Genomic DNA, 72089 nt, shown 5'->3' with positions numbered 1-72089 from the left:
AGGTATCAGACAAGATCTACACCTCGCTCAATGAACTGGCCTCAACACACCCTATACACCGCAGAGAAATATATCTGAGTAATAAGAATCTTAAAACCCATGTATTGATATATCTCCATAAGGGAATCAAGTGTGCGCAGAGCGGCACAAACACAGCAGTGAAAATGAGCTAAACCCCATTATAGAAATAAATTTTAAAACCAAAACGCAGAAACAATGAAAGAGAGAAAAATTCTTACAAAATTCGCTCAGGGGCTGTGATGCAACCTGGAATGACCACATATAAACCCACAGCTGGATAAGACATAAGGCTGGACACTTGGGGCTGAAAGGATTGGAGAGCTTTGGTGAGCAACTGCCGAAAGTTTAATGCAATACTTCATGCTACTTATTCCAAGGGTCCCAACACTCCAAGTTGAAGGGAATCTTCCTACAGCTAAACCATGCATGGGAAATCCAGCGGATGGTATACCATATGATCGGGAAAGGTTTCTAAAATGCACCTCATTTTCCTCTCCTGGGGCTCCGGATCAACATTCCAGCCACTTTACTAACAACATCTCCACATGGAGAGTCAATGCCTTTAAGTTCCGGTATCGCACAGTCTGCAGTTAGTGCGGAGGATGAATGGGAATAGGGGGAACCAGTGAGAAAATAGCTGTAGCGGTTTCAATGGGCACATGTCACTCTAATTTCACATCAGGAAGAAGAATTAACCAAAGGCAGAGCAAGGCGCCCCAGAAGAAGAATAGGGCCTGAAGAAATCCTGTGGATATGAGGCAAGATCACAAAAATAAGAGCTGAAAAATGAAGCTAAGGGCCACTGCAATTCAAAAACCTGCAGAGTTATAAAGGCCAACTATTCTCCAAAAGTATATTGAGGTAAGGCTATGAAGAGGCACTGAGAGCAAGGCAGAACTGCAGGAAACCGATTTCAGGAGGTAGACAGGAATTGTACTGAAAACATATGAAAACACTCAGAACGTCGACAATGATGCACTTGGCCAAAAAGGGCGTATGCGTTTTTTCCTGAATATATTCAGGAAGAAACGCATACGCCCTTTCTGGCCAACCAAGCAAGCTCTCAAAGGAAATCTGCACTACAATGAAGTCTCACTTCACCCCGGTCAAAGGGCCATCTGAAAAAAGAGTAAAATCCAGAAAGGCAGGACAGGCCATGGAGAACTGGGAGCCTTGTTATGCTGATGGGCGGGATGTAAATTGCCAGCAGCCACTCTGGAGAAGTGTATGGTGTTTCCTGAAACATCTAAAAAACAAAGCAACAGAGCCTAGGGCACTTCCACTTATGGTCCTATAGCTTATGGAAATTAAAATCAAAAAGACACAGCCACCCCAAAGTTTGGGACGGCTCTGTTTACAAGAACCTCGTTTACGGTACAAGTTCAATATCAGAGAAAGCGAAAAATGGATAAAGAAGTTGTGGTACTTACGTACAATGCAATATCACTCAGCAATGAGATCTATCTCATCAGGCCCGTAGCAGCATAATGAGTGGATTCAGGTACGATGATTCTAAGTGAACTAAGTCACACAGAAAAAGAAACACCATAAGATATCACTACTACACGGAAGGTAAACTTGGCTACACAAGAACTGAATTACAAAACAGAACAGGGTCTCAAATGTAGAAAACCAACTTATGCTTGCTTAAGAGGAAAGGTGAGTTGGGGTGCTGCATGAAACCAGAGATTGAAATTAGCACAGATACCGTTCCATAAGCCAAATATGTAATAGACAAGAGCTACTCCTTGCTCAACGAAGTGGACTCAACACCCCATATTAAACGCCTAAGAATATAACTGACTAGTAAGAATCTTAAAACCTATGGATTTATATGTCTCCGAAAGAGAATCAAGCGTGTGTACAGCGGCATAAACGCAGCAGTGATAGGATTGGTGAGGTTCGGTGAGCAAATGCAGACCCTTTGAAATCATACTGCATGGTACCCATTCCATGGGTCTCAACTCTCCAAGTTTACGGGATTCTTCCTTCAGCTAAAACATGCATGTGGAACCCAGAGTATGATCCAGCGTGTGATCGGGAAACGTGTTCAAATGTGTCTCGTTTTCGTCCCCTGGTACTCGAGTGCAACATTCCAGATGCTTTACTAACACTCTCCCCACTTGGAGAGTCAGTGCCTTTAACCTCCTGTTTGGCCCAGTTTGCAGTTTCTGTGGAAAATGAACAGGAATAGGGAGAACGAAAGAGAGACTAGCTGGAGGTGTCTGGACGGGCAAATTTAACTCTCATTTCCCACCAGGAAGAGGAATTAACCAAAGGCTCAGCGTGCCGTGCCGGAACCACACTAGGGCCTGAAGCAATCCTGCGGTGTTGCGGCCAGCTCACAAGAAAGCGAGTTGAAGAAAGGAGCTCAGGGGCACTGTAATTCACAAACCTGCAGAGTTATAAATGACAGCTATCGTCCAAAAATATATTGAAGTAAGGCTGCCAAGAGGACTTGAAAGCGGGGCAGAATTGCAGGAAACCGATTTCAGGAGGTAGACGGGAATTGCATGTAAAGCATAGGAAAAGAGGCAGAACGTCCACAATGATGCACTTGGCCAAAAAGGGCGTATGCGTTTTTTCCTGAATATATTCAGGAAAAAACGCATACGCCCTTTTTGGCCAACCAAGCAAGCTTGCAAAGGATATCTGCACTACAATGAAGTCTCACTGCCCCCCGGTCAAAAGGGCCATCTGAAAAAAGTGTAAAATCCAGAAAGGCAGGACAGGCCATGGAGAACTGGGAGCCTTGTTATGCTGGTAGGCGGGATGTAAATTGCCAACAGCCACTCTGGAGAAGGGTATGGTGTTTCCTGAAACATCTAAAAAACAAAGCAACAGAGCCTAGGGCACTTCCACTTATGGTCCTATAGCTTAGGGAAATTAAAATCAAAAAGACACGGTCACCCCAAAGTTTGGGACGGCTCTGTTTACAGAACCTCGTTTACAGTACAAGTTCAATATCACAGAAAGCAAAAAATGGATAAAGAAGTTGTGGTACTTACGTACAATGCAATATCACTCAGCAATGAAATCTATGTCATCAGGCCCGTAGCAGCATAATGAGTGGATGCAGGTATGATGAGTCTAAGTGAAATAAGTCACACAGAAAAAGAAACATCATAAGATATCACTACTACACGGAATGTAAACTTGGCTACACAGGAACTGAATTACAAAACAGAACAGGGTCTCAAATGTAGAAAACCAACTTATGCTTGCTTAAGGGGAAAGGTGAGTTGGGGTGCTGCATGAAACCACAGATTGAAATTAGCACAGATACCGTTCCATAAGCCAAATATGTAATAGACAAGAGCTACTCCTTGCTCAACGAAGTGTACTCAACACCCCATATTAAACGCCTAACAATATACCTGACTAGAAATAATCTAAAAACCTACCGATTTATATGTCTCCGAAAGAGAATCAAGCGTGTGTACAGCGACATAAACGCAGCGGTGATAGGATTGGTGAGGTTCGGTGAGCAAATGCAGACCCTATGAAGTCATATTGCATGGTACCCATTCCATGGGTCTCAACTCTCCAGGTTTAAGGGATTCTTCCTTCAGCTTAAACATGCATGTGGAACCCAGAGTATGATCCAGCATGTGATCGGGCAACGTGTTCAAATGTGTCTCGTTTTCGTCCCCTGGTACTCGAGTGCAACATTCCAGATGCTTTACTAACACTCTCCCCACTTGGAGAGTCAGTGCCTTTAACCTCCTGTTTGGCCCAGTTTGCAGTTTCTGTGGAAAATGAACAGGAATAGGGAGAACGAAAGAGAGACTAGCTGGAGGTGTCTGGACGGGCAAATTTAACTCTCATTTCCCACCAGGAAGAGGAATTAACCAAAGGCTCAGCGTGCCGTGCCGGAACCACACTAGGGCCTGAAGCAATCCTGCGGTGTTGCGGCCAGCTCACAAGAAAGCGAGTTGAAGAAAGGAGCTCAGGGGCACTGTAATTCACAAACCTGCAGAGTTATAAATGACAGCTATCGTCCAAAAATATATTGAAGTAAGGCTGCCAAGAGGACTTGAAAGCGGGGCAGAATTGCAGGAAACCGATTTCAGGAGGTAGACGGGAATTGCATGTAAAGCATAGGAAAAGAGGCAGAACGTCCACAATGATGCACTTGGCCAAAAAGGGCGTATGCGTTTTTTCCTGAATATATTCAGGAAAAAACGCATACGCCCTTTTTGGCCAACCAAGCAAGCTTGCAAAGGATATCTGCACTACAATGAAGTCTCACTGCCCCCCGGTCAAAAGGGCCATCTGAAAAAAGTGTAAAATCCAGAAAGGCAGGACAGGCCATGGAGAACTGGGAGCCTTGTTATGCTGGTAGGCGGGATGTAAATTGCCAACAGCCACTCTGGAGAAGTGTATGGTGTTTCCTGAAACATCTAAAAAACAAAGCAACAGAGCCTAGGGCACTTCCACTTATGGTCCTATAGCTTAGGGAAATTAAAATCAAAAAGACACGGTCACCCCAAAGTTTGGGACGGCTCTGTTTACAGAACCTCGTTTACAGTACAAGTTCAATATCACAGAAAGCAAAAAATGGATAAAGAAGTTGTGGTACTTACGTACAATGCAATATCACTCAGCAATGAAATCTATGTCATCAGGCCCGTAGCAGCATAATGAGTGGATGCAGGTATGATGAGTCTAAGTGAAATAAGTCACACAGAAAAAGAAACATCATAAGATATCACTACTACACGGAATGTAAACTTGGCTACACAGGAACTGAATTACAAAACAGAACAGGGTCTCAAATGTAGAAAACCAACTTATGCTTGCTTAAGGGGAAAGGTGAGTTGGGGTGCTGCATAAAACCAGAGATTGAAATTAGCACAGATACCGTTCCATAAGCCAAATATGTAATAGACAAGAGCTACTCCTTGCTCAACGAAGTGTACTCAACACCCCATATTAAACGCTTAAAAATACCCCGGACTAGAAATAATCTTATAAACTACGGATTTATATGTCTCCGAAAGAGAATCAAGCGTGTGTACAGCGGCATAAACGCAGCAGTGATAGGATTGGTGAGGTTCGGTGAGCAAATGCAGACCCTTTGAAGTCATATTGCATGGTACCCATTCCATGGGTCTCAACTCTCCAAGTTTAAGGGATTCTTCCTTCAGCTAAAACATGCATGTGGAACACAGAGTATGATCCACCGTGTGATCAGGAAACGTGTTCAAATGTGTCTCAGTTTTCGTCCCCTGGTACTCGGGTGCAACACTCCAGACGCTTTACTAACACTCTCCCCACTTGGAGAGTCAGTGCCTTTAACCTCCTGTATGGCCCAGTTTGTAATTTCTGTGGAAAATGTACAGCAATAGGGAGAACCAATGAGAAACTAGCTGGAGGTGTCTGGACGGGCAAATTTAACTCTCATTTCCCACCAGAAAGAGGAATTAACCAAAGGCTGAGCATGCCGTGCCGGAACCACACTAGGGCCTGAAGCAATCCTGCGGTGTTGCGGCCAGCTCACAAGAAAGCGAGTTGAAGAAAGGAGCTCAGGGGCACTGTAATTCACAAACCTGCAGAGTTATAAATGACAGCTATCGTCCAAAAATATATTGAAGTAAGGCTGCCAAGAGGACTTGAAAGTGGGGCAGAATTGCAGGAAACCGATTTCAGGAGGTAGACGGGAATTGCATGTAAAGCATAGGAAAAGAGGGAGAACGTCCACAATGATGCACTTGGCCAAAAAGGGCGTATGCGTTTTTTCCTGAATATATTCAGGAAAAAACGCATACGCCCTTTTTGGCCAACCAAGCAAGCTTGCAATGGAAATCTGCACTACAATGAAGTCTCGCTGCCCCCCAGTCAAAAGGGCCATATGAAAAAAGTGTAAAATCCAGAAAGGCAGGACAGGCCATGAAGAACTGGGAGCCTTGTTATGCTGATGGGCGGGATGTAAATTGCCAACAGCCACTCTGGAGAAGTGTATGGTGTTTCCTGTAACATCTAAAAAACTAAGCAACAGAGCCTAGGGCACTTCCACTTATGGTCCTATAGCTTAGGGCAATTAAAATGAAAGAGACACAGCCACCCCAAAGTTTGGGACGGCTCTGTTTACAAGAATCTTGTTTACGGTACAAGTTCAATATCACAAAAGCGAAAAATGGATAAAGAAGTTGTGGTACTTACGTACAATGCAATATCACTCAGCAATGAAATCTATGTCATCAGGCCCGTAGCAGCATAATGAGTGGATTCAGGTATGATGATTCTAAGTGAAATAAGTCACACAGAAAAAGAAACATCATAAGATATCACTACTACACGGAATGTAAACTTGGCTACACAGGATCTGAATTACAAAACAGAACAGGGTCTCAAATGTAGAAAACCAACTTATGCTTGCTTAAGGGGAAAGGTGAGTTGGGGTGCTGCATGAAACCAGAGATTGAAATTAGCACAGATACCGTTCCATAAGCCAAATATGTAATAGACAAGATCTACTCCTTGCTCAAGGAAGTGGATTCAACACCCCATATTAAACGCCTAAGAATATACCTGACTAGAAATAATCTAAAAACCTACTGATTTATATGTCTCCGAAAGAGAATCAAGCGTGTGTACAGCGACATAAACGCAGCAGTGATAGGATTGGTGAGGTTCGGTGAGCAAATGCAGACCCTATGAAGTCATATTGCATGGTACCCATTCCATGGGTCTCAACTCTCCAGGTTTAAGGGATTCTTCCTTCAGCTAAAACATGCATGTGGAACCCAGAGTATGATACACCGTGTGATCGGGAAACGTGTTCAAATGTGTCTCGTTACGTCCCCTGGTACTCGAGTGCAACATTCCAGATGCTTTACTAACACTCTCCCCACTTGGAGAGTCAGTGCCTTTAACCTCCTGTTTGGCCCAGTTTGCAATTTCTGTGGAAAATGAACAGGAATAGGGAGAACGAAAGAGAGACTAGCTGGAGGTGTCTGGACGGGCAAATTTAACTCTCATTTCCCACCAGGAAGAGGAATTAACCAAAGGCTCAGCGTGCCGTGCCGGAACTACACTAGGGCCTGAAGCAATCCTGCGGTGTTGCGGACAGCTCACAAGAAAGCGAGTTGAAGAAACGAGCTCAGGGGCACTGTAATTCACAAACCTGCAGAGTTATAAATGACAGCTATCGTCCAAAAATATATTGAAGTAAGGCTGCCAAGAGGAGTTGAAAGCGGGGCAGAATTGCAGGAAACCGATTTCAGGAGGTAAACTGGAATTGCATGTAAAGCATAGGAAAAGAGGCAGAACGTCCACAATGATGCACTTGGCCAAAAAGGGCGTATGCGTTTTTTCCTGAATATATTCAGGAAAAAACGCATACGCCCTTTTTGGCCAACCAAGCAAGCTTGCAAAGGAAATCTGCACTACAATGAAGTCTCACTGCCCCCCCGGGTCAAAAGGGCCATCTGAAAAAAGTGTAAAATCCAGAAAGGCAGGACAGGCCATGGAGAACTGGGAGCCTTGTTATGCTGATGGTTGGGATGAAAATTACCAGCAGCCACTCTGGAGAAGTGTATGGTGTTTCCTGAAACATCCAAAAAACAAAGCAACAGAGCCTAGGGCACTTCCACTTATGGTCCTATAGCTTAGGGAAATTAAAATCAAAAAGACACAGCCACCCCAACGTTTGGGACGGCTCTGTTTACAAGAACCTCGTTTACGGTACAAGTTCAATATCACAGAAAGCAAAAAATGGATAAAGAAGTTGTGGTACTTATGTACAATGCAATATCACTCAGCAATGAAATCTATGTCATCAAGCCCGTAGCAGAATAATGAGTGGATTCAGGTACGATGATTCTAAGTGAAATAAGTCACACAGAAAAAGAAACATCATAAGATATCACTACTACATGGAATGTAAACTTGGCTACACAGGAACAGAATTACTAAACAGGACAGGGTGTCAAATGTAGAAAACCAACTTATGCTTGCTTAAGGGGAAAGGTGAGTTGGGGTGTTGCATACAACAAGAGATTGAAATTAGCACAGATACCATTCCATGAGCCAAATATGTAATAGACAAGAGCTACTCCTTGCTCAACGAAGTGGACTCAACACCCCATAATAAACGCCTAAGAATATACCTGACTATTAAGAATCTTAAAACCTTTGGATTTATATGTCTCTAAAAGAGAATCAAGCGTGTGTACAGCGGCATAAACGCAGCCGTGATAGGACTGGTGAGGTTCGGTGAGCAAATGCAGACCCTTTGAAGTCATATTGCATGGTACCCATTCCATGGGTCTCAACTCTCCAGGTTTAAGGGATTCTTCCTTCAGCTAAAACATGCATGTGGAACCCAGAGTATGATCCACCATGTGATCAGGAAACGTGTTCAAATGTGTCTCAGTTTTCGTCCCCTGGTACTCGGATGCAACATTCCAGACGCTTTACTAACACTCTCCCCACTTGGAGAGTCAGTGCCTTTAACCTTCTGTTTGGCCCAGTTTGCAATTTCTTTGGAAAATGAACAGGAATAGGGAGAACCAATGAGAGACTAGGTGGAGGTGTCTGGACGGGCAAATTTAACTCTCATTTCCCACCAGGAAGAGGAATTAACCAAAGGCTCGGCATGCCGTGACGTAACCATACTAGGGCCTGAAGCAATCCTGCGGTGTTGCGGCCAGCTCACAAGAAAGCGAGTTGATGAAAGGAGCTCAGGGGCACTGTAATTCACAAACCTGCAGAGTTATAAATGACAGCTATCCTCCAAAAATATATTGAAGTAAGGCTGCCAAGAGGACTTGAAAGCGGAGCAGAATTGCAGGAAACCGATTTCAGGAGGTAGACTGGAATTGCATGTAAAGCATAGGAAAAGAGGCAGAACGTCCACAATGATGCACTTGGCCAAAAAGGGCGTATGCGTTTTTTCCTGAATATATTCAAGAAAAAACGCATACGCCCTTTTTGGCCAACCAAGCAAGCTTGCAAAGGAAATCTGCACTACAATGAAGTCTCACTGCCCCCTGGTCAAAAGGGCCATCTGAAAAAAGTGTAAAATCCAGAAAGGCAGGACAGGCCAAGGAGAACTAGGAGCCTTGTTATGATGATGGGCGGGATGTAAATTACCAGCAGCCACTCTGGAGAAGTGTATGGTGTTTCCTGAAACATTCAAAAAACAAAGCAACAGAGCCTAGGGCACTTCCACTTATGGTCCTATAGCTTAGGGAAATTAAAATCAAAAAGACACAGCCACCCCAAAGTTTGGGACGGCTCTGTTTACAAGAACCTCGTTTACGGTACAAGTTCAATATCACAGAAAGCAAAAAATGGATAAAGAAGTTGTGGTACTTATGTACAATGCAATATCACTCAGCAATGAAATCTATGTCATCAAGCCCATAGCAGAATAATGAGTGGATTCAGGTACGATGATTCTAAGTGAAATAAGTCACACAGAAAAAGAAACATCATAAGATATCACTACTACACGGAATGTAAACTTGGCTACACAGGAACTGAATTACAAAACAGAACAGGGTGTCAAATGTAGAAAACCAACTTATGCTTGCTTAAGGGGAAAGGTGAGTTGGGGTGCTGCATAAAACCAGAGATTGAAATTAGCACAGATACCGTTCCATAAGCCAAATATGTAATAGACAAGAGCTACTCCTTGCTCAACGAAGTGGACTCAACACCCCATATTAAACGCCTAACAATATACCTGACTAGTAAGAATCTTAAAACCTATGGATTTATAAGTCTCCGAAAGAGAATCAAGCGTGTGTACAGCGGCATAAACGCAGCAGTGATAGGATTGGTGAGGTTCGGTGAGCAAATGCAGACCCTTTGAAGTCATATTGCATGGTACCCATTCCATGGGTCTCAACTCTCCAGGTTTAAGGGATTCTTCCTTCAGCTAAAACATGCATGTGGAACCCAGAGTATGATCCACCGTGTGATGGGGAAACGTGATCAAATGTGTCTCAGTTTTCGTCCCCTGGTACTCGGATGCAACATTCCAGACGCTTTACTAACACTCTCCCCACTTGGAGAGTCAGTGCCTTTAACCTCCTGTTTGGCCCAGTTTGCAATTTCTGTGGAAAATGAACAGGAATAGGGAGAACCAATGAGAGACTAGGTGGAGGTGTCTGGACGGGCAAATTTAACTCTCATTTCCCACCAAGAAGAAGAATTAACCAAAGGTTCAGCATGCCATGCCGGAATTACACTAGGGCCTGAAGCAATCCTGCGGTGTTGCGGCCAGCTCAAAAGAAAGCGAGTTGAAGAAAGGAGCTCAGGGGCACTGTAATTCACAAACCTGCAGAGATAAATGACAGCTATCTTCCAAAAATATATTGAAGTAAGGCTGCCAAGAGGAGTTGAAAGCGGGGCAGAATTGCAGGAAACCGATTTCAGGAGGTAGACTGGAATTGCATGTAAAGCATAGGAAAAGAGGCAGAACGTCCACAATGATGCACTTGGCCAAAAAGGGCGTATGCGTTTTTTCCTGAATATATTCAGGAAAAAACGCATACGCCCTTTTTGGCCAACCAAGCAAGCTTGCAAAGGAAATCTGCACTACAATGAAGTCTCACTGCCCCCCGCTCAAAAGGGCCATCTGAAAAAAGTGTTAAATCCAGAAAGGCCGGACAGGCCATGGAGAACTGGGAGCCTTGTTATTCTGATGGGTGCGATGTAAATTGCCAACAGCCACTCTGGAGAAGTGTATGGTGTTTCCTGAAACATCCAAAAAACAAAGCAACAGAGCCTAGGGCACTTCCACTTATGGTCCTATAGCTTAGGGAAATTAAAATCAAAAAGACACAGCCACCCCAAAGCTTGGGAGGGCTCTGTTTACAAGAACCTCGTTTAATGTACAAGTTCAATATCACAGAAAGGGAAAAATGGATAAAGAAGTTGTGGTACTTACGTACAATGCAATATCACTCAGCAATGAAATCTATGTCATCAGGCCCGTAGCAGCATAATGAGTGGATTCAGGTACGATGATTCTAAGTGAAATAAGTCTCACAGAAAATGAAACATCATAAGATATCACCAATACACGGAATGTAAACTTGGCTACACAGGAACTGAATTACAAAACAGAACAGGATCTCAAATGTAGAAAACCAACTTACACTTGCTTAAGGGGAAAGGTGAGTTGGGGTGCTGCATGAAACAAGAGATTGAAATTAGCACAGATACCGTTCCATAAGCCAAATATGTAATAGACAAGAGCTACTCCTTGCTCAACGAAGTGGACTCAACACCCCATAATAAACGCCTATGAATATACCTGACTAGTAAGAATCTTAAAACCTTTGGATTTATGTCTCCAAAAGAGAATCAAGTGTGTGTACAGCGGCATAAACGCAGCAGTGATAGGATTGGTGAGGTTCGGTGAGCAAATGCAGGCCCTTTGAAGTCATATTGCATGGTACCCATTCCATGGGTCTCAACTCTCCAGGTTTAAGGGATTCTTCCTTCAGCTAAAACATGCATGTGGAACCCAGAGTATGACCCACCGTGTGATCGGGAAACGTGTTCAAATGTGTCTCAGTTTTCGTCCCCTGGTACTCGGGTGCAACATTCCAGACGCTTTACTAACACTCTCCCCACTTGGAGAGTGAGTGCCTTTAACCTCCTGTTTGGCCCAGTTTGCAATTTCTGCGTAAGATGAACAGGAATAGGGATAACCAATGAGAGACTAGGTGGAGGTGTCTGGACGGGCAAATTTAACTCTCATTTCCCACCAGGAAGAGGAAATAACCAAAGGCAAAGCGTGCCATTCCAGAAGCACACTAAGGCCTGAAGCAATCCTGCGGTGTTGCGGCCAGCTCACAGGAAAGCGAGTTGAAGAAAGGAGCTCAGGGGCACTGTAATTCACAAACCTGCAGAGTTATAAATGACAGCTATCTTCCAAAAATATATTGAAGTAAGGCTGCCAAGAGGAGTTGAAAGCGGGGCAGAATTGCAGGAAACCGATTTCAGGAGGTAGACTGGAATTGCATGTAAAGCATAGGAAAAGAGGCAGAACGTCCACAATGATGCACTTGGCCAAAAAGGGCGTATGCGTTTTTTCCTGAATATATTCAGGAAAAAACGCATACGCCCTTTTTGGCCAACCAAGCAAGCTTGCAAAGGAAATCTGCACTACAATGAAGTCTCACTGCCCCCCAGTCAAAAGAGCCATCTGAAAAAAGTGTAAAATCCAGAAAGGCAGGACAGGCTAAGGAGAACTGGGAGCCTTTTTATGCTGATGGGTGGGATGTAAATTGCCAACAGCCACTCTGGAGAAGTGTATGGTGTTTCCTGAAACAAACAAAAAACAAAGCAACAGAGCCTAGGGCACTCCCACTTATGGTCCTATAGCTTAGGGAAATTAAAATCAAAAAGACACAGCCACCCCAAAGTTTCGGCCGGCTCTGTTTACAAGAACCTCATTTACTGTACAAGTTCAATATCACAGAAAGCGAAAAATGGATAAAGAAGTTGTGGTACATACGTACAATGCAATATCACTCAGCAATGAAATCTATGTCATCAGGCCCGTAGCAGCATAATGAGTGGATTCAGGTACGATGATTCTAAGTGAAATAAATCACACAGAAACAGAAACATCATAAGATATCACTACTACACGGAATGTAAACTTGGCTACACAGGAACTGAATTACAAAACAGAACAGGGTCTCAAATGTAGAAAACAAACTTATGCTTGCTTAAGGGGAAAGGTGAGTTGGGGTGCGGCATAAAACCAGAGATTGAAATTAGCACAGATACCGTTCCATAAGCCAAATATGTAATAGGCAAGAGCTACTCCTTGCTCAAAGAAGTGGACTCAACACCCCATAATAAACGCCTAAGAATATACCTGACTAGTAAGAATCTTAAAACCTTTGGATTTATATGTATCCAAAAGAGAATCAAGCGTGTGTACAGCGGCATAAACGCAGCAGTGATAGGATTGGTGAGGTTCGGTGAGCAAATGCAGGCCCTTTGAAGTCATATTGCATGGTACCCATTCCATGGGTCTCAACTCTCCAGGTTTAAGGGATTCTTCCTTCAGCTAAAACATGCATGTGGAACCCAGAGTATGATCCACCATGTGATCGGGAAACGTGTTCAAATGTGTCTCAGTTTTCGTCCCGTGGAACTCGGGTGCAACATTCCAGATGCTTTACTAACACTCTCCCCACTTGGAGAGTCAGTTCCTTGAACCTCCTGTTTGGCCCAGTTTGCAATTTCTGTGGAAAATGAACAGGAATAGGGAGAACCAAAGAGAGACTAGCTGGAGGTGTCTGGACGTGCAAATTTAACTCTCATTTCCCACCAGGAAGAGGAATTAACCAAAGGCTCAGCGTGCCGTGCCGGAACCACACTAGGGCCTGAAGCAATCCTGCGGTGTTGTGGCCAGCTCACAAGAGAGCGAGTTGAAGAAAGTAGCTCAGGGGCACTGTAATTCACAATCCTGCAGAGTTATAAATGACAGCTATCTTCCAAAAATATATTGAAGGAAGGCTGCCAAGAGGACTTGAAAGCGGGGCAGAATTGCAGGAAACCGATTTCAGGAGGTAGACGGGAATTGCATGTACAGCATAGGAAAAGAGGCAGAACGTCCACAATGATGCACTTGGCCAAAAAGGGCGTATGCGTTTTTTCCTGAATATATTCAGGAAAAAACGCATACGCCCTTTTTGGCCAACCAAGCAAGCTTGCAAAGGAAATCTGCACTACAATGAAGTCTCACTGCCCCACGGTCAAAAGGGCCATCTGAAAAAAGTGTAAAATCCAGAAAGGCAGGACAGGCCATGGAGAACTGGGAGCCTTGTTATGCTGGTGGGCGGGATGTAAATTGCCAACAGCCACTCTGGAGAAGTGTATGGTGTTTCCTGAAACATCTAAAAAACAAAGCAACAGAGCCTAGGGCACTTCCACTTATGGTCCTATAGCTTAGGGAAATTAAAATCAAAAAGACACAGCCACCCCAAAGTTTGGGCCGGCTCTGTTTACAAGAACCTCGTTTACGGTACAAGTTCAATATCACAGAAAGCGAAAAATGGATAAGGAAGTTGTGGGAATTACGTACAATGCAATATCACTCAGCAATGAAATCTATGTCATCAGGCCCGTAGCAGCATAATGAGTGGATTCAGGTAGGATGATTCTAAGTGAAATCAGTCACACAGAAAAAGAAACATCATAAGGTATCACTACTAAACGGAATGTAAACTTGACTACACAGGAACTGAATTACAAAACAGAACAGGGTCTCAAATGTAGAAAACCAACTTATGCTTGCTTAAGGGGAAAGGTGAGTTGGGGTGCGGCATAAAACCAGAGATTGAAATTAGCACAGATACCGTTCCATAAGCCAAATATGTAATAGACAAGAGCTACTCCTTGCTCAACGACGTGGACTCAATACCCCATATTAAACGCCTAACAATATACCTGACGAGTAAGAATCTTAAAACCTATGGATTTATATGTCTCCGAAAGAGAATCTAGCGTGTGTACAGTGGCATAAACGCAGCAGTGATAGGATTGGTGAGGTTCGGTGAGCAAATGCAGACTCTTTGAAGTCATATTGCATGGTACCCATTCCATGGGTCTCAACTCTCCAGGTTTAAGGGATTCTTCCTTCAGCTAAAACATGCATGTGGAACCCAGAGTATGATCCACCGTGTGATCGGGAAACGTTTTCAAATGTGTCTCAGTTTTCGTTCCCTGGTACTCGGGTGCAACATTCCAGACGCTTTACTAACACTCTCCCCACTTGGAGAGTCAGTGCCTTTAACCTCCTGTTTGGCCCAGTTTGCAATTTCTGCGTAAGATGAACAGGAATAGGGAGAACCAATGAGAGACTAGCTGGAGCTGTGAGGACGGGCAAATTTAACTCTCATTTCCCACCAGGAAGAGGAATTAACGAAAGGCTCAGCATGCGATGCCGGAACCAAACTAGGGCCTGAAGCAATCCTGCGGTGTTGCGGCCAGCTCACAAGAAAGCGAGTTGAAGAAAGGAGCTCAGGGGCACTGTAATTCACAATCCTGCAGAGTTATAAATGACAGCTATCGTCCAAAAATATATTGAAGGAAGGCTGCCAAGAGGAGTTGAAAGCGGGGCAGAATTGCAGAAAACCGATTTCAGGAGGTAGACTGGAATTGCATGTAAAGCATAGGAAAAGAGGCAGAACGTCCACAATGATGCACTTGGCCAAAAAGTGCGTATGCGTTTTTTCCTGAATATATTAAGGAAAAAACGCATACGCACTTTTTGGCCTACCAAGCAAGCTTGCAAAGGAAATCTGCACTACAATGAAGTCTCACTGCCCCCCGGTCAAAAGGGCTATCTGAAAAAAGTGTAAAATCCAGAAAGGCAGGACAGGCCAAGGAGAACTAGGAGCCTTGTTATGCTGATGGGTGGGATGTAAATTGCAAGCAGCCACTCTGGAGAAGTGTATGGTGTTTCCTGAAACATCAAACAAACAAAGCAACAGAGCCTAGGGCACTTCCACTTATGGTCCTATAGCTTAGGGAAATTAAAATCAAAAAGACACAGCCACCCCAAAGTTTGGGACGGCTCTGTTTACAAGAACCTCGTTTACGGTACAAGTTCAATATCACAGAAAGCGAAAAATGGATAAAGAAGTTGTGGTACTTACGTACAATGCAATATCACTCAGCAATGAAATCTATGTCATCAGGCTCGTAGCAGCATAATGAGTGGATTCAGGTACGATGATTCTAAGTGAAATAAATTCCACAGAAAAAGAAATATCATTAGATATCACTACTACACGGAATGTAAACTTGGCTACACAGGAACTGAATTACAAAACAGAACAGGGTCTCAAATGTAGAAACCCAACTTATGCTTGCTTAAGGGGAAAGGTGAGTTGGGGTGCGGCATAAAACAAGAGATTGAAATTAGCACAGATCCCGTTCCATAAGCCAAATATGTAATAGACAAGAGCTACTCCTTGCTCAACGAAGTGGACCCAACACCCCATATTAAACGCCTAACAATATACCTGACTAGTAAGAATCTTAAAACCTATGGATTTATATGTCTCCAAAAGAGAATCAAGCGTGTGTACAGCGGCATAAACGCAGCAGTGATAGGATTGGTGAGGTTCGGTGAGCAAATGCAGACCCTTTGAAGTCATATTGCATGGTACCCATTCCATGGGTCTCAACTCTCCATGTTTAAGGGATTCTTCCTTCAGCTAAAACATGCATGTGGAACCCAGAGTACGATCCACCGTGTGATCGGAAAAAGTGTTCAAATATGTCTCAGTTTTCGTCCCCTGGTACTCGGGTGCAACATTCCAGATGCTTTACTAACACTCTCCCCACTTGGAGAGTCAGTGCCTTTAACCTCCTGTTTGGCCCAGTTTGCAATTTCTGTGGAAAATGAACAGGAATAGAGAGAACCAATGAGAGACTAGCTGGAGGTGTCTGGACGTGCAAATTTAACTCTCATTTCCCACCAGGAAGAGGAATTAACCAAAGGCTCAGCATGCCGTGCCAGAACCACACTAGGGCCTGAAGCAATCCTGCGGTGTTGCGGCCAGCTCACAAGAAAGCGAGTTGAAGAAAGGAGCTCAGGGGCACTGTAATTCACAAACCTGCAGAGTTATAAATGACAGCTATCTTCCAAAAATATATTGAAGGAAGGCTGCCAAGAGGAGTTGAATGTGGGGCAGAATTGCAGGAAACTGATTTCAGGAGGTAGACTGGAATTGCATGTAAAGCATAGGAAAAGAGGCAGAACGTCCACAATGATGCACTTGGCCAAAAAGGGCGTATGCGTTTTTTCCTGAATATATTCAGGAAAAAACGCATACGCCCTTTTTGGCCAACCAAGCAAGCTTGCAAAGGAAATCTGCATTACAATGAAGTCTCACTGCCCCCTGGTCAAAAGGGCCATCTGAAAAAAGTGTAAAATCCAGAAAGGCAGGACAGGCCATGGAGAACTGGGAGCCTTGTTATGCTGATGGGCGGGATGTAAATTGCCAGCAGCCACTCTGGAGAAGTGTATGGTGTTTCCTGAAACATCCAAAAAACAAAGCAACAGAGCCTAGGGCACTTCCACTTATGGTCCTATAACTTAGGGAAATTAAAATCAAAAAGACACAGCCACCCCAAAGTTTGGGCCGGCTCTGTTTACAAGAACCTCGTTTACGGTACAAGTTCAATATCACAGAAAGCGAAAAATGGATAAAGAAGTTGTGGTACTTACGTACAATGCAATATCACTCAGCAATGAAATCTATGTCATCAGGCCCGTAGCAGCATAATGAGTGGATTCAGGTACAATGATTCTAAGTGAAATAAATCACACAGAAAAAGAAACATCATAAGATATCACTACTACACGGAATGTAAACTTGGCTACACAGGAACTGAATTACAAAACAGAACAGGGTGTCAAATGTAGAAAACCAACTTATGCTTGTTTCAGTGGAAAGGTGAGTTGGGGTGCTGCATAAAACCAGAGATTGAAATTAGCACAGATACCGTTCCATAAGCCAAATATGTAATAGACAAGAGCTACTCCTTGCTCAACGAAGTGGACTCCACACCCCACATTAAACGCCTAAGAATATACCTGACTAGTAAGAATCTTAAAACCTAAGGATTTATATGTCTCCGAAAGAGAATCAAGCGTGTGTACAGCGGCATAAACGCAGCAGTGATAGGATTGGTGAGGTTCGGTGAGCAAATGCAGACCCTTTGGAGTCATATTGCATGGTACCAATTCCATGGGTCTCAACTCTCCAGGTTTAAGGGATTCTTCCTTCAGCTAAAACATGCATGTGGACCCCAGAGTATGATCAACCGTGTGATCGGGAAACGTGGTCAAATGTGTCTCAGTTTTCGTCCCCTGGTACTCGGGTGCAACATTCCAGACGCTTTACTAACACTCTCCCCACTTGGAGAGTCAGTGCCTTTAACCTCCTGTTTGGCCCAGTTTGCAATTTCTTCGGAAGATGAACAGCAATAAGGAGAAGCAATGGGAGACTATCTGTAGGTGTCTGGACGGGCAAATTTATCTCTCATTTCCCACCAGGAAGATAAATGAACCAAAGGCTCCGCGTGCCATGCTGGAACTAGATTAGGGCCTGAGGAGATCCTGCGGTGTTGCGGCCAGCTCACAAGAAAGCGAGTTGAAGAAAGGAGCTCAGGGGCACTGTAATTCAGAAACCTGCGGAGTTATAAATGACAGCTATCATCCAAAATTATACTGAAGTAAGGCTGCGAAGAGGACTTGAATGCGGGGCAGAATTGCTGGAAACTGATTTCAGAACGTACACGGGAGTAGCTCTTAAAGCATAGGAAAAGAGACAGAACTTGGAAAATAATGCACTTGGCAAAAAAGGGCATATGTGTTTTATCCAGAGCTCTCATACCTGAGGGGAGAAGATTCCCAGCAGGCTCCAACTGCCACCTGAGGGCTCACATTGCCAAGGCAACGTGAGCATGCCAGGCAGGAGTTACCTCACAGCAGAGGTCCCACCTCACAGAAGGGTGAGAAACCCAGCCAACATCAGACTCTCACCAGAGGGCCCACATCACCAAGGGGATGGGAACCAGGCAGGAGTGTCTTCACATCAGTGGGGCCACATCATCAAAAGCTGAGGTACTCAGCACATGTGTCCTCAAACCAGAGGACCCACATCACCAAGGACCTCGGAGTGAGGCAGGCAGGAGTAGCCTCACAACACTGGGCACATAGAATAAAAAAGTGAGGAATCCAGCAGTTGGAACCTCCCAGCAGGCGGCCCAGAGCACCGAGGCCATGGGATCCAGGCCACAGTGAACTCACAGAAGAGGGCCCATGTCATGAAACTGAGCAACCCAGCCATTGGGACCTCAGAGCAGGAGGCCCACATCCCCATGGGGATGGAATTCTGGTAGGAGTGTCCTCGCACCACTGAGAACGTATCAGAAAATTTTGGGCGACCAGCAGTTAGGGCCTGACGCCAGAGGACCCTCATCACCAAGGGAAGGAGGCTCCCAGCAGGCTCCAACTGCCACCAGAGGGCTGACGTCGCCAAGGCGATGTGTGCCAACCAGGCACGAATGACCTCACAGCAGAGGGCCCACCTCAGAGAAGTGTGACGAACCCAGTCAGGATCAGACTCGCACCAGAGGGCCCACATCACCAAATGGATTGGAACCAGGCAGGAGTGTCCTCACATGAGTAGGGCCACATCATCTAAACGTGAGGAACCCAGCACATGTGGCTTCAAACCATAGGACACCCATCACCAAGGGGCTGGGAGTGAGGCAGGCAGGAGGAGCCTCATAACAGAGGGCCCAAAAATAAGAAAGGTGAGGAATCCAGCAGTTGGAACCTCCCAGCAGGCGGCCCAGAGCACAGAGGCTAGAGGAACCAGGCCAGAGTGAACTAACACCAGACAGCCCACATCATGAAACTGTGAGCAACCCAGACATTGGGACCTCAGAGCAGAAGGCCCACATCCCCATGGTGATGGGAACATGACAGGAGTGTCCTGGCATCACTGGGCTCACATCAGAAAACGTGGGGTGCTCAGAAGTTAGGGCCTGACGCTAGAGGGCACTCATCACCGAGAGGAGGAGGCTCCCAGCAGGCTCCAGCTGCCACCAGAGGGCCAACGTCGCCAAGGTGATGTGTGCCAGCCTGGCAGGAGTGACCTCACAGCAGAGGGCCCACCTCACAGAAGGGTGAGGAACACAGCCAGGATCAGACTCTCACCAGAGGGCCCACATCACCAAGGGGATGGGAACCAGGCAGGAGTGTCCCCACACCAGTGGGACAACATCATCGAAAGGTGAGGATCCCAGCACATGTGTCCTCAAACCAGAGGAACCACATCACCAAGGGGTTCGGAATGAGGCTGGCAGGACTGGCCTCACAACACAGGGTCCATAGAATATAAAAGTTGAGGAATCCAGCAGTTGGAACCTCCCAGCAAGTGGCCCAGAGCACCGAGGCTATGGGATCCAGGCCGCAGTGAACTCACAGCAGAGGGCCCACATCATGAACCTGTGAGCAGCCCAGCTGTTGGGACCTCAGAACAGAAGGCCCACATCCCCATTGGGATGGGAACCTGGCAGGAGTGGCTTTGCACCACTTAGCACATATCAGAAAATGTTAGGAGCCCAGCAGTTAGGGCCTGACGCCAGGGGGCCCTCATAACTGAGGGGAGGAGACTCCCAGCAGGTTCCAACTGCCAACAGAGGGCCCACGTCTACAAGGTGGCATGCGCCAGCCAGGCAGTAGTGACCTCACAGCAGAGGGCCTATCTCACAGAAGGGTGAGGAACCGAGGCAGGATGAGACTCTCACCAGAGGGCCCACAACACCAAGGGGATGGGAACCAGTCAGGACTGTCCTCCCACCAGTGGGGCCACATCATCGAAAGGTGCGGAACCCAGCACATGTGGCCTCATATCAGAGGACATACATCACAAAGGGGATGGGAGTGAGGCAGGTAGGAGTAGCCTAAAAACAGAGGGCCCAAAGAATAAAAAATGTGAGGAATCCAGCATTTGGAACCTCCCAGCAGGCGGCCGAGAGCACAGAAGCTATGGGATGCAGGCAGGAGTGAACTAACAGCAGAGAGCCCACATCATGAAACTGTGAGCAACCCAGGCATTGGGACCTCAGAGCAGAAAGCCCACATCCCCATGGGGATGGGAACCTGACAGGAGTGTCCTGGCATCACTGGGCTCACATCAGAAAACGTGGGGAGCCCAGCAGTTAGAGCCTGATGCTAGAGGGCCGTCATCACCGAGGGCAGGAGGCTCCCAGCAGGTTCCATGTGCCAACAGAGGGCCCACGTCGCCAAGGTGATGTGTGCAAGTCAGGCAGGATTGACCTCACAGCAGAGGGCCTACCTCACAGAAGAGTGAGGAACCCAGCCAGGATAAGACTGTCACCAGAAGGCCCACATCACCAAGGGGATGGGAACCAGGCAGGAGTGTCCTCACACCAGTGGGGCCACATCATTGAAAGTTGCCTAACCCAGCACATGTGGCCTCAAACCAGAAGACCCACATCACGAAGGGGTTGCGAGTGAGGCAGGCAGGAGGAGCATCACAACACAGGACCCATAGAATACAAAAGTTGAGGAATCGAGCAGTTGGAACCTCCCAGCAGGCAGCCAAGACCACAGAGGCTATGGGATCCAGGCCACAGTGAACTAACACCAGAGAGCCCACATCATGAAATTGTGATCAACCCAGCCGTTGGAACCTCAGAGCAGAAGGCCCACATCCCCATGGGGATGGGAACCTAAGAGGAGTGCTTGAGCAACACTGGGCTCACTAAGAAAAGTTGGGGAGCCCAGCAGTTAGGGCCTGACGTCAGAGGGCCCTCATCACAGAGCTGAGGAGGCTCCCAGCAGGGTCCAATTGCCACCAGAGGGCTCATGTCAACAAGGCGAGGTGAGCAACCCAGGCAAGAGTTACCTGATAGTAGAGGGCCCACCTCACAGATGGGTGAGGAACCCAGCCAGGATCAGACTCTCACCAGAGGGCCCACATCACAAAGGGGATGGGACCCAGTCAGGATTATCCTCACACCAGTGGGGCCTCATCATCTTAAGGTGAGGAACCCAGCACATGTGTCCTCAAACCAGAGGACCCACATCACCAAGGGCCTTGGAGTGAGGCAGGCAGGAGTAGCCTCACAACACAGGGCACATAATATAAAAAACGTGAGGATTCCAGCATTTAGACCTTCCAGCAGGCGGCCCAGAACACCGAGGCTATGGGATCCAGGCCACAGTGAACTCACAGCAGAGGGCCCACATCACAAAACTGTGAGCAACCCAGGAGTTGAGACTTCAGCGCAGAAGGACCACATCCCCATGGGAATGGGAACCTGGCTGGAGTGTCCTCGCACCACTGGGCGCACATCAGAAAATGTGGGGAGCCCACCATTTAGGGCCTGACGCCAGAGGGCCGTCATCACCAGAGGAGGAGGCGCCCTGCACGCTCCAACTGCCACCAGAGGGCTCACGTCTCCAAGGTGACGTGTGCCAGCCAGGCAGGAGTGACCTCACAGCAGAGGGCCTACCTCACAGAACGTTGAGGAACCCAGCCAGGATTAGACTCTCGCCAGAGGGCCCACCTCACCAAGGGGATGGGAACCAGGCAGGAGTGTCCTCACACGAGTGGGGTCACATCATCGAAAGGTGAGGAACGCAGCACATGTGGCCTCAAGCCATAGGACAGTCATCACCAAGGGGCTGGCAGTGAGGCAGGCAGGAGGAGCCTCACAACAGAGGGCACATAGAATAAAAAAGTTGAGGAATCCAGCAGTTGGAACCTCCCAGCAGGCGGCTCAGAGCACCGATGATAAGGGATCCTTGCCGGAGTGAACTCACAGCAGAGGGCCCACATCATGGTACTGTGAGCAAGCCAGCCGTTTTGACCTCAGAGCAGAAGGCCCATATCGCCATGGGGATGGGAACCTGGCAAGAGTCTCCTCACTCACTTGGCGCACATCAGAAAATGTGGGGAGCCCAGCAGTTATGGCCTAAGGCAAGAGGGCCCTCATCACCGAGGGGAGGAGGATCCCAGCACACTCCAACTGCCACCAGAGGGCCCACGTCGCCAAGGTGACGTGGGCCAGACAGGCATGATTGACCTCACAGCAGAGGGCCCACCTCACAGAAGGGTGAGGAACCCAGCCAGGATCAGACTCTCACCTGAGGGCCCACATCAGCAAGGGGATGGGAACCAGTCAGGACTGTCTTCCCTCCAGTGGGGTCACATCATCGAAAGGTGCGGAACCCAGCACATGTGGCCTCAAATCAGAGGACACATATCACAAAGGGAATGGGAGTGAGGCAGGCAGGAGTAGCCTAAAAACAGAGGGCCCAAAGAATAAGAAAGGTGAGGAATCCAGCAGTTGGAACCTCCCAGCAGGCGGTCCAGAGCACAGAAGCTATGGGATGCAGGCAGGAGTGAACTAACAGCAGAGAGCCCACATCATGAAACTGTGAGCAACCCAGGCTTTGGGACCTCAGAGCAGAAGGCCCACACCCCAATGGGGATGTGAACCTGGCTGGAGTGTCCTCGCACCACTGGGCACACATCACAAAATGTGGGGAGCCCAGCAGTTAGGGCCTGATGCCAGAGGGCCCTCATCACCGAGGAGAGGAGGCTCCCAGCAGGCTCCAAGTGCCACCAGAGGGCTCATGTCCACAAGGCGAGGTGAGCAAGCCAGGCAAGAGTGACCTCACATCAGACGGCCCACCTCACAGATGGGTGAGGAACCCAGCCAGGATCAGACTCTCAACAGAGGGCCCACATCACCAAGGGGATGTGAACCAGGCAGGAGTCTCCTAAGACCATTGGTCCCACATCATCGAAAGGTGAGGAACCCAGCACATGTGGCCTCAAACCAGACGACACACATCACGAAGGGGCTGGGAGTGAGGCAGGCAGGAGGATCCTCACAACAGAGGGCCCAAAAATTTAAAAAAGTGAGGAATCCAGCAGTTGGAACCTCCCAGCAGGCGGCCAAGAGCACAGAGGCTATGGGATCCAGGCTTCTGTGAACTAACACCAGAGAGCCCACATCATGAAAATGTGAACAACCCAGCCGTTGGGACCTCAGAGCAGAAGGCCCACATCCCCATGGAGATGGGATCCTAAGAGGAGTGCCAAAGCATCACTGGGCTCACTAAGAAAAGTTGGTGAGCCCAGCAGTCAGGGCCTGATGCAAGAGGGCCCTCATCACCGGGGGGAAGAGATTCCCAGCACGCTCCAACTGCCACCACACGGCTGACTTCACCAAGGCAATGTGTGCCAGCCATGCAGGAGTGACCTATCAGCAGAGGGTCTCCCTCACAGGTGGGTGAGGAACAAAGCCAGGAACAGACTCTCACCAGGGGGTCCACATAACCACGTGGATGAGAACCAAGCAGGAGTGTCCTCACACTAGTGGGGCCACATCATCGAAAGGTGAGGAACCCAGCAAAAGTGGCCACAAACCAGAGGACCCACATCACCAAGGGGTTGAGAGTGAGGTAGGTGTCTGGACGGGCATATTTAACACTCATTTCCCACCAGGAAGAGGAATTAACCAAAGGCTCAGCGTGCCCTGCCAGAAGCAGATTAGGGCCTGAAGCAGTCTTGCGGGTTTGCGGCCAGCTCACAAGAAAGCGAGTTGAAGAAAGGAGCTCAGGGGCCCTGTAATTCACAAACCTGCAGAGTTATAAATGACAGATAACGTCCAAAAATATATTGAAGTAAGGCTGCGAAGAGGACTTGAAAGCGGGGCAGAATTGCAGGAAACCGATTTCAGGAGGTAGACTGGATTTGCATTTAAAGCATAGGAAAAGAGGCAGAACATCGACAATGATGCACTTGGCAACAAAGGGCGTATGAGTTTGTTCCTGAATATATTCAGGAACAAACACATACGCCCTTTTTGGCAAACCAAGCAAGCTTGCAATGGAAATCCGAACTACTATGAAGTGTCACTTCCCCCCGGTCTAAAGGGCCATCTGAGAAAAGTGTAAAATCCAGAAAGGCAAGACAGGCCATGGGGAAAAAGGAGCCTTGTTATGCTGATGGGCGGGATGTACATTGCCAACAGCCACTCTGGAGAAGTGTATGGTGTTTCCTGATACATCTGAAAAACAAAGCAACAGAGTCTAGGGCATTTCCACTTATGGTCCTATAGCTTAGGGAAATTAAAATCAAAAAGACACAGCCACCCCAAAATTTACAACGGCTCTGTTTACAGGAGCCTCTTCTACAGTACAAGTTAAATATCCCAGAGAACAAATAATTGATAAAGAAGTTGCGGTACTTATGTACAACAGAATACCACTCAGCAATGAAATCTGTGTCACCAGGCCTGTACCAGCATAATGAGTGGATTGAGGCACGATGATTCTAAGTGAAATAAGTCACACAGAAAAAGAAACATCATAAGGTATCACTAATGCACGGAATGTAAACTTGGCTACACATGAACTGAATTACAAAACAGAACAGGGTCTCAAGTTTAGAAAACCAACTTATGCTTGCTTAAGGGGAAAGGTGAGTTGGGGTGCTGCATAAAACCAGAGTTTGAAATTAGCACAGATACCGTTCCATAAGCCAAATATGTAATAGACAAGACCTACCCCTTGCTCAACGAAATGGACTCAACAATGAGGTATCACCTCACACCTGTTAGAATGGGCATCATCTGAAAATCTACAAACAACAAATGCTGGAAAGGGTGTGGAGAAAAGGAAGCCTCTTCCACTATTGTTGGGAATATAAATTGATACAGTCACTATGGAGAACAATATGGAGTTTCTTAAGAAACTAATAATAGAATTACCATATGATACAGCAATCCCAGGACTGGACATATACCCAGACAAAACCATAAATCAAAAAGAGACATTCACCGCAATGTTCATTGCATCACTATTTACAATATCGAGGTAATGGAAGCAACCTAAATGCCCACAGACAGACGAATGCATAAAGATGTGGTACATATATAAAATGGAATATTACTAAGCCATGAAAGGAATGAAATTGGGTCATTTGTAGAGACGTCGATGGATCTAGAGACTGTCATACAGAGTGAAGTAAGTCAGAAAGAGAAAAACAAATCTTGTATATTCATGCATATATGTGGAACCTAGAAAAACTGTACAGATTAACCGTTTTGCAAGGCATAAATAGAGCAACAGATGTAGACAACAATCGTATGGACAACAAGGGGGGAAAGCTCTTGGAGGGGTGGTGGTGGGAGGAGTTGAGAGATTGGGATTGGCATGTAAACATTTATATGTATAAAATAGATAACCAATGAGAAGCTGCTGTATAAAAATATAAAATAAAATTCAAAATTAAAAAGAAATAAAATTTAAAAAATAAAACAGAAAAAACAATTATTCCCTTCACATACATGTATTTATATGAATAAATTATTTCCATGCTTATATCTGTAAATACAAAAAAGAGGAATAAAATCTACCTTGAACCAAAAACGAAAAAGAGAAAAAAAAAACAGAACCCACCAGTTACTCAGAGGAAAACCGTATCAGGGCACTTGCTCCAGTTGTAAACAATTCTGAAGTTGGTCAGTGGTGGGGAATCGTCTCCCATTCAGCCAGCAGCCCCCACACAACAAGCGTCCTCATTGCAAAGCTGGGGCACCGTGCCGAGGCATCTGTGAGTAAACGTGAGCTGAACCCCAGGCCAGTTGCTGCTGAACTGTTCCCGCCCTTCCCAGGTAAAACACCTGAATATATACAAGGACTTGAAAGCCTAGAGGAAGGGCCATGGAGCCACACGAGTGACAGCATGCCAGCTGACTTGGTGCCTGCAGGCCAGCCAGGATGGTCCTGGCCCTGGGTGCTCTTCTGGAAGATTTCCATTTCCCTGCCTGAGATACCCGTCCTGTCCCTGCCCCCACTGCTTTTTTCCTTCCTCACCTCTGCCCAGGGAGAAATTCCAGCAGCAGGTATGGGTGACACATCCTCTTCTTTAGCAGGTGGCAGCCTGGCAACTGCTGCAGAAAGTCCAGCAGAGCCCCACTCACACTGGGCCACCCACAAAGCCGTGGCCTCTCACTCCCTCCCACCAGCCCAGCCCCGAGACTGCTGACAGGGCAGAGAAAATGGCGTCAGGCACAGCTGCAGGGGCTTTTGCTGCCTGGAGTGGTATTTATATTGATCTCAACCCAGGCACACCTGGGGAGGGCTGGCCGGCATGGTAAGGCTGCCCAGGTCAGCCAATCATCACCCCTCAGGGGCTCACAGTTGCAGACAATGGAACTTGCTGAACCGGCCAGGTCCAAGGAACAGGTGTGGGCTCCTGAGAGTCAGGATAGACAAGGGGCTGCAGCTTTGGCTTGTTTTCTAATCATTTTATCTGGCCCATGAGTGGGAGACAACTTCAAGAAAACCCTCTCCTAATGAGAGGAACCCAGGAGTCAGGGAGAGGAGGGGTGGGTGGTGGTTGGAGACAGAGGCCTGGTGCCCTGGGTGCAGTGGAAGTCTCTGGAAGACCAGGTGGAGGGAGGCCACACAGAGTGATGCCCAGGGTCACAGACCTGTCGGAGCTGCTGTTTGTTAGTTCAAGTCCTGCTCTGAGGTGCTCTGTGTCAGCTCTGAGCGACAGGTGAGCTGGGGGTGCTCTTCAATGAGGGCTATGTGCACGGTTCCTGTGTGCCCAGCCCTGCCACAGTACCTGCAAGGGTAGCTCTGTATCCTGGGAGGGGCCTGACCATGAGAGCCCCGTGGGCTGGGTTGGGGGTGGGGTACCTGCCCAGGAGAGCTCCATATCCTGGGATTGGCCTGACCACGAGAGCCCCATGGGCTGCTGGGGACCTGGTAAAGGATGTCAGGACAGTCAGTGAAGCCACTGAGGATATACCTCCAGTTGCTCCTGATCCCTACACCCTGCTGGTCATTCTACCAACCACCAGGACATGGTATTCTGTATTAGTCTTCAATGATGCCTTCTTTTGTATTCCATTAGTCCCAGAGTCACAAGAAATTTTGGCTTGTGAGTGGCAGGACTCAACATACAACTAAAACAATACTTCCGGGCCGTCTTGCCCCAAGGGTTCAAAAATTCCCACACCATCTTTGGGGAAAGCTTAGCTAACGACCGAAAAGTTCTACCTCTGGAAAAGGAAACCCTCCTTCAATATGCAGACGACATTCTGATCGCCAGCCCTACTAAGGAGGCCTCTGAACTACCAAGCCAATAAAGGATAGAAGTTGTCCAAGAAAAAGCTCAAATATCACAGACTGCAGTGACCTGCCTGGGCTTCATTCTCACACAAGGTCAGAGAAGCCCATCCCAGGAAAGGGAAGAAACCATTTGCAGCCTTACCCCTTTCTAAAACTAGAAGACAGCTTAGGGGTTCCTGGGGAGGCCAGGGTTTGCTGCTTCTGGATCCCTAACTACAGTCTACTAGCTGGGCCTCTATATGAAACACTGAAAGGAAAAGATGATGATCCTTTTGAACAGAATCCAGAAGTGGCCTTTCAAGAATGGAAAGAGCAGTCAATTCAGACCCTTGCCCTGGAACTCCCTAATTGAGCTAAACCCTTTGACCTTTCCATTCCCGGTGAAAGGTGAATCGCCATTGGAGAATTAGTGCAAAAACTGGGACCACTTGAAATGGAACAACGCAAGAATGCCATCCAGGTAGGATAAACTACAGTCACCAAGGGGCTTGGCCCACTGCCACATCTGGCCAAGATACTGGCGGTATCTAAAAACCTGGAAATCAGCAGCCCAAAAGGCCACCTCCCTCCTAAGGGAAAAGGACCCCACGTGGTGATCCTAATCACCAACCATGCCCTGAAGTTGCAGGGTTCGCTCCGTGGGCACACCGACCTCGAGTGAGGAGGCCCTCCAACTCCAACATCCAGAGAGATAACCGGGGGCAACAGGGCACCATGACGACTCGTGTGAACATCACTTGACCTGGAGTTTCTCTCATAAAACAACAATAGTGTGTCCCGAAGGAGTAGACTACTGCTTGCAGGACTTCCTGCACCCGGAGGGGAGCTAATAATCTTGGCGGGGGAACCGTATATCACACCGTCACCATAGAAAAGCCTACAGACACCGTGATGATGGTGGCCAATAAGACCGGCTGGACTCCTGTTTACTTCAAAAGGCTGTTGACTCAGTGGCCATCATGGTCCTTGATCACCACTGACCCTGGACTGTCTGGGAGTTGAGCGGGCAGGGCTCTGACACCTGGTGCTGTTTTTACGTTAATTCAGGGGCCTAATTGAAGAAAGAGCAGACTACTGGTCAGAACATCTAGGCTGGCAGAAACGGTCAGCCTAAGGTGGCCGAACAAATGTGGGGCGGGGTGAAACCGGCCCCCACAGCGTCTCTGCACATCTCTTTCCTGGACCCTTAAAGGTCATTAGAATCTATAACACTTCCAATGCTGGTGCTCAGGCGGACGAGCAGGGAGGCAGGGGTCCTGGGGCCAATCAACGTCACCTGGAGGCTGCTGGGGAGAAGTTCTGACCCTCGTCCCCTGGTATGAGGGCTCCCAACTCAGCACTCAGCAGTTACAGAAGAAGGGTCTGCACCCTCAGCACTCCAAGAATGAGGAACGGGACAAAAGGCAGAGGAGGGGTTTGTCCCCAGCAAAGCCCATTAAAAATCCCTGGGAGATAAAAATAGAATGTGGGCAATAAAGTCAAGTCTGACCTTTTTTATCCTTTGTGCTTTGTCTAATTTCACGTGCTCCTAGGGTCCCGCATGCAGAGGTTCCACACCCGGCACTTCAGACCAGATTTCCTGGTGCAGAATGGCTGGGTCGACACCTCAGCTCCTGGGGCCCAGTGCAGACTCCGAGATATAGAGCCTGAGCTGCAGCCAACCCGGCCCTTGAGAGCTCCGCCCCCTCCCTCCCACTGACTCTGACAGGATCTCTACACAGCAGCCCAGCCCACAGCCCACGGGGTAGTGCATGCTCTCACCTCTCCATTCTCTGATGAAAATATAAAGTTTCCTTTGCTTGGGAACCAAACTCAGTCTCGATCTGTTGGCCCCAATGACACTGGGCAGGGGGACCCTTGTTGGGGTCCACTCTGGAGGATCAGTAACAGAAATTGAGACTATTGTAACTTCAATGAACAGATGTGTGAGCCAAACTGTAGTTAACATAGAACAGTTTATAAGGCTCGGGTAAAATAAGATGTTTCTAACACTTCCATTTGATATTTCCATCACTTTATTATAAGCAAGTTCAGTGAAAAGGTTTGTCTTATTTGTCAGGTCAATATTAGAGAAATGAAGTGATTTCTTTCCAAGGATGTACATCTAATAATCTTGGTTAAAGCTTCAATCTTGTTTTAAATGCTTTTCCATTGAAAATGATACCTCTCTTTCAGCTCCCCCATTTCTGAGAAGTATAAAATCTTATAATTTATTATTACCAAAGGGGAAAGGTGGGAGGAGGGATAAATTAACAGTTTGGAATTAACACATACACACTGCTATGTATAAAATAGATCATCAACAAGGAACTACTGTATAGCACAGGGAACTACACTCAATATTGTGCAATAACCTATAAGGGGAAATAATCGGAAAAAGAATAGATATTTTTATTGACATCATCTATCAATGACAGTTAAAGTGTAACCTAAGGGAAGCCGGTGGTGAGTGCTTCTGACCCTGAAGACTTCAGTCATCTAAAGTTTGGACTCTGCCTACTTCCCAAGGCCCTTAATGAACATATGTGTAGCCGTAGCTTAAAAAACTCCCCAGTTTGGGTTTCGGGGAGACACTGATTTTGAAAAAGCCCTGGTGTTCTCCTTACATGAATGGGACTCTTCCTACTGCTAAAACATGTCTGTCACATCCAGAGGATGGTATACCGTCTGATCGGGAAGAGTTTGGAAAAGGCATCTCATCTCCTCATCTCCTGGTGCTCGGGTTCACCCCTCCAGTGTCTTTACTAACAGTCTCCCCACTTGGAGATGTCAACACTGTCAACATCCTGTTGCGTACAGTTTGGAATTTGTCCAGAGGATGAAGCGGAAGGATGAGGAACAATGAGAGACAAGTCCTAGGTGTTCAGACAGGCACATGTCACTCTAATTTCCAATCAGGAAGATGAATTGACCAAAGGCTAGGGTTGCCCATGGAAACAGTATAGGGCTTGAGGAAATCCCACTGCTTTGTGGCCAGTTCCCATAAACACAAGTTGAACAATGGAACTCAGGGGCAGTAAAATTCATGAAACTGCAGAGTTGAAAATATCTATCACTGAAAAATGTCTTGAGGAAAGTCAGAGAAAAGGATTGGCAAGCAAGGGAGAATGGCAGGAAAGGGATTTGAGGAGGTAGAAAGGACTCGCCATTAAGCACAAGAAAAGGGGCTGAACATTTCCGACATTGCAGTTGGCCAAAAAGGCTGTATGCGTTTTTTTCTGTATATATTCAAGAAAAGGGCATACACTTTTTTAGCCAACCAAACAGGTGGGCACTGGAAATCAATACTACAAAAGATATCACTTCGCATCAGTCAGAAGAGCCATCCTCATAAAGTGTAAACGCCAGAAATGCAGGACAGGGCAAGGAGAAGAGGGAGCCCTGTGAGGCTTATAGTGGAAATGTATATTGCCAACGGCCATTCTGGAGAAGTGTATTGTGTTTACTAAAGCATCTAAAAAATGAGCTACAGAGCATAGGGCACTTGCACTCATGGGCGTATATCTTGGGAAAAACAAAAATCGAGAGGACACAGGCACCCCAATGTTTACTGCCTCTCTGTTTAAAAGATCCTCGACTAGGATATAACTTAAATGTCTCTGGAGGGAAAAAATGGATAGAGATGTGGTACTTATGTAGAGTGGAATATTACTCAGCCTGGAAATCAATGAAATATGGCCAGTTGTAACAACTCCGGAGGAGTTACGTATGATCATTCTAAGTGACATAAATATGTAGAAAACACGCGTAAGGCTGCTAAACGGGAAAGGTGGGGAGGGGTGAGGCATCATCCAGGAGGTTGAAATTAGCAAAGATACCATTCCAAATACCAAACTGATAATCAACAAGGCCTACACGGTAGCTAAAAGAACTGCACTCAGCACACTCAAGTCACCGGAAAAGAATATCTATGACTGGTAAGAATCTGAAAAAGAATTTATTGATGTCTCTCTGTACGTGAATCAAGTGGATGTACAGCAGCAAGAAACAGAGCTTTGAAAATCAGCTGTAAACAACATAGTAATAAATTGAAAAAAATAAACGACAGAGAGACAGAGAAAACCTCTTACAACTTTTCCTCAGGGACGGTGATGCAACATGGATTGAACACATCTAGACCCACAGCAGGATGAGACATAAGGCTGGAAACTGTTCGCGCTAAGAGAAATGTGAGGTTGGGTGAGGAAATGCATACCCTTTAAAGTAATACTACCTGGTACCCATTCAATGGGTCCCAAATCTGCAGGTTCAAGGAATCTTCCTACAGCTAAAACATGCATGGAAAACCCAGAGGACTGTACACCATGTGATTGGGAGATGTGTCTAAAATGCACCTCATTTATCCTCTCCTGGTGCTCCTGTTCATCATTCCAGCCACGTTACTTAGAATCTCCCCACTTAGAGAATCAGCACATTTAAACTTCTGTTTCACACATTTTGCAAATTGTGAGGAGGATGAACGGGAACAGGGGGAACCAATGAGAGAATAGTTGTAGGGGTTTGGACGGGCACATGTCACTCTAATTTCCCATTAAGAATAAGAATTAAAAAAAGGCTCAGCCCGCCTCGCCGGAGCCAAAATAGGGCCTGAAGCAATCCTGCGGTTTTGAGGCCAGCTCACAAAAGAGCAACTTAAAAAATGGAGCTCAGGGTCACTGCAATTCACAAACCTGCAGAGTTATAAATGAAAACTAACGTCCAAAAATATGTTGAGGTAAGGCAAAGAAGAGGATCTGAATGCAAGACAGAATTGCAAGAAACAGATTTCAAGAGATAGATTGGACTCGCCTTTAAAGCACATGAAAAGCGGCAGAATTTCGACAATGATGCAGTTGGCCCAAAAGGGAGTATGCATTTTTTCCTGAATATATCCAGGAAAAAACGCATACGCACTTTATGGGCAACCAAGCAAGCAAGCAATGCAAATGTGCACAACAAAGAAGTCTCATTTCCCACCGGTCAAAAGGGCCATCTGAAAAAATTGTAAAAACCAGAAATGCAGGACAGGCCATGGAGAACAGGGAGCCTTTATACGCTGATGGACAGTGTGTGAACTGCCGAGAGCCACTCTGGAGAAGTGTATGGTGGTTCCTAAATCATCTAAAAAACAGAGCGACAGAGCATAGGGCACTTCCAATCACGGGAGTATATCTAGGGAAGTCTAAAAATCAACAAGACACAAGCACACCACAGTTTAGGGCTACTCTGTTTACAAGAACCTCAACTTCAGTACACCTTAAATATCCCAGGAAAGAGAACAATGGATAAAGAAAATGTGGTACTTATGTACAATGGAATATCTCTTCACCATGAAATCAATGTAATAAGGCTAGTAGAAGGATAAAGAGTGGATTGAGGTCCGATAATACTACTTGAAATAAGTCAAACAGAAAAAGAAACACATCATAAGATATCACTTATAGAGGGAGGATAAATATGGCTGCACAAAAAATGAATTACAAAACAGAACAGTGTCTCACATTTAGAAAACACACTTATGTCAGCTTAAGGGGAAAGGAGAGGTGGGGTGATGCATAAAACCAGAGTTTGAAATTAGCACAGATACCGTTCAATAAACCAAATAGGTATCAGACAAGATCTACACCTTGCTCAATGAACTGGCCTCAACACACCCTATACACCGCAGAGAAATATATCTGAGTAATAAGAATCTTAAAACCCATGTATTGATATATCTCCATAAGGGAATCAAGTGTGCGCAGAGCGGCACAAACACAGCAGTGAAAATGAGCTAAACCCCATTATAGAAATAAATTTTAAAACCAAAACGCAGAAACAATGAAAGAGAGAAAAATTCTTACAAAATTCGCTCAGGGGCTGTGATGCAACCTGGAATGACCACATATAAACCCACAGCTGGATAAGACATAAGGCTGGACACTTGGGGCTGAAAGGATTGGAGAGCTTTGGTGAGCAACTGCCGAAAGTTTAATGCAATACTTCATGCTACTTATTCCAAGGGTCCCAACACTCCAAGTTGAAGGGAATCTTCCTACAGCTAAACCATGCATGGGAAATCCAGCGGATGGTATACCATATGATCGGGAAAGGTTTCTAAAATGCACCTCATTTTCCTCTCCTGGGGCTCCGGATCAACATTCCAGCCACTTTACTAACAACATCTCCACATGGAGAGTCAATGCCTTTAAGTTCCGGTATCACACAGTCTGCAGTTAGTGCAGAGGATGAATGGGAATAGGGGGAACCAGTGAGAAAATAGCTGTAGCGGTTTCAATGGGCACATGTCACTCTAATTTCAATTCAGGAAGAAGAATTAACCAAAGGCAGAGCAAGGCGCCCCAGAAGAAGAATAGGGCCTGAAGAAATCCTGTGGATATGAGGCAAGATCACAAAAATAAGAGCTGAAAAATGGAGCTAAGGGCCACTGCAATTCAAAAACCTGCAGAGTTATAAAGGCCAACTATTTTCCAAAAGTATATTGAAGTAAGGCTATGAAGAGGCACTGAGAGCAAGGCAGAAATGCAGGAAACCTATTTCAGGAGGTAGACTGGAATTGCACTGAAAACATATGAAAAGACTCAGAACGTCGACAATGATGCACTTGGCCAAAAAGGGCGTATGCGTTCTTTCCTGAATATACTCAGGAAGAAACGCATACGCCCTTTCTGGCCAACCAAGCAAGCTCGCAAAGGAAATCTACACTACAATGAAGTCTCACTGCCCCCCGGTCAAAGGGCCTTCTGAAAAAAGAGTAAAATCCAGAAAGGCAGGACAGGCCATGGAGAACTGGGAGCCTTGTTATGCTGATGGGCGGGATGTAAATTGCCAACAGCCACTCTGGAGAAGTGTATGCTGTTTCCTGAAACATCTAAAAAACAAAGCAACAGAGCCTAGGGCACTTCCACTTATGGTCCTATAGCTTAGGGAAATTAAAATCAAAAAGACACAGCCACCCCAAAGGTTGGGCCGGCTCTGTTTACAAGAACCTCGTTTACGGTACAAGTTCAATATCGCAAAAAGCGAAAAATGGATAAAGAAGTTGTGGTACTTATGTACAATGCAATATCACTCAGCAATGAAATCTATGTCATCAGGCCCGTAGCAGCATAATGAGTGGATTCAGGTACGATGATTCTAAGTGAAATAAGTCACACAGAAAGAGAAACATCATAAGATATCACTACTACACGGAATGTAAACTTGGCTACACAGGAACTGAATTACAACACAGAACAGGGTCTCAAATGTAGAAAACCAAATTATGCTTGCTTAAGGGGAAAGGTGAGTTGGGGTGCTGCATAAAACCACACATTGAAATTAGCAGATACCGTTCCATAAGCCAAATATGTAATAGACAAAGGCTACTCCTTGCTCAACGAAGTGGACTCAACATCCCATATTAAAAGCCTAAGAATATACCTGACTAGTAAGAATCTTAAAACCTATGGATTTATATGTCTCCGAAAGAGAATCAAGCATGTGTACAGCGGCATAAACGCAGCAGTGATAGGATTGGTGAGGTTCAGTGAGCAAATGCAGACCCTTTGAAGTCATATTGCATGGTACCCATTCCATGGTCTCAACTCTCCAGGTTTAAGGGATTCTTCATTCAGCTAAAACATGCATGTGGAACCCAGAGTATGATCCACGGTGTGATCGGGAAACGTGTTCAAATGTGTCTCAGTTTTCGTCCCCTGGTACTCGGGTACAACATTCCAGACGCTTTACTAACACTCTCCCCACTTGGAGAGTCAGTGCCTTTAACCTCCTGTTTGGCCCAGTTTGCAGTTTCTGTGGAAGATGAACAGAAAGATGGAGAACCAAGGAGAGACTAGCTGGAGGTGTCTGGAAGGGCAAATTTAACTCTCATTTCCCACCAGGAAGAGGAATTAACCAAAGGCTCAGCGTGCCATGCCGGAACCACACTAGGGCCTGAAGCAATCCTGTGGTGTTGCGGCCAGCTCACAAAAAAGCGAGTTGAAGAAAGGAGCTCAGGGACACTGTAATTCACAACCCTACAGAGTTATAAATGACACTTATCGTCCAAAAATATATTGAAGTAAGGCTGCCAAGAGGACTTGAAAGCGGGGCAGAATTGCAGGAAACCGATTTCAGGAGGTAGACTGGAATTGCATGTAAAGCATAGGAAAAGAGGCAGAACGTCCACAATGATGCACTTGGCCAAAAAGGGCGTATGCGTTTTTTCCTGAATATAGGAAAAAACGCATACGCCCTTTTTGGCCAACCAAGCAAGCTTGCAAAGGAAATCTGCACTACAATGAAGTCTCACTGCCCCCCGGTCAAAAGGGCCATCTGAAAAAAGTGTAAAATCCAGAAAGGCAGGACAGGCCATGGAGAACTGGGAGCCTTGTTATGCTGATGGGCGGGATGTAAATTGCCAGCAGCAACTCTGGAGAAGTGTATGGTGTTTCCTGAAACATCTAAAAAACAAAGCAACAGAGCCTAGGGCACTTCCACTTATGGTCCTATAGCTTAGGGAAATTAAAATCAAAAAGACACAGCCACCCCAAGTTTGGGACAGCTCTGTTTACAAGAACCTCGTGTACGGTACAAGTTCAATATCACAGAAAGCGAAAAATGGATAAAGAAGTTGTGGTACTTACGTACAATGCAATATCACTCAGCAATGAAATCTATGTCATCAGGCCTGTAGCACCATAATGAGTGGATTCAGGTACGATGATTCTAAGTGAAATAAGTCACACAGGGCTTACCTGGTGGCGCAGTGGTTGAGAGTCCGCCTGCCGTTGCAGAGGACATGGGTTCGTGCCCCGCTCCGGGAAGGTCCCACATGCCGCGGAGCAGCTGGGCCTGTGAGCCATGGCCGCTGAGCCTGCGCGTCCGGAGCCTGTGCTCTGCAATGGGAAAGACCACAACAGTGACAGGCCCACGTACCGCAAAAAATAAAAAAAAATAAAAAAATAAAAAAAATAAAAAAATAAAAAAATACGTCACACAGAAAAAGAAACATCATAAGATATCACTACTACATGGAATGTAAACTTGGTTACACAGGAACTAAATTACTAAACAGAACAGAGTGTCAAATGTAGAAAACCAATTTATGCTTACTTAAGGGGAAAGGTGAGTTGGGGTGCTGCATACAACAAGAGATTGAAATTAGCACAGATACCGTTCCATAAGCCAAATATATAATAGACAAGTGCTACTCCTTGCTCAACGAACTGGACTCAACACCCCATATTAAACGCCTAACAATATACCTGACTAGTAAGAATCTTAAAAACTATGGATTTATATGTCTCCGAAAGAGAATCAAGCGTGTGTAGAGCGGCATAAACGCAGCAGTGATAGGATTGGTGAGGTTCGGTGAGCAAATGCAGACCCTTTGAAGTCATATTGCATGGTACCCATTCCATGGGTCTCAACTCTCCATGTTTAAGGGATTCTTCCTTCAGCTAAAACATGCATGTGGAACCCAGAGTATGATCCACCGTGTGATCGGAAAACGTATTCAAATGTGTCTCAGTTTACGTCCCCTGGTACTCGGGTGCAACATTCCAAACGCTTTACTAACACTCTCCCCACTTGGAGAGTCAGTGCCTTTAACCTCCTGTTTGGCCCAGTTTGCAATTTCTGTGGAAAATGAACAGAAATAGGGAGAACCAATGAGAGACTAGCTGGAGGTGTCTGGACGGGCAAATTTAACTCTCATTTCCCACCAGGAAGAGGAATTAACCAAAGGCTCAGCATGCCATACCGGAAACAAACTAGGGCCTGAAGCAATCCTGCGGTGTTGCGGCCAGCTCACAAGAAAACGAGTTGAAGAAAGGAGCTCAGGGGCACTGTAATTCACAAATATGCAGAGTTATAAATGACAGCTATCTTCCAAAAATATATTGAAGTAAGGCTGCCAAGAGGAGTTGAAAGCGGGGCAGAATTGCAGGAAACCGATTTCAGGAGGTAGACTGGAATTGCATGTAAAGCATAGGAAAAGAGGCAGAACGTCCACAATGATGCACTTGGCCAAAAAGGGCGTATGCGTTTTTTCCTGAATATATTCAGGAAAAAACGCATACGCCCTTTTTGGCCAACCAAGCAAGCTTGCAAAGGAAATCTGCACTACAATGAAGTCTCACTGCCCCCCGGTCAAAAGGGCCATCTGAGAAAAGTGTAAAATCCAGAAAGGCAGGACAGGCCATGGAGAACTGGGAGCCTTGTTATGCTGATGGGCGGGATGTAAATTACCAGCAGCCACTCTGGAGAAGTGTATGGTGTTTCCTGAAACATCCAAAAAACAAAGCAACAGAGCCTAGGGCACTTCCACTTATGGTCCTATAGCTTAGGGAAATTAAAATCAAAAAGACACAGCCACCCCAAAGTTTGGGACGGCTCTGTTTACAAGAACCTTGTTCACCGTACAAGTTCAATATCACAGAAAGCGAAAAATGGATAAAGAAGTTGTGGTACTTACGTACAATGCAATATCACTCAGCAATGAAATCTATGTCATCAGGCCCGTAGCAGCATAATGAGTGGATTCAGGTACGATGATTCTAAGTGAAATAAGTCACACAGAAAAAGAAACATCATAAGATATCACTACTACACGGAATGTAAACTTGGCTACACAGGAACTGAATTACAAAACAGAACAGGGTGTCAAATGTAGAAAACCAACTTATGCTTGCTTCAGTGGAAAGGTGAGTTGGGGTGCTGCATAAAACCAGAGATTGAAATTAGCACAGATACCGTTCCATAAGCCAAATATGTAATAGACAAGAGCTACTCCTTGCTCAACGAAGTGGACTCAACACCCCATATTAAACGCCTAACAATATACCTGACTAGTAAGAATCTTAAAACCTATGGATTTATATGTCTCCGAAAGAGAATGAAGCGTGTGTACAGCGGCATAAACGCAGCAGTGATAGGATTGGTGAGGTTCGGTGAGCAAATGCAGACCCTTTGAAGTCATATTGCATGGTACCCATTCCATGGGTCTCAACTCTCCATGTTTAAGGGATTCTTCCTTCAGCTAAAACATGCATGTGGAACCCAGAGTATGATCCACCGTGTGATCGGAAAACGTGTTCAAATGTGTCTCAGTTTACGTCCCCTGGTACTCGGGTGCAACATTCCAGACGCTTTGCTAACACTCTCCCCACTTGGAGAGTCAGTGCCTTTAACCTCCTGTTTGGCCCAGTTTGCAATTTCTGTGGAAAATGAACAGGAATAGGGAGAACCAATGAGAGACTAGATGGAGGTGTCTGGACGGGCAAATTTAACTCTCATTTCCCACCAGGAAGAGGAATTAACCAAAGGCTCAGCATGCCGTGCCGGAAACAAACTAGGGCCTGAAGCAATCCTGCGGTGTTGCGGCCAGCTCACAAGAAAGCGAGTTGAAGAAAGGAGCTCAGGGGCACTGTAATTCACAAACCTGCAGAGTTATAAATGACAGCTATCTTCCAAAAATATATTGAAGTAAGGCTGCCAAGAGGAGTTGAAAGCGGGGCAGAATTGCAGGAAACCGATTTCAGGAGGTAGACTGGAATTGCATTTAAAGCATAGGAAAGGAGGCAGAACGTCCACAATGATGCACTTGGCCAAAAAGGGCGTATGCGTTTTTTCCTGAATATATTCAGGAAAAAACGCATACGCCCTTTTTGGCCAACCAAGCAAGCTTGCAAAGGAAATCTGCACTACAATGAAGTCTCACTGCCCCCCGGTCAAAAGGGCCATCTGAAAAAAGTGTAAAATCCAGAAAGGCAGGACAGGCCATGGAGAACTGGGAGCCTTGTTATGCTGATGGGCGGGATGTAAATTGCCAGCAGCCACTCTGGAGAAGTGTATGGTGTTTCCTGAAACATCCAAAAAACAAAGCAACAGAGCCTAGGGCACTTCCACTTATGGTCCTATAGCTTAGGGAAATTAAAATCAAAAAGACACAGCCACCCCAAGTTTGGGACGGCTCTGTTTACAAGAACCTTGTTCACCGTACAAGTTCAATATCACAGAAAGCGAAAAATGGATAAAGAAGTTGTGGTACATACGTACAATGCAATATCACTCAGCAATGAAATCTATTTCATCAGGCCCATAGCAGCATAATGAGTGGATTCAGGTACGATGATTCTAAGTGAAATAAGTCACACAGGGCTTACCTGGTGGCGCAGTGGTTGAGAGTCCGCCTGCCGATGCAGAGGACATGGGTTCGTGCCCCGCTCCGTGAAGATCCCACATGCCGCGGAGCGGCTGGGCCTGTGAGCCATGGCCGCTGAGCCTGGGCGTCCGGAGCCTGTGCTCCGCAATGGGAAAGACCACAACAGTGAGAGGCCCACGTACCGCAAAAAAAAAATAAAATAAAAAAATAAAAGAAATAAAAAAATAAGTCACACAGAAAAAGAAACATCATAAGATATCACTACTACACGGAATGTAAACTTGGTTACACAAGAACTAAATTACTAAACAGAACAGAGTGTCAAATGTAGAAAACCAATTTATGCTTGCTTAAGGGGAAAGGTGAGTTGGGGTGCTGCATACAACAAGAGATTGAAATTAGCACAGATACCGTTCCATAAGCCAAATATATAATAGACAAGTGCTACTCCTTGCTCAACGAACTGGACTCAACACCCCATATTAAACGCCTAACAATATACCTGACTAGTAAGAATCTTAAAAACTATGGATTTATATGTCTCCGAAAGAGAATCAAGCGTGTGTACAGCGGCATAAACGCAGCAGTGATAGGATTGGTGAGGTTCGGTGAGCAAATGCAGACCCTTTGAAGTCATATTGCATGGTACCCATTCCATGGGTCTCAACTCTCCATGTTTAAGGGATTCTTCCTTCAGCTAAAACATGCATGTGGAACCCAGAGTATGATCCACCGTGTGATCGGAAAACGTGTTCAAATGTGTCTCAGTTTACGTCCCCTGGTACTCGGGTGCAACATTCCAGACGCTTTACTAACACTCTCCCCACTTGGAGAGTCAGTGCCTTTAACCTCCTGTTTGGCCCAGTTTGCAATTTCTGTGGAAAATGAACAGGAATAGGGAGAACCAATGAGAGACTAGGTGGAGGTGTCTGGACGGGCAAATTTAACTCTCATTTCCCACCAGGAAGAGGAATTAACCAAAGGCTCAGTGTGCCATGCCGGTACCAAACTAGGGCCTGAAGCAATCCTGCGGTGTTGCGGCCAGCTCACAAGAAAGCGAGTTGAAGAAAGGAGCTCAGGGGCACTGTAATTCACAAACCTGCAGAGTTATAAATGACAGCTATCTTCCAAAAATATATTGAAGTAAGGCTGCCAAGAGGACTGGAAAGCGGGGCAGAATTGCAGGAAACCGATTTCAGGAGGTAGACAGGAATTGCATGTAACGCATAGGAAAAGAGGCAGAACGTCCACAATGATGCTGTTGGCCAAAAATGGCGTATGCGTTTTTTCCTGAATATATTCAGGAAAAAACGCATACGCCCTTTTTGGCCAAACAAGCAAGCTTGCAAAGGAAATCTGCACTACAATGAAGTCTCACTGCCCCCCGGTCAAAAGGGCCATCTGAAAAAAATGTAAAATCCAGAAAGGCAGGACAGGCCATGGATAACTGGGAGCCTTGTTATGCTGATGATCTGGATGTGAATTGCCAGCAGCCACTCTGGAGAAGTGTATGGTGTTTCCTGAAACATCCAAAAAACAAAGCAACAGAGCCTAGGGCACTTCCACTTATGGTCCTATAGCTTAGGGAAATTAAAATCAAAAGACACAGCCACCCCAAAGTTTGGGACGGCTCTGTTTACAAGAACCTCGTTTACGGTACAAGTTCAATATCACAGAAAGCGAAAAATGGATAAAGAAGTTGTGGTACTTACGTACAATGCAATATCACTCAGCAATGAAATCTATGTCATCAGACCCGTAGCAGCATAATGAGTGGATTCAGGTACGATGATTCTAAGTGAAATAAGTCACACAGAAAAAGAAACATCATAAGATATCACTACTACACGGAATGTAAACTTGGCTACACAGGAACTGAATTACAAAACAGAACAGGGTGTCAAATGTAGAAAACCAACTTATGCTTGCTTCAGTGGAAAGGTGAGTTGGCGTGCTGCATAAAACCAGAGATTGAAATTAGCACAGATACCGTTCCATAAGCCAAATATGTAATAGACAAGAGCTACTCCTTGCTCAACGAAGTGGACTCAACACCCCATATTAAACGCCTAAGAATATACCTGACTAGTAAGAATCTTAAAACCTATGGATTTATATGTCTCCGAAAGAGAATCAAGCGTCTGTACAGCAGCATAAACGCAGCAGTGATAGGATTGGTGAGGTTTGGTGAGCAAATGCAGACCCTTTGAAGTCATATTGCATGGTACCCATTCCATGGGTCTCAACTCTCCAGGTTTAAGGGATTCTTCCTTCAGCTAAAACATGCATGTGGAACGGAGTGTATGATCCACTGTGTGATCGGGAAACGTGTTCAAATGTGTCTCAGTTTTCGTCCCCTGGTACTCGGGTGCAACATTCCAGACGCTTTACTAACACTCTCCTCACTTGGAGAGTCAGTGCCTTTAACCTCCTGTTTGGCCCAGTTTGCAATTTCTTCGGAAGATGAACAGCAATAAGGAGAAGCAATGGGAGACTATCTGTAGGTGTCTGGACGGGCAAATTTAACTCTCATTTCCCACCAGGAAGATAAATGAACCAAAGGCTCCGCGTGCCATGCTGGAACTAGATTAGGGCCTGAGGAGATCCTGCGGTGTTGCGGCCAGCTCACAAGAAAGCGAGTTGAAGAAAGGAGCTCAGGGGCACTGTAATTCAGAAACCTGCGGAGTTATAAATGACAGCTATCATCCAAAATTATACTAAAGTAAGGCTGCGAAAAGGACTTGAATGCGGGGCAGAATTGCTGGAAACTGATTTCAGAACGTACACGGGAGTAGCTCTTAAAGCATAGGAAAAGAGACAGAACTTGGAAAATAATGCACTTGGCAAAAAAGGGCATATGTGTTTTATACAGAGCTCTCATACCTGAGGGGAGGAGATTCCCAGCAGGCTCCAACTGCCACCTGAGGGCTCACATTGCCAAGGCAACGTGAGCATGCCAGGCAGGAGTTACCTCACAGCAGAGGTCCCACCTCACAGAAGGGTGAGAAACCCAGCCAACATCAGACTCTCACCAGAGGGCCCACATCACCAAGGGGATGGGAACCAGGCAGGAGTGTCTTCACATCAGTGGGGTCACATCATCAAAAGCTGAGGTACTCAGCACATGTGTCCTCAAACCAGAGGACCCACATCACCAAGGACCTCGGAGTGAGGCAGGCAGGAGTAGCCTCACAACACTGGGCACATAGAATAAAAAAGTGAGGAATCCAGCAGTTGGAACCTCCCAGCAGGCGGCCCAGAGCACCGAGGCCATGAGATCCAGGCCACAGTGAACTCACAGAAGAGGGCCCATGTCATGAAACTGAGCAACCCAGCCATTGGAACCTCAGAGCAGGAGGCCCACATCCCCATGGGGATGGAATTCTGGTAGGAGTGTCCTCGCACCACTGAGAACGTATCAGAAAATTTGGTGCGACCAGCAGTTAGGGCCTGACGCCAGAGGACCCTCATCACCAAGGGAAGGAGGCTCCCAGCAGGCTCCAACTGCCACCAGAGGGCTGACGTCGCCAAGGCGATGTGTGCCAACCAGGCACGAATGACCTCACAGCAGAGGGCCCACCTCAGAGAAGTGTGACGAACCCAGTCAGGATCAGACTCGCACCAGAGGGCCCACATCACCAAATGGATTGGAACCAGGCAGGAGTGTCCTCACATGAGTAGGGCCACATCATCTAAAGGTGAGGAACCCAGAACATGTGGCTTCAAACCATAGGACACCCATCACCAAGGGGCTGGGAGTGAGGCAGGCAGGAGGAGCCTCATAACAGAGGGCCCAAAAATAAGAAAGGTGAGGAATCCAGCAGTTGGAACCTCCCAGCAGGCGGCCCAGAGCACAGAGGCTAGAGGAACCAGGCCAGAGTGAACTAACACCAGACAGCCCACATCATGAAACTGTGAGCAACCCAGACATTGGGACCTCAGAGCAGAAGGCCCACATCCCCATGGTGATGGGAACATGACAGGAGTGTCCTGGCATCACTGGGCTCACATCAGAAAACGTGGGGTGCTCAGAAGTTAGGGCCTGACGCTAGAGGGCACTCATCACCGAGAGGAGGAGGCTCCCAGCAGGCTCCAGCTGCCACCAGAGGGCCAACGTCGCCAAGGTGATGTGTGCCAGCCTGGCAGGAGTGACCTCACAGCAGAGGGCCCACCTCACAGAAGGGTGAGGAACACAGCCAGGATCAGACTCTCACCAGAGGGCCCACATCACCAAGGGGATGGGAACCAGGCAGGAGTGTCCCCACACCAGTGGGACAACATCATCGAAAGGTGAGGATCCCAGCACATGTGTCCTCAAACCAGAGGAACCACATCACCAAGGGGTTCGGAATGAGGCTGGCAGGACCGGCCTCACAACACAGGGTCCATAGAATATAAAAGTTGAGGAATCCAGCAGTTGGAACCTCCCAGCAAGTGGCCCAGAGCACCGAGGCTATGGGATCCAGGCCGCAGTGAACTCACAGCAGAGGGCCCACATCATGAACCTGTGAGCAGCCCAGCTGTTGGGACCTCAGAACAGAAGGCCCACATCCCCATTGGGATGGGAACCTGGCAGGAGTGGCTTTGCACCACTTAGCACATATCAGAAAATGTTAGGAGCCCAGCAGTTAGGGCCTGATGCCAGGGGGCCCTCATAACTGAGGGGAGGAGACTCCCAGCAGGTTCCAACTGCCAACAGAGGGCCCACGTCTACAAGGTGGCATGCGCCAGCCAGGCAGTAGTGACCTCACAGCAGAGGGCCTATCTCACAGAAGGGTGAGGAACCGAGGCAGGATGAGACTCTCACCAGAGGGCCCACAACACCAAGGGGATGGGAACCAGTCAGGACTGTCCTCCCACCAGTGGGGCCACATCATCGAAAGGTGAGGAACCCAGCACATGTGGCCTCATATCAGAGGACATACATCACAAAGGGGATGGGAGTGAGGCAGGTAGGAGTAGCCTAAAAACAGAGGGCCCAAAGAATAAAAAAAGTGAGGAATCCAGCATTTGGAACCTCCCAGCAGGCGGCCGAGAGCACAGAAGCTATGGGATGCAGGCAGGAGTGAACTAACAGCAGAGAGCCCACATCATGAAACTGTGAGCAACCCAGGCATTGGGACCTCAGAGCAGAAAGCCCACATCCCCATGGGGATGGGAACCTGACAGGAGTGTCCTGGCATCACTGGGCTCACATCAGAAAACGTGGGGAGCCCAGCAGTTAGAGCCTGATGCTAGAGGGCCGTCATCACCGAGGGCAGGAGGCTCCCAGCAGGTTCCATGTGCCAACAGAGGGCCCACGTCGCCAAGGTGATGTGTGCAAGTCAGGCAGGATTGACCTCACAGCAGAGGGCCTACCTCACAGAAGAGTGAGGAACCCAGCCAGGATAAGACTGTCACCAGAAGGCCCACATCACCAAGGGGATGGGAACCAGGCAGGAGTGTCCTCACACCAGTGGGGCCACATCATTGAAAGTTGCCTAACCCAGCACATGTGGCCTCAAACCAGAAGACCCACATCACGAAGGGGTTGCGAGTGAGGCAGGCAGGAGGAGCATCACAACACAGGACCCATAGAATACAAAAGTTGAGGAATCGAGCAGTTGGAACCTCCCAGCAGGCAGCCAAGACCACAGAGGCTATGGGATCCAGGCCACAGTGAACTAACACCAGAGAGCCCACATCATGAAATTGTGATCAACCCAGCCGTTGGAACCTCAGAGCAGAAGGCCCACATCCCCATGGGGATGGGAACCTAAGAGGAGTGCTTGAGCAACACTGGGCTCACTAAGAAAAGTTGGGGAGCCCAGCAGTTAGGGCCTGACGTCAGAGGGCCCTCATCACAGAGCTGAGGAGGCTCCCAGCAGGGTCCAATTGCCACCAGAGGGCTCATGTCAACAAGGCGAGGTGAGCAACCCAGGCAAGAGTTACCTGATAGTAGAGGGCCCACCTCACAGATGGGTGAGGAACCCAGCCAGGATCAGACTCTCACCAGAGGGCCCACATCACAAAGGGGATGGGACCCAGTCAGGATTATCCTCACACCAGTGGGGCCTTATCATCTTAAGGTGAGGAACCCAGCACATGTGTCCTCAAACCAGAGGACCCACATCACCAAGGGCCTTGGAGTGAGGCAGGCAGGAGTAGCCTCACAACACAGGGCACATAATATAAAAAACGTGAGGATTCCAGCATTTAGACCTTCCAGCAGGCAGCCCAGAACACCGAGGATATGGGATCCAGGCCACAGTGAACTCACAGCAGAGGGCCCACATCACAAAACTGTGAGCAACCCAGGAGTTGAGACTTCAGCGCAGAAGGACCACATCCCCATGGGAATGGGAACCTGGCTGGAGTGTCCTCGCACCACTGGGCGCACATCAGAAAATGTGGGGAGCCCACCATTTAGGGCCTGACGCCAGAGGGCCGTCATCACCGAGAGGAGGAGGCGCCCTGCACGCTCCAACTGCCACCAGAGGGCTCACGTCTCCAAGGTGACGTGTGCCAGCCAGGCAGGAGTGACCTCACAGCAGAGGGCCTACCTCACAGAACGTTGAGGAACCCAGCCAGGATTAGACTCTCGCCAGAGGGCCCACCTCACCAAGGGGATGGGAACCAGGCAGGAGTGTCCTCACACGAGTGGGGTCACATCATCGAAAGGTGAGGAACGCAGCACATGTGGCCTCAAGCCATAGGACAGTCATCACCAAGGGGCTGGCAGTGAGGCAGGCAGGAGGAGCCTCACAACAGAGGGCACATAGAATAAAAAAGTTGAGGAATCCAGCAGTTGGAACCTCCCAGCAGGCGGCTCAGAGCACCGATGATAAGGGATCCTTGCCGGAGTGAACTCACAGCAGAGGGCCCACATCATGGTACTGTGAGCAAGCCAGCCGTCTTGACCTCAGAGCAGAAGGCCCATATCGCCATGGGGATGGGAACCTGGCAAGAGTCTCCTCACTCACTTGGCACACATCAGAAAATGTGGGGAGCCCAGCAGTTATGGCCTAAGGCAAGAGGGCCCTCATCACCGAGGGGAGGAGGATCCCAGCACACTCCAACTGCCACCAGAGGGCCCACGTCACCAAGGTGACGTGTGCCAGACAGGCATGATTGACCTCACAGCAGAGGGCCCACCTCACAGAAGGGTGAGGAACCCAGCCAGGATCAGACTCTCACCTGAGGGCCCACATCAGCAAGGGGATGGGAACCAGTCAGGACTGTCTTCCCTCCAGTGGGGTCACATCATCGAAAGGTGCGGAACCCAGCACATGTGGCCTCAAATCAGAGGACACATATCACAAAGGGAATGGGAGTGAGGCAGGCAGGAGTAGCCTAAAAACAGAGGGCCCAAAGAATAAGAAAGGTGAGGAATCCAGCAGTTGGAACCTCCCAGCAGGTGGTCCAGAGCACAGAAGCTATGGGATGCAGGCAGGAGTGAACTAACAGCAGAGAGCCCACATCATGAAACTGTGAGCAACCCAGGCTTTGGGACCTCAGAGCAGAAGGCCCACACCCCAATGGGGATGTGAACCTGGCTGGAGTGTCCTCGCACCACTGGGCACACATCACAAAATGTGGGGAGCCCAGCAGTTAGGGCCTGATGCCAGAGGGCCCTCATCACCGAGGAGAGGAGGCTCCCAGCAGGCTCCAAGTGCCACCAGAGGGCTCATGTCCACAAGGCGAGGTGAGCAAGCCAGGCAAGAGTGACCTCACATCAGACGGCCCACCTCACAGATGGGTGAGGAACCCAGCCAGGATCAGACTCTCAACAGAGGGCCCACATCACCAAGGGGATGTGAACCAGGCAGGAGTCTCCTAAGACCATTGGTCCCACATCATCGAAAGGTGAGGAACCCAGCACATGTGGCCTCAAACCAGACGACACACATCACGAAGGGGCTGGGAGTGAGGCAGGCAGGAGGATCCTCACAACAGAGGGCCCAAAAATTTAAAAAAGTGAGGAATCCAGCAGTTGGAACCTCCCAGCAGGCGGCCAAGAGCACAGAGGCTATGGGATCCAGGCTTCTGTGAACTAACACCAGAGAGCCCACATCATGAAAATGTGAACAACCCAGCCGTTGGGACCTCAGAGCAGAAGGCCCACATCCCCATGGAGATGGGATCCTAAGAGGAGTGCCAAAGCATCACTGGGCTCACTAAGAAAAGTTGGTGAGCCCAGCAGTCAGGACCTGATGCAAGAGGGCCCTCATCACCGGGGGGAAGAGATTCCCAGCACGCTCCAACTGCCACCACACGGCTGACTTCACCAAGGCAATGTGTGCCAGCCATGCAGGAGTGACCTATCAGCAGAGGGTCTCCCTCACAGGTGGGTGAGGAACAAAGCCAGGAACAGACTCTCACCAGGGGGTCCACATAACCACCTGGATGAGAACCAAGCAGGAGTGTCCTCACACTAGTGGGGCCACATCATCGAAAGGTGAGGAACCCAGCAAAAGTGGCCACAAACCAGAGGACCCACATCACCAAGGGGTTGAGAGTGAGGTAGGTGTCTGGACGGGCATATTTAACACTCATTTCCCACCAGGAAGAGGAATTAACCAAAGGCTCAGCGTGCCCTGCCAGAAGCAGATTAGGGCCTGAAGCAGTCTTGCGGGTTTGCGGCCAGCTCACAAGAAAGCGAGTTGAAGAAAGGAGCTCAGGGGCCCTGTAATTCACAAACCTGCAGAGTTATAAATGACAGATAACGTCCAAAAATATATTGAAGTAAGGCTGCGAAGAGGACTTGAAAGCGGGGCAGAATTGCAGGAAACCGATTTCAGGAGGTAGACTGGATTTGCATTTAAAGCATAGGAAAAGAGGCAGAACATCGACAATGATGCACTTGGCAACAAAGGGCGTATGAGTTTGTTCCTGAATATATTCAGGAAAAAACACATACGCCCTTTTTGGCAAACCAAGCAAGCTTGCAATGGAAATCCGAACTACTATGAAGTGTCACTTCCCCCCGGTCTAAAGGGCCATCTGAGAAAAGTGTAAAATCCAGAAAGGCAAGACAGGCCATGGGGAAAAAGGAGCCTTGTTATGCTGATGGGCGGGATGTACATTGCCAACAGCCACTCTGGAGAAGTGTATGGTGTTTCCTGATACATCTGAAAAACAAAGCAACAGAGTCTAGGGCATTTCCACTTATGGTCCTATAGCTTAGGGAAATTAAAATCAAAAAGACACAGCCACCCCAAAATTTACAACGGCTCTGTTTACAGGAGCCTCTTCTACAGTACAAGTTAAATATCCCAGAGAACAAATAATTGATAAAGAAGTTGCGGTACTTATGTACAACAGAATACCACTCAGCAATGAAATCTGTGTCACCAGGCCTGTACCAGCATAATGAGTGGATTGAGGCACGATGATTCTAAGTGAAATAAGTCACACAGAAAAAGAAACATCATAAGGTATCACTAATGCACGGAATGTAAACTTGGCTACACATGAACTGAATTACAAAACAGAACAGGGTCTCAAGTTTAGAAAACCAACTTATGCTTGCTTAAGGGGAAAGGTGAGTTGGGGTGCTGCATAAAACCAGAGTTTGAAATTAGCACAGATACCGTTCCATAAGCCAAATATGTAATAGACAAGACCTACCCCTTGCTCAACGAAATGGACTCAACAATGAGGTATCACCTCACACCTGTTAGAATGGGCATCATCTGAAAATCTACAAACAACAAATGCTGGAAAGGGTGTGGAGAAAAGGAAGCCTCTTCCACTATTGTTGGGAATATAAATTGATACAGTCACTATGGAGAACAATATGGAGTTTCTTAAGAAACTAATAATAGAATTACCATATGATACAGCAATCCCAGGACTGGACATATACCCAGACAAAACCATAAATCAAAAAGAGACATTCACCGCAATGTTCATTGCATCACTATTTACAATATCGAGGTAATGGAAGCAACCTAAATGCCCACAGACAGACGAATGCATAAAGATGTGGTACATATATAAAATGGAATATTACTAAGCCATGAAAGGAATGAAATTGGGTCATTTGTAGAGACGTCGATGGATCTAGAGACTGTCATACAGAGTGAAGTAAGTCAGAAAGAGAAAAACAAATCTTGTATATTCATGCATATATGTGGAACCTAGAAAAACTGTACAGATTAACCGTTTTGCAAGGCATAAATAGAGCAACAGATGTAGACAACAATCGTATGGACAACAAGGGGGGAAAGCTCTTGGAGGGGTGGTGGTGGGAGGAGTTGAGAGATTGGGATTGGCATGTAAACATTTATATGTATAAAATAGATAACCAATGAGAACCTGCTGTATAAAAATATAAAATAAAATTCAAAATTAAAAAGAAATAAAATTTAAAAAATAAAACAGAAAAAACAATTATTCCCTTCACATACATGTATTTATATGAATAAATTATTTCCATGCTTATATCTGTAAATACAAAAAAGAGGAATAAAATCTACCTTGAACCAAAAACGAAAAAGAGAAAAAAAAAACAGAACCCACCAGTTACTCAGAGGAAAACCGTATCAGGGCACTTGCTCCAGTTGTAAACAATTCTGAAGTTGGTCAGTGGTGGGGAATCGTCTCCCATTCAGCCAGCAGCCCCCACACAACAAGCGTCCTCATTGCAAAGCTGGGGCACCGTGCCGAGGCATCTGTGAGTAAACGTGAGCTGAACCCCAGGCCAGTTGCTGCTGAACTGTTCCCGCCCTTCCCAGGTAAAACACCTGAATATATACAAGGACTTGAAAGCCTAGAGGAAGGGCCATGGAGCCACACGAGTGACAGCATGCCAGCTGACTTGGTGCCTGCAGGCCAGCCAGGATGGTCCTGGCCCTGGGTGCTCTTCTGGAAGATTTCCATTTCCCTGCCTGAGATACCCGTCCTGTCCCTGCCCCCACTGCTTTTTTCCTTCCTCACCTCTGCCCAGGGAGAAATTCCAGCAGCAGGTATGGGTGACACATCCTCTTCTTTAGCAGGTGGCAGCCTGGCAACTGCTGCAGAAAGTCCAGCAGAGCCCCACTCACACTGGGCCACCCACAAAGCCGTGGCCTCTCACTCCCTCCCACCAGCCCAGCCCCGAGACTGCTGACAGGGCAGAGAAAATGGCGTCAGGCACAGCTGCAGGGGCTTTTGCTGCCTGGAGTGGTATTTATATTGATCTCAACCCAGGCACACCTGGGGAGGGCTGGCCGGCATGGTAAGGCTGCCCAGGTCAGCCAATCATCACCCCTCAGGGGCTCACAGTTGCAGAAAATGGAACTTGCTGAACCGGCCAGGTCCAAGGAACAGGTGTGGGCTCCTGAGAGTCAGGATAGACAAGGGGCTGCAGCTTTGGCTTGTTTTCTAATCATTTTATCTGGCCCATGAGTGGGAGACAACTTCAAGAAAACCCTCTCCTAATGAGAGGAACCCAGGAGTCAGGGAGAGGAGGGGTGGGTGGTGGTTGGAGACAGAGGCCTGGTGCCCTGGGTGCAGTGGAAGTCTCTGGAAGACCAGGTGGAGGGAGGCCACACAGAGTGATGCCCAGGGTCACAGACCTGTCGGAGCTGCTGTTTGTTAGTTCAAGTCCTGCTCTGAGGTGCTCTGTGTCAGCTCTGAGCGACAGGTGAGCTGGGGGTGCTCTTCAATGAGGGCTATGTGCACGGTTCCTGTGTGCCCAGCCCTGCCACGGTACCTGCAAGGGTAGCTCTGTATCCTGGGAGGGGCCTGACCATGAGAGCCCCGTGGGCTGGGTTGGGGGTGGGGTACCTGCCCAGGAGAGCTCCATATCCTGGGATTGGCCTGACCACGAGAGCCCCATGGGCTGCTGGGGACCTGGTAAAGGATGTCAGGACAGTCAGTGAAGCCACTGAGGATATACCTCCAGTTGCTCCTGATCCCTACACCCTGCTGGTCATTCTACCAACCACCAGGACATGGTATTCTGTATTAGTCTTCAATGATGCCTTCTTTTGTATTCCATTAGTCCCAGAGTCACAAGAAATTTTGGCTTGTGAGTGGCAGGACTCAACATACAACTAAAACAATACTTCCGGGCCGTCTTGCCCCAAGGGTTCAAAAATTCCCACACCATCTTTGGGGAAAGCTTAGCTAACGACCGAAAAGTTCTACCTCTGGAAAAGGAAACCCTCCTTCAATATGCAGACGACATTCTGATCGCCAGCCCTACTAGGGAGGCCTCTGAACTACCAAGCCAATAAAGGATAGAAGTTGTCCAAGAAAAAGCTCAAATATCACAGACTGCAGTGACCTGCCTGGGCTTCATTCTCACACAAGGTCAGAGAAGCCCATCCCAGGAAAGGGAAGAAACCATTTGCAGCCTTACCCCTTTCTAAAACTAGAAGACAGCTTAGGGGTTCCTGGGGAGGCCAGGGTTTGCTGCTTCTGGATCCCTAACTACAGTCTACTAGCTGGGCCTCTATATGAAACACTGAAAGGAAAAGATGATGATCCTTTTGAACAGAATCCAGAAGTGGCCTTTCAAGAATGGAAAGAGCAGTCAATTCAGACCCTTGCCCTGGAACTCCCTAATTGAGCTAAACCCTTTGACCTTTCCATTCCCGGTGAAAGGTGAATCGCCATTGGAGAATTAGTGCAAAAACTGGGACCACTTGAAATGGAACAACGCAAGAATGCCATCCAGGTAGGATAAACTACAGTCACCAAGGGGCTTGGCCCACTGCCACATCTGGCCAAGATACTGGCGGTATCTAAAAACCTGGAAATCAGCAGCCCAAAAGGCCACCTCCCTCCTAAGGGAAAAGGACCCCACGTGGTGATCCTAATCACCAACCATGCCCTGAAGTTGCAGGGTTCGCTCCGTGGGCACACCGACCTCGAGTGAGGAGGCCCTCCAACTCCAACATCCAGAGAGATAACCGGGGGCAACAGGGCACCATGACGACTCGTGTGAACATCACTTGACCTGGAGTTTCTCTCATAAAACAACAATAGTGTGTCCCGAAGGAGTAGACTACTGCTTGCAGGACTTCCTGCACCCGGAGGGGAGCTAATAATCTTGGCGGGGGAACCGTATATCACACCGTCACCATAGAAAAGCCTACAGACACCGTGATGATGGTGGCCAATAAGACCGGCTGGACTCCTGTTTACTTCAAAAGGCTGTTGACTCAGTGGCCATCATGGTCCTTGATCACCACTGACCCTGGACTGTCTGGGAGTTGAGCAGGCAGGGCTCTGACACCTGGTGCTGTTTTTACGTTAATTCAGGGGCCTAATTGAAGAAAGAGCAGACTACTGGTCAGAACATCTAGGCTGGCAGAAACGGTCAGCCTAAGGTGGCCGAACAAATGTGGGGCGGGGTGAAACCGGCCCCCACAGCGTCTCTGCACATCTCTTTCCTGGACCCTTAAAGGTCATTAGAATCTATAACACTTCCAATGCTGGTGCTCAGGCGGACGAGCAGGGAGGCAGGGGTCCTGGGGCCAATCAACGTCACCTGGAGGCTGCTGGGGAGAAGTTCTGACCCTCGTCCCCTGGTATGAGGGCTCCCAACTCAGCACTCAGCAGTTACAGAAGAAGGGTCTGCACCCTCAGCACTCCAAGAATGAGGAACGGGACAAAAGGCAGAGGAGGGGTTTGTCCCCAGCAAAGCCCATTAAAAATCCCTGGGAGATAAAAATAGAATGTGGGCAATAAAGTCAAGTCTGACCTTTTTTATCCTTTGTGCTTTGTCTAATTTCACGTGCTCCTAGGGTCCCGCATGCAGAGGTTCCACACCCGGCACTTCAGACCAGATTTCCTGGTGCAGAATGGCTGGGTCGACACCTCAGCTCCTGGGGCCCAGTGCAGACTCCGAGATATAGAGCCTGAGCTGCAGCCAACCCGGCCCTTGAGAGCTCCGCCCCCTCCCTCTCACTGACTCTGACAGGATCTCTACACAGCAGCCCAGCCCACAGCCCACGGGGTAGTGCATGCTCTCACCTCTCCATTCTCTGATGAAAATATAAAGTTTCCTTTGCTTGGGAACCAAACTCAGTCTCGATCTGTTGGCCCCAATGACACTGGGCAGGGGGACCCTTGTTGGGGTCCACTCTGGAGGATCAGTAACAGAAATTGAGACTATTGTAACTTCAATGAACAGATGTGTGAGCCAAACTGTAGTTAACATAGAACAGTTTATAAGGCTCGGGTAAAATAAGATGTTTCTAACACTTCCATTTGATATTTCCATCACTTTATTATAAGCAAGTTCAGTGAAAAGGTTTGTCTTATTTGTCAGGTCAATATTAGAGAAATGAAGTGATTTCTTTCCAAGGATGTACATCTAATAATCTTGGTTAAAGCTTCAATCTTGTTTTAAATGCTTTTCCATTGAAAATGATACCTCTCTTTCAGCTCCCCCATTTCTGAGAAGTATAAAATCTTATAATTTATTATTACCAAAGGGGAAAGGTGGGAGGAGGGATAAATTAACAGTTTGGAATTAACACATACACACTGCTATGTATAAAATAGATCATCAACAAGGAACTACTGTATAGCACAGGGAACTACACTCAATATTGTGCAATAACCTATAAGGGGAAATAATCGGAAAAAGAATAGATATTTTTATTGACATCATCTATCAATGACAGTTAAAGTGTAACCTAAGGGAAGCCGGTGGTGAGTGCTTCTGACCCTGAAGACTTCAGTCATCTAAAGTTTGGACTCTGCCTACTTCCCAAGGCCCTTAATGAACATATGTGTAGCCGTAGCTTAAAAAACTCCCCAGTTTGGGTTTCGGGGAGACACTGATTTTGAAAAAGCCCTGGTGTTCTCCTTACATGAATGGGACTCTTCCTACTGCTAAAACATGTCTGTCACACCCAGAGGATGGTATACCGTCTGATCGGGAAGAGTTTGGAAAAGGCATCTCATCTCCTCATCTCCTGGTGCTCGGGTTCACCCCTCCAGCGTCTTTACTAACAGTCTCCCCACTTGGAGATGTCAACACTGTCAACATCCTGTTGCGTACAGTTTGGAATTTGTCCAGAGGATGAAGCGGAAGGATGAGGAACAATGAGAGACAAGTCCTAGGTGTTCAGACAGGCACATGTCACTCTAATTTCCAATCAGGAAGATGAATTGACCAAAGGCTAGGGTTGCCCATGGAAACAGTATAGGGCTTGAGGAAATCCCACTGCTTTGTGGCCAGTTCCCATAAACACAAGTTGAACAATGGAACTCAGGGGCAGTAAAATTCACGAAACTGCAGAGTTGAAAATATCTATCACTGAAAAATGTCTTGAGGAAAGTCAGAGAAAAGGATTGGCAAGCAAGGGAGAATGGCAGGAAAGGGATTTGAGGAGGTAGAAAGGATTCGCCATTAAGCACAAGAAAAGGGGCTGAACATTTCCGACATTGCAGTTGGCCAAAAAGGCTGTATGCGTTTTTTTCTGTATATATTCAAGAAAAGGGCATACACTTTTTTAGCCAACCAAACAGGTGGGCACTGGAAATCAATACTACAAAAGATATCACTTCGCATCAGTCAGAAGAGCCATCCTCATAAAGTGTAAACGCCAGAAATGCAGGACAGGGCAAGGAGAAGAGGGAGCCCTGTGAGGCTTATAGTGGAAATGTATATTGCCAACGGCCATTCTGGAGAAGTGTATTGTGTTTACTAAAGCATCTAAAAAATGAGCTACAGAGCATAGGGCACTTGCACTCATGGGCGTATATCTTGGGAAAAACAAAAATCGAGAGGACACAGGCACCCCAATGTTTACTGCCTCTCTGTTTAAAAGATCCTCGACTAGGATATAACTTAAATGTCTCTGGAGGGAAAAAATGGATAGAGATGTGGTACTTATGTAGAGTGGAATATTACTCAGCCTGGAAATCAATGAAATATGGCCAGTTGTAACAACTCCGGAGGAGTTACGTATGATCATTCTAAGTGACATAATTCAAAAAGAAAAAGACACATATCATAAGATATCACTTAAAGGTGGAATCCAAAATGGCTACACATGAAATAAATTACAAAACAAAAACATAGTCAAATATGTAGAAAACACGCGTAAGGCTGCTAAACGGGAAAGGTGGGGAGGGGTGAGGCATCATCCAGGAGGTTGAAATTAGCAAAGATACCATTCCAAATACCAAACTGATAATCAACAAGGCCTACACGGTAGCTAAAAGAACTGCACTCAGCACACTCAAGTCACCGGAAAAGAATATCTATGACTGGTAAGAATCTGAAAAAGAATTTATTGATGTCTCTCTGTACGTGAATCAAGTGGATGTACAGCAGCAAGAAACAGAGCTTTGAAAATCAGCTGTAACCAATATAGTAATAAATTGAAAAAAATAAACGACAGAGAGACAGAGAAAACCTCTTACAACTTTTCCTCAGGGACGGTGATGCAACATGGATTGAACACATCTAGACCCACAGCAGGATGAGACATAAGGCTGGAAACTGTTCGCGCTAAGAGAAATGTGAGGTTGGGTGAGGAAATGCACACCCTTTAAAGTAATACTACCTGGTACCCATTCAATGGGTCCCAAATCTGCAGGTTCAAGGAATCTTCCTACAGCTAAAACATGCATGGAAAACCCAGAGGACTGTACACCATGTGATCGGGAGATGTGTCTAAAATGCACCTCATTTATCCTCTCCTGGTGCTCCTGTTCATCATTCCAGCCACGTTACTTAGAATCTCCCCACTTAGAGAATCAGCACATTTAAACTTCTGTTTCACACATTTTGCAAATTGTGAGGAGGATGAACGGGAAGAGGGGGAAACAATGAGAGAATAGTTGTAGGGGTTTGGACGGGCACATGTCACTCTAATTTCCCATTAAGAATAAGAATTAAAAAAAGGCTCAGCCCGCCTCGCCGGAGCCAAAATAGGGCCTGAAGCAATCCTGCGGTTTTGAGGCCAGCTCACAAAAGAGCAACTTAAAAAATGGAGCTCAGGGTCACTGCAATTCACAAACCTGCAGAGTTATAAATGAAAACTAACGTCCAAAAATATGTTGAGGTAAGGCAAAGAAGAGGATCTGAATGCAAGACAGAATTGCAAGAAACAGATTTCAAGAGATAGATTGGACTCGCCTTTAAAGCACATGAAAAGCGGCAGAATTTCGACAATGATGCAGTTGGCCCAAAAGGGAGTATGCGTTAGTTCCTGAATATATCCAGGAAAAAACGCATACGCACTTTATGGGCAACCAAGCAAGCAAGCAATGCAAATGTGCACAACAAAGAAGTCTCATTTCCCACCGGTCAAAAGGGCCATCCGAAAAAATTGTAAACACCAGAAATGCAGGACAGGCCATGGAGAACAGGGAGCCTTTATACGCTGATGGACAGTGTGTGAACTGCCGAGAGCCACTCTGGAGAAGTGTATGGTGGTTCCTAAATCATCTAAAAAACAGAGCGACAGAGCATAGGGCACTTCCAATCACGGGAGTATATCTAGGGAAGTCTAAAAATCAACAAGACACAAGCACACCACAGTTTAGGGCTACTCTGTTTACAAGAACCTCAACTTCAGTACACCTTAAATATCCCAGGAAAGAGAACAATAGATAAAGAAAATGTGGTACTTATGTACAATGGAATATCTCTTCACCATGAAATCAATGTAATAAGGCTAGTAGAAGGATAAAGAGTGGATTGAGGTCCGATAATACTACTTGAAATAAGTCAAACAGAAAAAGAAACACATCATAAGATATCACTTATAGAGGGAGGATAAATATGGCTGCACAAAAAATGAATTACAAAACAGAACAGTGTCTCACATTTAGAAAACACACTTATGTCAGCTTAAGGGGAAAGGAGAGGTGGGGTGATGCATAAAACCAGAGTTTGAAATTAGCACAGATACCGTTCAATAAACCAAATAGGTATCAGACAAGATCTACACCTCGCTCAATGAACTGGCCTCAACACACCCTATACACCGCAGAGAAATATATCTGAGTAATAAGAATCTTAAAACCCATGTATTGATATATCTCCATAAGGGAATCAAGTGTGCGCAGAGCGGCACAAACACAGCAGTGAAAATGAGCTAAACCCCATTATAGAAATAAATTTTAAAACCAAAACGTAGAAACAATGAAAGAGAGAAAAATTCTTACAAAATTCGCTCAGGGGCTGTGATGCAACCTGGAATGACCACATATAAACCCACAGCTGGATAAGACATAAGGCTGGACACTTGGGGCTGAAAGGATTGGAGAGCTTTGGTGAGCAACTGCCGAAAGTTTAAGGCAATACTTCATGCTACTTATTCCAAGGGTCCCAACACTCCAAGTTGAAGGGAATCTTCCTACAGCTAAACCATGCATGGGAAATCCAGCGGATGGTATACCATATGATCGGGAAAGGTTTCTAAAATGCACCTCATTTTCCTCTCCTGGGGCTCCGGATCAACATTCCAGCCACTTTACTAACAACATCTCCACATGGAGAGTCAATGCCTTTAAGTTCCGGTATCGCACAGTCTGCAGTTAGTGCGGAGGATGAATGGGAATAGGGGGAACCAGTGAGAAAATAGCTGTAGCGGTTTCAATGGGCACATGTCACTCTAATTTCACATCAGGAAGAAGAATTAACCAAAGGCAGAGCAAGGCGCCCCAGAAGAAGAATAGGGCCTGAAGAAATCCTGTGGATATGAGGCAAGATCACAAAAATAAGAGCTGAAAAATGAAGCTAAGGGCCACTGCAATTCAAAAACCTGCAGAGTTATAAAGGCCAACTATTCTCCAAAAGTATATTGAGGTAAGGCTATGAAGAGGCACTGAGAGCAAGGCAGAACTGCAGGAAACCGATTTCAGGAGGTAGACAGGAATTGTACTGAAAACATATGAAAACACTCAGAACGTCGACAATGATGCACTTGGCCAAAAAGGGCGTATGCGTTTTTTCCTGAATATATTCAGGAAGAAACGCATACGCCCTTTCTGGCCAACCAAGCAAGCTCTCAAAGGAAATCTGCACTACAATGAAGTCTCACTTCACCCCGGTCAAAGGGCCATCTGAAAAAAGAGTAAAATCCAGAAAGGCAGGACAGGCCATGGAGAACTGGGAGCCTTGTTATGCTGATGGGCGGGATGTAAATTGCCAGCAGCCACTCTGGAGAAGTGTATGGTGTTTCCTGAAACATCTAAAAAACAAAGCAACAGAGCCTAGGGCACTTCCACTTATGGTCCTATAGCTTATGGAAATTAAAATCAAAAAGACACAGCCACCCCAAAGTTTGGGACGGCTCTGTTTACAAGAACCTCGTTTACGGTACAAGTTCAATATCAGAGAAAGCGAAAAATGGATAAAGAAGTTGTGGTACTTACGTACAATGCAATATCACTCAGCAATGAGATCTATGTCATCAGGCCCGTAGCAGCATAATGAGTGGATTCAGGTACGATGATTCTAAGTGAACTAAGTCACACAGAAAAAGAAACACCATAAGATATCACTACTACACGGAAGGTAAACTTGGCTACACAAGAACTGAATTACAAAACAGAACAGGGTCTCAAATGTAGAAAACCAACTTATGCTTGCTTAAGAGGAAAGGTGAGTTGGGGTGCTGCATGAAACCAGAGATTGAAATTAGCACAGATACCGTTCCATAAGCCAAATATGTAATAGACAAGAGCTACTCCTTGCTCAACGCAGTGGACTCAACACCCCATATTAAACGCCTAAGAATATAACTGACTAGTAAGAATCTTAAAACCTATGGATTTATATGTCTCCGAAAGAGAATCAAGCGTGTGTACAGCGGCATAAACGCAGCAGTGATAGGATTGGTGAGGTTCGGTGAGCAAATGCAGACCCTTTGAAATCATACTGCATGGTACCCATTCCATGGGTCTCAACTCTCCATGTTTAAGGGATTCTTCCTTCAGCTAAAACATGCATGTGGAACCCAGAGTATGATCCAGCGTGTGATCGGGAAACGTGTTCAAATGTGTCTCGTTTTCGTCCCCTGGTACTCGAGTGCAACATTCCAGATGCTTTACTAACACTCTCCCGACTTGGAGAGTCAGTGCCTTTAACCTCCTGTTTGGCCCAGTTTGCAGTTTCTGTGGAAAATGAACAGGAATAGGGAGAACGAAAGAGAGACTAGCTGGAGGTGTCTGGACGGGCAAATTTAACTCTCATTTCCCACCAGGAAGAGGAATTAACCAAAGGCTCAGCGTGCCGTGCCGGAACCACACTAGGGCCTGAAGCAATCCTGCGGTGTTGCGGCCAGCTCACAAGAAAGCGAGTTGAAGAAAGGAGCTCAGGGGCACTGTAATTCACAAACCTGCAGAGTTATAAATGACAGCTATCGTCCAAAAATATATTGAAGTGTGGCTGCCAAGAGGACTTGAAAGTGGGGCAGAATTGCAAAAAACGGATTTCAGGAGGTAGACTGGAATTGCATTTAAAGCATAAGAAAAGAGGCAGAACATCCACAATGATGCACTTGGCCAAAAAGGCCCTATACCTTTTTTCCTGAATATATTCAGGAAAAAACGCATATGCCCGTTTTGGCCAACAAAGCAAGCTTGCAAAGGAAATCTGCACTAAAATGAAGTCTCACTTCCCCCTGGTCAAAAGGGCCATCTAAAAAAAAGTGTAAAATCCAGAAAGGCATGACAGGCCATGGAGAACTGGGAGACTTGTTATTCTGATGGGCGGAATGTAAATTGCCAACAGCCACTCTGGAGAAGTATATGGTATTTCCTGAAACATCTAAAAAACAAAGCAACAGAGCCTAGGGCACTTCCACTTATGGTCCTATAGCTTAGGGAAATTATAATCAAAAAGACACAGCCACCCCAAACTTTGGGACGGCTCTTTTTACAAGAACCTCGTTTACGGTACAAGTTCAATATCACAGAAAGCGAAAAATGGATAAAGAAGTTGTGGTACTTACGTACAATGCAATATCACTCAGCAATGAAATCTATGTCATCAGGCCCGTAGCAGCATAATGAGTGGATGCACGTACGATGATTCTAAGTGAAATAAGTCACACAGAAAAAGAAACATCATAAGATATCACTACTACACGGAATGTAAACTTGGCTACACAGGAACTGAATTACAAAACAGAACAGGGTCTCAAATGTAGAAAACCAACTTATGCTTGCTTAAGGGGAAAGGTGAGTTGGGGTGCTGCATGAAACCAGAGATTGAAATTAGCACAGATACCGTTCCATAAGCCAAATATGTGATAGACAAGAGCTACTCCTTGCTCAACGAAGTGGACTCAACACCCCATATTAAACGCCTAAGAATATACCTGACTAGAAATAATCTAAAAACCTACCAATTTATATGTCTCCGAAAGAGAATCAAGCGTGTGTACAGTGACATACACGCAGCAGTGATAGGATTGGTGAGGTTCGGTGAGCAAATGCAGACCCTATGAAGTCATATTGCATGGTACCCATTCCATGGGTCTCAACTCTCCAGGTTTAAGGGATTCTTCCTTCAGCTAAAACATGCATGTGGAACCCAGAGTATGATCCACCGTGTGATCGGGAAACGTGTTCAAATGTGTCTAGTTTTCGTCCCCTGGTACTCGGGTGCAACATTCCAGATGCTTAACTAACACTCTCCCCACTTGGAGAGTCAGTGCCTTTAACGTCCTGTTTGGCCCAGTTTGCAATTTCTGTGGAAAATGAACAGGAATAGGGAGAACGAAAGAGAGACTAGCTGGAGGTGTCTGGACGGGCAAATTTAACTCTCATTTCCCACCAGGAAGAGGAATTAACCAAAGGCTCAGCGTGCCGTGCCGGAACCACACTAGGGCCTGAAGCAATCCTGCGGTGTTGCGGCCAGCTCACAAAAAAGTGAGTTGAAGAAAGGAGCTCAGGGGCACTGTAATTCACAAACCTGCAGAGTTATAAATGACAGCTATCGTCCAAAAATATATTGAAGTAAGGCTGCCAAGAGGACTTGAAAGTGGGGCAGAATTGCAGGAAACCGATTTCAGGAGGTAGACGGGAATTGCATGTAAAGCATAAGAAAAGAGGCAGAACGTCCACAATGATGCACTTGGCCAAAAAGGGTGTATGCGTATTTTCCTGAATATATTCAGGAAAAAACGCATACGCCCTTTTTGGCCAACCAAGCAAGCTTGCAAACGAAATCTGCACTACAATGAAGTCTCACTGCCCCCCGGTCAAAAGGGCATCTTAAAAAAGTGTAAAATCCAGAAAGGCAGGACAGGCCATGGAGAACTGGGAGCCTTGTTATGCTGATGGGCGGGATGTAAATTGCCAACAGCCACTCTGGAGAAGTGTATGGTGTTTCCTGAAACATCTAAAAAACTAAGCAACAGAGCCTAGGGCACTTCCACTTATGGTCCTATAGCTTAGGGAAATTAAAATCAAAAAGACACAGCCACCGCAAAATTTGGGCCGGCTCTGTTTACAAGAACCTCGTTTACGGTACAAGTTCAATATCACAGAAAGCGAAAAATGGATAAAGAAGTTGTGGTACTTACGTACAATGCAATATCATTCAGCAATGAAATCTATGTCATCAGGCCCGTAGCAGCATAATGAGTGGATGCAGGTATGATGAGTCTAAGTGAAATAAGTCACACAGAAAAAGAAACATCATAAAATATCACTACTACACGGAATGTAAACTTGGCTACACAGGAACTGAATTACAAAACAGAACAGGGTCTCAAATGTAGAAAACCAACTTATGCTTGCTTAAGGGGAAAGGTGAGTTGGGGTGCTGCATAAAACCAGAGATTGAAATTAGCACAGATACCGTTCCATAAGCCAAATATGTAATAGACAAGAGCTACTCCTTGCTCAACGAAGTGGACTCAACACCCCATATTAAACGCTTAAGAATACACCTGACTAGAAATAATCTTAAAAAGTACGAATTTATATGTCTCCGAAAGAGAATCAAGCGTGTGTACAACGGCATAAACTCAGCAGTGATAGGATTGGTGAGGTTCGGTGAGCAAATGCAGACCCTTTGAAGTCATATTGCATGGTACCCATTCCATGGGTCTCAACTCTCCAGGTTTAAGGGATTCTTCCTTCAGCTAAAACATGCATGTGGAACCCAGAGTAGGATCCACCGTGTAATCGGGAAACGTGTTCAAATGTGTCTCAGTTTTCCTCCCCTGGTACTCGGGTGCAACACTCCAGACGCTTTACTAACACCCTCCCCACTTGGAGAGTCAGTGCCTTTAACCTCCTGTATGGCCCAGTTTGCAATTTCTGCGGAGAATGTACAGGAATAGGGAGAACCAATGATAAACTAGCTGGAGGTGTCTGGACGGGCAAATTTAACTCTCATTTCCCACCAGGAAGAGGAATTAACCAAAGGCTCAGCGTGCCGTGCCGGAACCACACTAGGGCCTGAAGCAATCCTGCAGTGTTGCGGCCAGCTCACAAAAAAGTGAGTTGAAGAAAGGAGCTGAGGGGCACTGTAATTCACAAACCTGCAGAGTTATAAATGACAGCTATCGTCCAAAAATATATTGAAGTAAGGCTGCCAAGAGGACTTGAAAGTGGGGCAGAATTGCATGAAACCGATTTCAGGAGGTAGACGGGAATTGCATGTAAAGCATAGGAAAAGAGGCAGAACGTCCACAATGATGCACTTGGCCAAAAAGGGCGTATGCGTTTTTTCCTGAATATATTCAGGAAAAAACGCATACGCCCTTTTTGGCCAACCAAGCAAGCTTGCAAACGAAATCTGCACTACAATGAAGTCTCACTGCCCCCCGGTCAAAAGGGCCATCTGAAAAAAGTGTAAAATCCAGAAAGGCAGGACAGGCCATGGAGAACTGGGAGCCTTGTTATGCTGATGGGCGGGATGTAAATTGCCAACAGCCACTCTGGAGAAGTGTATGGTGTTTCCTGAAACATCTAAAAAACTAAGCAACAGAGCCTAGGGCACTTCCACTTATGGTCCTATAGCTTAGGGAAATTAAAATCAAAAAGACACAGCCACCCCAAGTTTGGGACGGCTCTGTTTACAAGAACCTCGTTTATGGTACAAGTTCAATATCACAGAAAGCGAAAAATGGATAAAGAAGTTGTGGTACTTACGTACAATGCAATATCACTCAGCAATGAAATCTATGTCATCAGGCCCGTAGCAGCATAATGAGTGGATTCAGGTACGATGATTCTAAGTGAAATAAGTCACACAGAAAAAGAAACATCATAAGATATCACCAATACACGGAATGTAAACTTGGCTACAAAGGAACTGAATTACAAAACAGAACAGGGTCTCAAATGTAGAAAACCAACTTATGCTTGCTTAAGGGGAAAGGTGAGTTGGGGTGCTGCATGAAACCAGAGATTGAAATTAGCACAGATACCGTTCCATAAGCCAAATATGTAATAGACAAGAGCTACTCCTTGCTCAACGAAGTGGACTCAACACCCCATATTAAACGCCTAAGAATATACCTGACTAGAAATAATCTAAAAACCTACCGATTTATATATCTCCGAAAGAGAATCAAGCGTGTGTACAGCGACATAAACGCAGCAGTGATAGGATTGGTGAGGTTCGGTGAGCAAATGCAGACCCTATGAAGTCATATTGCATGGTACCCATTCCATGGGTCTCAACTCTCCAGGTTTAAGGGATTCTTCCTTCAGCTAAAACATGCATGTGGAACACAGAGTATGATCCACCGTGTGATCGGGAAACGTGTTCAAATGTGTCTCGTTTTCGTCCCCTGGTACTCGAGTGCAACATTCCAGATGCTTTACTAACACTCTCCCCACTTGGAGAGTCAGTGCCTTTAACCTCCTGTTTGGCCCAGGTTGCAATTTCTGTGGAAAATGAACAGGAATAGGGAGAACGAAAGAGAGACTAGCTGGAGGTGTCTGGACGGGCAAATTTAACTCTCATTTCCCACCAGGAAGAGGAATTAACCAAAGGCTCAGCGTGCCGTGCCGGAGCCACATTAGGGCCTGAAGCAATCCTGCGGTGTTGCGGCCAGCTCACAAGAAAGCGAGTTGAAGAAAGGAGCTCAGGGGCACTGTAATTCACAAACCTGCAGAGTTATAAATGACAGCTATCGTCCAAAAATATATTGAAGTAAGGCTGCCAAGAGGACTTGAAAGCGGGGCAGAATTGCAGGAAACCGATTTCAGGAGGTAGACGGGAATTGCATGTAAAGCATAGGAAAAGAGGCAGAACGTCCACAATGATGCACTTGGCCAAAAAGGGCGTATGTGTTCTTTCCTGAATATATTCAGGAAAAAACGCATACGCCCTTTTTGGCCAACCAAGCAGGCTTGCAAAGGAAATCTACACTACAATGAAGTCTCACTGCCCCCCGGTCAAAAGGGCCATCTGAAAAAAGTGTAATATCCAGAAAGGCAGGACAGGCCATGGAGAACTGGGAGCCTTGTTATGCTGATGGGCGGGATGTAAATTGCCAACAGCCACTCTGGAGAAGTGTATGGTGTTTCCTGAAACATCTAAAAAACAAAGCAACAGAGCCTAGGGCACTTCCACTTATGGTCCTATAGCTTAGGGAAATTAAAATCAAAAAGATACAGGCTCCCCAAACTTTGGGACGGCTCTGTTTACAAGAACCTCGTTTACGGTACAAGTTCAATATCACAGAAAGCGAAAAATGGATACAGAAGTTGTGGTACTTACGTACAATGCAATATCACTCAGCAATGAAATCTATGTCATCAGGCCCGTAGAAGCATAATGAGTGGATTCAGGTATGATGATTCTAAGTGAAATAAGTCACACAGAAAAAGAAACATCATAAGGTATCAGTACTACACGGAATGTAAACTTGGCTACGCAGGAACTGAATTACAAAACAGAACAGGGTCTCAAATGTAGAAAACCAACTTATGCTTGCTTGAGGGGAAAGGTGAGTTGGGGTGCTGCATGAAACCAGAGATTGAAATTAGCACAGATACCGTTCCATAAGCCAAATATGTAATAGACAAGAGCTACTCCTTGCTCAACGAAGTGGACTCAACACCCCATATTAAACGCCTAAGAATATACCTGACTAGTAAGAATATTAAAACCTACGGATTTATATGTTTCCGAAAGAGAATCAAGCGTGTGTACAGCGGCATAAACGCAGCAGTGATAGGATTGGTGAGGTTCGGTGAGCAAATGCAGACCCTTTGAAGTCATATTGCCTGGTACCCATTCCATAGGTCTCAACTCTCCAAGTTTAAGGGATTCTTCCTTCAGCTAAAACATGCATGTGGAACACAGAGTATGATCCACCGTGTGATCAGGAAACGTGTTCAAATGTGTCTCAGTTTTCGTCCCCTGGTACTCGGGTGCAACACTCCAGACGCTTTACTAACACTCTCTCCACTTGGAGAGTCAGTGCCTTTAACCTCCCTTATGGCCCAGGTTGCAATTTCTGCGGAAAATGTACAGGAATAGGGAGAACCAATGATAAACTAGCTGGAGGTGTCTGGACGGGCAAATTTAACTCTCATTTCCCACCAGGAAGAGGAATTAACCAAAGGCTCAGTGTGCTGTGCCGGATCCACACTAGGGCCTGAAGCAATCCTGCGGTGTTGCGGCCAGCTCACAAGAAAGCGAGTTGAAGAAAGGAGCTCCGGGGCACTGTAATTCACAAACCTGCAGAGTTATAAATGACAGCTATCGTCCAAAAATATATTGAAGTAAGGCTGCCAAGAGGACTTGAAAGCGGGGCAGAATTGCAGGAAACCGATTTCAGGAGGTAGACTGGAATTGCATGTAAAGCATAGGAAAAGAGGCAGAACGTCCACAATGATGCACTTGGCCAAAAAGGGCGTATGTGTTCTTTCCTGAATATATTCAGGAAAAAACGCATACGCCCTTTTTGGCCAACCAAGCAGGCTTGCAAAGAAATCTACATTACAATGAAGTCTCACTGCCCCCCGGTCAAAAGGGCCATCTGAAAAAAGTGTAATGTCCAGAAAGGCAGGACAGGCCATGGAGAACTGGGAGCCTTGCTATGCTGATGGGCGGGATGTAAATTGCCAACAGCCACTCTGGAGAAGTGTATGGTGTTTCCTGAAACATCTAAAAAACAAAGCAACAGAGCCTAGGGCACTTCCACTTATGGTCCTATAGCTTAGGGAAATTAAAATCAAAAAGACACAGCCTCCCCAAACTTTGGGACGGCTCTGTTTACAAGAACCTCGTTTACGGTACAAGTTCAATATCACAGAAAGCGAAAAATGGATACAGAAGTTGTGGTACTTACGTACAATGCAATATCACTCAGCAATGAAATCTATGTCATCAGGCCCGTAGCAGCATAATGAGTGGATTCAGGTATGATGATTCTAAGTGAAATAAGTCACACAGAAAAAGAAACATCATAAGATATCACTACTACACGGAATGTAAACTTGGCTACACAGGAACTGAATTACAAAACAGAACAGGGTCTCAAATGTAGAAAACCAACTTATGCTTGCTTAAGGGGAAAGGTGAGTTGGGGTGCTGCATAAAACCAGAGATTGAAATTAGCACAGATACCGTTCCATAAGCCAAATATGTAATAGACAAGAGCTAGTCCTTGCTCAACGAAGTGGACTCAACACCCCATATTAAACGCTTAAGAATACACCTGACTAGAAATAATCTTAAAATGTACGAATTTATATGTCTCCGAAAGAGAATCAAGCGTGTGTACAACGGCATAAACTCAGCAGTGATAGGATTGGTGAGGTTCGGTGAGCAAATGCAGACCCTTTGAAGTCATATTGCATGGTACCCATTCCATGGGTCTCAACTCTCCAGGTTTAAGGGATTCTTCCTTCAGCTAAAACATGCATGTGGAACCCAGAGTAGGATCCACCGTGTAATCGGGAAACGTGTTCAAATGTGTCTCAGTTTTCCTCCCCTGGTACTCGGGTGCAACACTCCAGACGCTTTACTAACACCCTCCCCACTTGGAGAGTCAGTGCCTTTAACCTCCTGTATGGCCCAGTTTGCAATTTCTGCGGAGAATGTACAGGAATAGGGAGAACCAATGATAAACTAGCTGGAGGTGTCTGGACGGGCAAATTTAACTCTCATTTCCCACCAGGAAGAGGAATTAACCAAAGGCTCAGCGTGCCGTGCCGGAACCACACTAGGGCCTGAAGCAATCCTGCAGTGTTGCGGCCAGCTCACAAAAAAGTGAGTTGAAGAAAGGAGCTGAGGGGCACTGTAATTCACAAACCTGCAGAGTTATAAATGACAGCTATCGTCCAAAAATATATTGAAGTAAGGCTGCCAAGAGGACTTGAAAGTGGGGCAGAATTGCAGGAAACCGATTTCAGGAGGTAGACGGGAATTGCATGTAAAGCATAGGAAAAGAGGCAGAACGTCCACAATGATGCACTTGGCCAAAAAGGGCGTATGCGTTTTTTCCTGAATATATTCAGGAAAAAACGCATACGCCCTTTTTGGCCAACCAAGCAAGCTTGCAAACGAAATCTGCACTACAATGAAGTCTCACTGCCCCCCGGTCAAAAGGGCCATCTGAAAAAAGTGTAAAATCCAGAAAGGCAGGACAGGCCATGGAGAACTGGGAGCCTTGTTATGCTGATGGGCGGGATGTAAATTGCCAACAGCCACTCTGGAGAAGTGTATGGTGTTTCCTGAAACATCTAAAAAACTAAGCAACAGAGCCTAGGGCACTTCCACTTATGGTCCTATAGCTTAGGGAAATTAAAATCAAAAAGACACAGCCACCCCAAGTTTGGGACGGCTCTGTTTACAAGAACCTCGTTTATGGTACAAGTTCAATATCACAGAAAGCGAAAAATGGATAAAGAAGTTGTGGTACTTACGTACAATGCAATATCACTCAGCAATGAAATCTATGTCATCAGGCCCGTAGCAGCATAATGAGTGGATTCAGGTACGATGATTCTAAGTGAAATAAGTCACACAGAAAAAGAAACATCATAAGATATCACCAATACACGGAATGTAAACTTGGCTACAAAGGAACTGAATTACAAAACAGAACAGGGTCTCAAATGTAGAAAACCAACTTATGCTTGCTTAAGGGGAAAGGTGAGTTGGGGTGCTGCATGAAACCAGAGATTGAAATTAGCACAGATACCGTTCCATAAGCCAAATATGTAATAGACAAGAGCTACTCCTTGCTCAACGAAGTGGACTCAACACCCCATATTAAACGCCTAAGAATATACCTGACTAGAAATAATCTAAAAACCTACCGATTTATATATCTCCGAAAGAGAATCAAGCGTGTGTACAGCGACATAAACGCAGCAGTGATAGGATTGGTGAGGTTCGGTGAGCAAATGCAGACCCTATGAAGTCATATTGCATGGTACCCATTCCATGGGTCTCAACTCTCCAGGTTTAAGGGATTCTTCCTTCAGCTAAAACATGCATGTGGAACACAGAGTATGATCCACCGTGTGATCGGGAAACGTGTTCAAATGTGTCTCGTTTTCGTCCCCTGGTACTCGAGTGCAACATTCCAGATGCTTTACTAACACTCTCCCCACTTGGAGAGTCAGTGCCTTTAACCTCCTGTTTGGCCCAGGTTGCAATTTCTGTGGAAAATGAACAGGAATAGGGAGAACGAAAGAGAGACTAGCTGGAGGTGTCTGGACGGGCAAATTTAACTCTCATTTCCCACCAGGAAGAGGAATTAACCAAAGGCTCAGCGTGCCGTGCCGGAGCCACATTAGGGCCTGAAGCAATCCTGCGGTGTTGCGGCCAGCTCACAAGAAAGCGAGTTGAAGAAAGGAGCTCAGGGGCACTGTAATTCACAAACCTGCAGAGTTATAAATGACAGCTATCGTCCAAAAATATATTGAAGTAAGGCTGCCAAGAGGACTTGAAAGCGGGGCAGAATTGCAGGAAACCGATTTCAGGAGGTAGACGGGAATTGCATGTAAAGCATAGGAAAAGAGGCAGAACGTCCACAATGATGCACTTGGCCAAAAAGGGCGTATGTGTTCTTTCCTGAATATATTCAGGAAAAAACGCATACGCCCTTTTTGGCCAACCAAACAGGCTTGCAAAGGAAATCTACACTACAATGAAGTCTCACTGCCCCCCGGTCAAAAGGGCCATCTGAAAAAAGTGTAATATCCAGAAAGGCAGGACAGGCCATGGAGAACTGGGAGCCTTGTTATGCTGATGGGCGGGATGTAAATTGCCAACAGCCACTCTGGAGAAGTGTATGGTGTTTCCTGAAACATCTAAAAAACAAAGCAACAGAGCCTAGGGCACTTCCACTTATGGTCCTATAGCTTAGGGAAATTAAAATCAAAAAGACACAGGCTCCCCAAACTTTGGGACGGCTCTGTTTACAAGAACCTCGTTTACTGTACAAGTTCAATATCACAGAAAGCGAAAAATGGATACAGAAGTTGTGGTACTTACGTACAATGCAATATCACTCAGCAATGAAATCTATGTCATCAGGCCCGTAGAAGCATAATGAGTGGATTCAGGTATGATGATTCTAAGTGAAATAAGTCACACAGAAAAAGAAACATCATAAGGTATCAGTACTACACGGAATGTAAACTTGGCTACGCAGGAACTGAATTACAAAACAGAACAGGGTCTCAAATGTAGAAAACCAACTTATGCTTGCTTGAGGGGAAAGGTGAGTTGGGGTGCTGCATGAAACCAGAGATTGAAATTAGCACAGATACCGTTCCATAAGCCAAATATGTAATAGACAAGAGCTACTCCTTGCTCAACGAAGTGGACTCAACACCCCATATTAAACGCCTAAGAATATACCTGACTAGTAAGAATATTAAAACCTACGGATTTATATGTTTCCGAAAGAGAATCAAGCGTGTGTACAGCGGCATAAACGCAGCAGTGATAGGATTGGTGAGGTTCGGTGAGCAAATGCAGACCCTTTGAAGTCATATTGCCTGGTACCCATTCCATAGGTCTCAACTCTCCAAGTTTAAGGGATTCTTCCTTCAGCTAAAACATGCATGTGGAACACAGAGTATGATCCACCGTGTGATCAGGAAACGTGTTCAAATGTGTCTCAGTTTTCGTCCCCTGGTACTCGGGTGCAACACTCCAGACGCTTTACTAACACTCTCTCCACTTGGAGAGTCAGTGCCTTTAACCTCCCTTATGGCCCAGTTTGCAATTTCTGCGGAAAATGTACAGGAATAGGGAGAACCAATGATAAACTAGCTGGAGGTGTCTGGACGGGCAAATTTAACTCTCATTTCCCACCAGGAAGAGGAATTAACCAAAGGCTCAGTGTGCTGTGCCGGATCCACACTAGGGCCTGAAGCAATCCTGCGGTGTTGCGGCCAGCTCACAAGAAAGCGAGTTGAAGAAAGGAGCTCCGGGGCACTGTAATTCACAAACCTGCAGAGTTATAAATGACAGCTATCGTCCAAAAATATATTGAAGTAAGGCTGCCAAGAGGACTTGAAAGCGGGGCAGAATTGCAGGAAACCGATTTCAGGAGGTAGACTGGAATTGCATGTAAAGCATAGGAAAAGAGGCAGAACGTCCACAATGATGCACTTGGCCAAAAAGGGCGTATGTGTTCTTTCCTGAATATATTCAGGAAAAAACGCATACGCCCTTTTTGGCCAACCAAGCAGGCTTGCAAAGAAATCTACATTACAATGAAGTCTCACTGCCCCCCGGTCAAAAGGGACATATGAAAAAAGTGTAATATCCAGAAAGGCAGGACAGGCCATGGAGAACTGGGAGCCTTGTTATGCTGATGGGCGGGATGTAAATTGCCAACAGCCACTCTGGAGAAGTGTATGGTGTTTCCTGAAACATCTAAAAAACAAAGCAACAGAGCCTAGGGCACTTCCACTTATGGTCCTATAGCTTAGGGAAATTAAAATCAAAAAGACACAGCCTCCCCAAACTTTGGGACGGCTCTGTTTACAAGAACCTCGTTTACGGTACAAGTTCAATATCACAGAAAGCGAAAAATGGATACAGAAGTTGTGGTACTTACGTACAATGCAATATCACTCAGCAATGAAATCTATGTCATCAGGCCCGTAGCAGCATAATGAGTGGATTCAGGTATGATGATTCTAAGTGAAATAAGTCACACAGAAAAAGAAACATCATAAGATATCACTACTACACGGAATGTAAACTTGGCTACACAGGAACTGAATTACAAAACAGAACAGGGTCTCAAATGTAGAAAACCAACTTATGCTTGCTTAAGGGGAAAGGTGAGTTGGGGTGCTGCATAAAACCAGAGATTGAAATTAGCACAGATACCGTTCCATAAGCCAAATATG

This window comes from Leucopleurus acutus, assembly GCF_964270905.1.
Source record: "Leucopleurus acutus genome assembly, chromosome: 1".
Lineage (NCBI taxonomy): Eukaryota > Metazoa > Chordata > Mammalia > Artiodactyla > Delphinidae > Leucopleurus > Leucopleurus acutus.
This window is presented reverse-complemented; position numbering follows the sequence as displayed.